Below are 72089 nucleotides of genomic sequence, written 5' to 3' on the forward strand. Positions count from 1 at the left end.
CTACGCAAATGCCACTGCTCTCAGTCATTAAGTGAAGGCCGTCGGCCACTGCGTTGTTCGTGGCGAGAGGTAATGCCTCAAGTCTGGTATTCTCGGCACACTTTTGGCTCTGTTGATCTAGGAATACTGAATTCCCTAACCATTTCCTAAGTGGAAAGTCCCAAGTGCCCACCTCCTAATACAATTCCGCGTTCAAAGTCTGTTAATTCCCGTCGTGCGGCCATAATCATGTCGGAAATCTTCTCACATGAATCACCTGAGTAAAAACGAAAGCTCCGCTACCGCACGGCTCTTTTATACATTGTGCACACGATACTACCGTCATCTGTAGGTGTGACTATCGCTATTACATGACATCTGTCACCTCAGTGTGAACTGAAGTTAAGGTTTTAGCTAGAGAGATGTTGCTTCATTAAGTAAATTATGTAAGTCGATAAAATTGTGTGACTGGTAGCGGTCTCTGAAGAACCATGTAATTCTTATTACAACGTTTGTGAAGAGAATAGTACGTTCACATTTTGAGTAAGTGTACATAATAGTTCGAAATGCGCCATAAAATCTAATATTGTGGCTTGTCAGAAATTTTAACAAATTATGTAGAGAGTTGCGGTCTTTTGCTCAGCATATCTCAACGACAGGGATTGTGTGAAACTGGGCAATGTTTTATAATGTTGCCAGAAATCTGTATATATGTTACCTACTACGCTTTAATGCCGGCATTGCAAAATTTTGGGGGTAGCTACCCTCTAACTCATGTTCTGATGTCATTATGTCTTTTCACATAAAAAAAAAACTTTCACTGTACACCGACCGATACACCTGTTGGCTGCAGATGAATGAAGAACATTCTCCACGCACTGTGCCGTTATCTCCACAGCCGATTCCGCAGCATGCGTAATAACCATTTCGCCGTATTACATAAGGAAAGATCATTACTTTCGCCTGGTCACACAGAGGACACTGTGTAGTGTTACCAATTGGGCTCCGGATCAATACGCACCCGGCCAGCCCCGTCCTGGGTCTTTAATAGTCTTTAATTAGGCGCCGGCAGGAAGAGGCTGCCACGCTGGGGCAGCTCGACAACCAGCGGACGGCGGTATCGACTGGAGCAAAACTTGCAGCCAGCCTAATGACCATTACCCACAAGAGCCGGAGCGTCCTCGCGCGTCTGTGGCGACCTCCATCCCGTAGTCGGAATGGGAGAGCTGGCGCAGACAGCAACTGCAGGGCGGTACTTACGCTGCTGTGACTCCAAATGACGTCGCAGAATGCCTATTCGGGAGAGGTACGATATTCGATAACACGCGAGGGCCTCGGTTTTCGCCGCTACCGACCGTCACATTTACGGGTAAGTTAGTGAACCGTGAGATGCAAGTGAGGAATATCAGCAGACTGTTATCGTTTTACGTTAATTTAACATGAAGATGATTTCATGGGTAGTACTTAAGTAACTTCTCTCATAAGTTTAGTTACCTTAAAAGTATCTAAACTCAGATTCTGGTACTGAATTTTTTATTACGGAGACTCGAATTTATGCTTTAATTACTAGCGAGCCAATAGGCCAAAGGGAAAATTAGTCACCAGCATTTTTCTTGTTTCATTGTTCATTGGGCTATATGGAGCAATTTCGTTTCAAAATTCAGTGTATCTTATTTATTTAAGATTCTAGTCAGTATTGTCCAATTTTGGGCAACTTCACTAGTAACTGTTGAGTTTAAAACAATATAGATTGAAATATATTTGTCCAATTTTCATGAAATTGTAATAGGTTGTAGACACATATATTGGTAGATCTGAAGTTACAGAATTTTTCTGTCATCCGGAAGAGGTTCTTAACGGTTTTCCAAAAGTAACTTTACTTATCGCAGGGTAAAAATGTAGCAGAAAGTGTTGGTTTGCTTTGAAGGTCTATTTAGTGGTTGTAAGAAACTGCAACCACTGGCCGCCCGGGTTGGCTGAGTGGTTCTAGGCGCTACAGTCTGGAACCGCGCGACCGCTGCGGTCACAGGTTCGAATTCTGCATCGGGCATGGATGTGTGTGATGTCCTTAGGTTAGTTAGGTTTAAGTAGTTCTAAGTTCTAGGGGACTGATGACCTCAGAAGTTAAGTCCCATAGTCCTCAGAGCCACTTGTACCATTTTGCTACCACTGTGACCGTACATAGTGATACGGTTTTTATAAAGAGTGATACTGAAGACTGGTTCTGTGCATGTAGGAGGACCTCGCGAGTAGCAGCGCGCACAACTGTTTAATAGAGTGCAGCGGTCACGTACCCCTGAGCGGTGAGGAAACAGAACTTACGTAACCCTGCTTCGTCTGTATGCTATTGTTACTATCTGAGTGTCTCCTTCGCCCAAGTTGCGTAATACGCCACCATAGTCAACGGATGAATATGCAAAGGTTGAGGTGCTATTTATTTCTTTCGACGGGGAAAATACCAGGAGACAGTAGGTTTGTATCCGAATGTGGCACGCTGTCTTGGAATACCGTCGTCGTCAGTGAAGAGAGTAGGAATGACGAAAATATGTCACCTAAGTCAAGCAAAAAACTCAACTAGAATATTTTACTTTGTGCACAATATGAAGAATTATTCAAAATTATTACATGAGTAAGGTACTTCCCACAGTTGAATATCTTCGCCCGAATCTGATAGACAGTACACGCCAAATTTTCCTGATATTTCAATCTCTGCTCTAAAGAGTAGTGGCATGAGGTGCTACGCTGCCATGATCAAATCTCCAGTGAGACAAGCAACACAGAAAATGGAAAGCAGGTAACTTGAGGCATGTAGTGCCAAGTGGCGATTTAGCTGATTTTCAAATGGTGCATAGGATCGAGTGCATCAGTGACCGAATGAGGACGCCCTGTTGGAAGTGATTCTATGATATTTTCGGGGTATTCTTCGTACAACTCAAGTTATTTATGACAGGGAGCCGGCAGGTAGATTTAAGTGGTATCACGCTAGACCATGAATAAACACAATTCTTTACCAGGATATTTGTATTTTGTTGGCGTTCTGTAAGAACGGCATAATTTCTCAAGCTAAAATTTCTTGAAAAACTGTTTTCCATAAGAGAACAATAGTGAATCAGGTAATTACTTATACAATATTTGCAATGAAAGCCTTTGAATGAATAGTTAAACTTATTAAATAGTTTTTACTTCAGCAGAATTAAGGAAATATGCTTCTTAAATAATGACTTTCATAGGCTTCGACATTAGAAGTCCACTGCAACTGAAAATACTAATAAGAAAAATTCAGGATAACAACTGATGCAGAACTAAAACAAAGGGAGGGAAACACAATTAAAATGAGCTGTTATATCGTCAAAACACCAATTTAAACAATTAGCATAATTTGGCTATAAAGAAAACGGAAGAATTTTACTTGATTAAATAACTCATTCCTTAATACGCCAGATATTATCTAAAGATATAAAAGGCTACAGCAGTATATAAATTAGAGTAATAGTGGTTAACTGATACTGAAGCTATGTTATGCTTTGACACTTTCTAAATTCTCACAGTAAGTAATAAAAACAAGTTAACAGTCAGACGTGGAGATCAGGAAATGACGTACCGGAAATAGAAACGCACCAAGAACGACTTTGTCATTCGCCCACAACTGTGGAGCCGACCGTAGAGAGAGCTGCCAAGGCCAGGTTATAACCTCCAGACGACATCACAAGTTAACTTAGTCGCTGCCAGAAAAAACGACGAATGAGTGACGATAGCGCAGACACGTTCGCAAGAGCTTCCATATATCACCACATCAGATTGCTTGCTTATGTCCAGGCGCAGTGCCGCTCAGCCCAGTTACAAGTCATCACCGAAGTCAACAGTATCGTCTCTCTACCGAGTCAGCGTGCGACAGTTCTTAGACGGAATTATGCGTAAATTTCTATGGTCAGCTGCACTCTGTGAGAAGAAAATGGTATCGTGTGTGTATCGTGTGATACGTTAATGTCCAGTGACAGTAATAAAAGCTCATGACTTTCCAGTGGACATGGGTTGTAACGAAGTTGAGTATTTTGTTTTGTCCAAGTTGTAATACGGTGATGTGCACTGAAGAGTCAGAGAAAGGGGTACACCTGTTTAATATCGTGTTGAGTCCCCCGCAAGAAAGTAGAAGTGCCGCTACACGACGTGAGATAGTCTCGACTAATGTCTGAAGTAGTGCTGGAGGAAACAGACACCATGAATCCTGCAGGGCTCTCCATAAATTCGTAAGAGTACGAGGGGGTGGAAATCTCTTCTGAACAGCACGTTGCAATGTATCCGAGATATGCCCGGTAATGTTCTTGTCAGGGGAGTTTGGTGGGCGACCAGAAGTGTATGAACTCAGAAGAGTGTTCACGGAGCCACTCTGTAGTTGTTGTCCTGCTGTAATTGCCCAAGTCCGTCGGAATGTACAATGGGCGTGAATGGATGCAAGTGATCAGACAGGATGCGTACGTACGTGTAACCTATCAAAGTATCAGCGGTCCCATATCACTCCAACTGCACACCCCACACCATTACGCAGCCTCCAACAGCTTGAACCGTCTCCTGCTGACAAGCAGGGTCCATGTATTCATTATGTTTTGTCCACCTCCGTACACGTCCATCCGCCAGATACGATTTGAAACTATTGTCGTCCGACCAGGCAAAATGTTTCCTGTCACCAACATTCAAATATCTTGTGTTGGCGGGCCCAGGTCAGGCGTAAAGCTTTGTGTTGTGCAGTCATCAAGGGTACGCGAGTGGCCCATATCGGTAATGTTTGCTGAATGGGCTGCACGCAGTCACTTGTTGATGGCCCAGCATTGAAATATGCCGCAACTTGCGGAAGGATTGATCTTCTGTCACGTCGAACGACTCTCTTAAGTCGTCGTTGGTCCCCTTCTTGCAGGACCTTTTTTCCGGCGGCATCGATGTCGGAGATCTGATGTTCTACCGGATTCATAAAATTCACTCTACACTCGTGAAATGTTCGTACTGGAAAATCCCCACTTCATCGCTACCACGGAGATGCTGTGTCCCATCGCTGGAGCGCCGACTATAGCACCACGTTCAAACACACTTAAATCTTGATAACCTGCCATTGTAGCGGCAGTGACCGATCTAACAACTGTGCCTGACACTTGTTGTCTTATATAGACGTTGCCGACAGCAGCGCCATATTCTGCCTGATTACCTATCTCTGTATTTGAATATGAATGCCTATATCAGTTTCTTAGGCACTTCAGTGTACTATTTCATAGGTTCCAGCATCATTACGGCACTTTCCAAGAGTTAAGCTAAGAACCAGATAGTGTATGGACGAGTCTTATTTCGCCTGGTACAGCTATAACAATGCACCACCCGGAGCCCATTACCGGCGATAATGTCACTACTCACTCCAAAAGGGACAGAGTTGGAAAGCTCTACCGATCCGATTAAGGGAGAGTTCCAACTCTTGTGACTTTGGGCGCTGAAATTAAAAAAAGGTCTCTCCAGTTAAGTAAAGGAACACTGGCACATGCTATCAATTCCACGCATTCGCAGAGGTTAGTTTATTTCAACTTTCTCGGTGACCAAGTGCAGCTTTTCCGTGTATTTACATGACTTTATTGCGGACACACCAATTTCCAAGATGCGAACATCAGTATTCCCAGGACTACATGAATACGTTCCTGATTTAACGAAAATTCACGCACCATATTGTACTTTTACTGAGCAGCTAAGTCAACATATCACAGCCCGACAAGAAATTCCTGGTACTATGTGAAGCAGCCGGTGAAACATAGCAATCAACAGCCATCAAATTTGGTAGCTTTACGGGATCTAATCAGAAATAATAGGCTTCTTCTGGATGTGCCACAACTGAAGAAAAATATTGGCATTTTTCCTCACTGTAATAATGGCAACATAATTGCTAAATACGGTGTTACATTGCATTAGTGTAGTGAGTTCTGAGAGAGATACATTTATTTTCTGATGTGCTTTATGGTAACAATGAGAAACCAAATTAAAGAACCATTTTCTTCGAAACAATGCAATTATTTCCCATTGTGACGTATAACTTTGAGATGTGACTCAAGAGTACCTACAATTTCCTTCGCAATGGTCCAAAAGCGTTGCGCCTTGCGACGTTACCTTCGACGCTGCAAACAGAAAGGTGCCGAGAAACGCGAGAAAAATAAGGTCGGAACTCAGAAGTTCATGTGAGGTGCCATATAGGTTGATGATGTCACATTGCAACCAAATCTTACGATTATTCTGCCCAACTACACTATGAATGCGTTACACGATGGGAATGAGGTCACACTCCTTCTTACTTCCGTTTTACCTCTACTTTTGACGCATCCGCAGTCGGGGTTAGAACCACGATGGCCAGTGTTGAACCCCGAGATTTTCTTATGTGAGGCAGAGGAAAATGTTTCAGACACATCCTCACTCATAATCGTGGAAAAGGCCTCAGGGGTTACATTAAGGACGTAAATAAAAACAGTCCTCCACTTCAGACGTTGATTTCAGGAAATTTTAAAGTCGACAGTGACATTCCACAATGTACTGCACAACAATTGTTCCAATGGCTCTGAATACTATGGGACTTAACTTCTGAGGTCATCAGTCCCCTAGAACTTAGAACTACTTAAACCTAACTAACCTAAGAACATCACACACATCCATTCCCGAGGCAGGATTCGAACCTGCGACCGTCGCGGTCGCGCGGTTCCAGACTGTAGCGCCTAGAACCGATCGGCCACTTAGGCCGGCACTGCACAACAGGATGACGTTCTTGACATTCTTTGACATTGCAGACACGCCATAGAGATTTTAGTCTAAAGACGTTGTGGGTCAGCAACTTGTTAAATGCGATCACACCCCTTCGATGTATGGTAGGATTGCAATTTTTTCTCTGGTGTACAGTGTGGAAGCATAAGGCACAGTTCCAAACTATTCGACGAAACTTGAGCGCGATCTGAAGATGCAAAGGGTGCTTTTCGTTTCTCCGACCTCCTGCTTTACACCCTCCAGTGGCGTGATCACATAGGCGTCAGACACTGACACATGTAAGAATGAAATGACAAAGTGTCTCTGTAAGACTCTCCAGTTTGCCAAAGTCCCGATGCCAACCACCCACGTTTGTTGAGCACTTTAAAAATTTACCTTTACATAGAAAACCAGTGACAAGAGCGCTAAACACCTGCAGGTAGGCTACCACTTGACACACATTCACCCTGGCATGCCTAACAGCAAGTAGCGAGGACCTCCTCATTGGTTATCTCTGTGCAGGTACATTTTTAAAGTACGCACTGTATGTGGACGTGTGGCACTGACAATATTGTTGAACTTGGAGCCTGAGGGCCACTTTCCCGTCTTATTCACACATTTGTAAATGTTCCGTGAGGGTGCAAAACAGGAATGAAAAAGCGTAAACATTATTTACTCCTTCAAATTGCGTTTAGACTGTGCTTATCCACATTGTACTCCAAATCAAAAATTGCCATCACATTCAGAGAGGCTACGGGCCCAAGATGTCGTTAGAGAACAGCTGAAGCGTCCATGGGATGTCAGCAGTGTCAAATATTGTCAAGAACTTCCTTCTGTTCCTCATTGCACTGTGATCTGTGCTTTTCGACCGCTAACTGTGTGAGGATCAATGATTCGAGGGAACAGTTTGGTTCACTGACGCCCTTTATGCCAGCCCTAAGGTCTTTTCGTGTCGATTCTGAGAGGCGGTGTGAATGAAAAGATTTCCTCGGCCATACGTAAGATAACTGTGTACTTTCAACGAGAGGCATCACGGTTTTAATCTCCGTTGCGGGTCGTCGAAAGAAGGGGTAAAATGTCGCAAGAGGAGATGTGACGACCTTCCCATCAAGCCTCACGTGAGTATCTGAACTCTGGCCTTTTTTTCGCATGTCTCGACACCTTCCTATATGAAGCTTCGCCGAACCGGATGGTGACGTCGTAAGGCGCACCGCTATTGCATCATCGCAGAGGAAGGCTATAGGCATCTTTGAGCCAAAGTTTAAAGTTATACGTCGCAGTGCGAAATAATTATAGGTGTGGAAAAAGTGATCGTTTGCGTTGCGCAGTTAAGAATAGTAAAAATAATTAGCCTAATATTAAACATTCAGCATAACAACAATACATGTGTTATAAATTAATTATAGGTAATGGAACGAGAAGGTTTCACTCATGAGCTCTCTGCAGACATCATCTTGGAACGCGCCTCATGTGTTTGCTGCAAAACTGGTAGCAATGTAACTGGCTATTATAAACAGTTTTGCACTTTTCGATGAATTTTAGTCACTTGCATTGATCGTAATTCCTTAACGATAGGATTCGGAGCATTTCAAGGTATTTTAGAATTTTCCGTTCAGTGAATTGTAATTGCCTATCAAATCTTAAGAAGTCTTAATTACAGTTTTAGAAAGCAAAAGGATTTTCTTAGGTAGAAAGTCCTCAACGGACTTTAAACAAAACGCGTTCGAATTGCAGTGAAATGTAGAGAAAATGTATGTTGCAGTCTACTGCGCCTTACATTAAAAACTATTAACTATGTAGTTCACCTCTCGTAGCTCATGAACTGTCTGTAATAACGTGTCTCTCAGCAGTCTTCGGACTGGTTTGATGTGGCCCGTCACGAATTCCTCTCCTGTGCTACCCTCTTCATCTCAGAGTAGCACTTGCAACCTATGTTCTGAATTATTTGCTGTATGTATTCCAATCTCTGTCTTCCTCTACAGTTTTTGCCTCTACAGCTCCCTCTTAGTACTGTGAAAGGCTCCCTTTCAGTACCATGGAAGTCATTCCCTCATCTTTTAAGAGATGTCCTATCATCCTGTCCCTTCTCTTTATCAGTGTTTTCCACATATTCTTTTTCATCTCCGATTATGCGTAGAACCTCTTCATTCCATACCTTATCAGTCCACCTAATTTTCAACATTCGTCTGTAGGACCACATCTCAAATGCTTCGATTTTCGTGTTACGGTTTTCCCACAGTCCATGTTTCACTGCCATACAATGCTGTACTCCAGAGTACATTCTCAGAAATTTCTTCCTCAAATTAAAGCCGATATTTGATATTAGTAGACTTCTGTTGGTCACGAATGCCTTTTTTTCCATAGCTAGTCTGATTTTGATGTCCTCATAGCTCCGTCCGTCATTGGTTATTTTACTGCCTAGCTATCAGAATTCCTTAATTTCATCTACCTCGTGACAATCAGTCCTAATGTTAAGTTTCTCGTTGTTCTCATTTCTACTACTTCTCATTGCCTTCGTCTCTCTTCCATTTACTCTCAGTCGATGCTGTGCACTCATTAGACTGTTCATTCTGTTCATCAGATCATGTAATTCTTCTTCACTTTCACTCAGGATAGCAATGTCATCAGCAAATCGTATCATTGATAACCTTTCGCCTTGAATTTTAATTCCACTCCTGAACCTTTCTATTTTCATCATTGCTTCTTCGATGCACAGATTGAACAATAGGGGCGAAAGGCTACATCCTTGTATTACAATCTTTTCAATACGATCATTTCGTTCTTGGTCGTCCAGTCTTATTATTCCCTCTTGGCTGTTGTACAAATTGTATATGACCCGTCTCTCCCTATAGCTTCCCCTAATTTTTTCAGAATTTGGAACATCTTCCACCATTTTACATTGTTGAACGCTTATTCCAGGTCGACAAATCCTATCAACGTATCTTGATTTTTCTTTGGTCTTGCTCCCATTATTAACCGCAAAGTCAGAATTGTTTATCTCGTGCCTTTACTTTTTCTAAAGCCAAACTGATCGTATGCAGCGTATCCTCAATTTTCTTTTCCATTTTTCTGTATATTATTCTTGTAGGCAACTTGGATGCATGAGCTGTTAAGCTGATTGTGTGATAACTCTTGCACTTGTCAGCTCTTGCCTTCTTCGGAATTGTGTAGATGATGTTCTTCCGAAAGTCAGATGGTATGTCGCCAGACTCAAACATTCTACATACCGACGTGAATAGCCGTTTATAGACACTTCCCCCAATGATTTATATTCTTTCCACCTATCGCCTCTCTCCTCTGCAATTAACAGAGGAATTCCCGTTCCACTCTTAATATCAACTCCCTTGCTTTTAATGTCGTCGAAGGTTATTTTCAGTTTTCTGTATGGTGAGTCTGTCCTTCCGAGAATCATTTCTTTTTCGATGTCTTCACAGTTTTCCGGCAGCCATTTCGTCTTCGCTTCCCGGCATTTCCTATTTATTTCATTCCTTATCGACTTGTATTTCTGTATTCCGTGTTTTCCGGAACATTTTTATACTTCCTCCTTTCATCAATCAACTGAAGTATTTCTGCTGTTTCCCATGGTATCTTCGCAATTACCTATTTTGTACCTATGTTTTCCTACCCAACTTCTGTGATTGCTCTTTTTGGAGATGTCCATTCCTCTTCATCTCCAAAAAGAGCAATCACAGAATCCCACCCCCATGAACCATAGACCTTGCCGTTGGTGGGGAGGCTTGCGTGCCTCAGCGATACAGATGGCCGTACCGTAGGTGCAACCACAACGGAGGGGTATCTGTTGAGAGGCCAGACAAACATGTGGTTCCTGAAGATGGGCAGCAGCCTTTTCAGTAGTTGCAGGGGCAACAGTCTGGATGATTGACTGATCTGGCCTTGTAACATTAACCAAAACGGCCTTGCTGTGCTGGTACTGCGAACGGCTGAAAGCAAGGGGAAACTACGGCCGTAATTTTTTCCCGAGGACATGCAGCTCTACTGTATGATTAAATGATGATGGCGTCCTCTTGGGTAAAATATTCCGGAGGTAAAATAGTCCCCCATTCGGATCTCCGGGCGGGGACTACTCAGGAGGACGTCGTTATCGGGAGAAAGAAAACTGGCGTTCTACGGATCGGAGCGTGGAATGTCAGATCCCTTAATCGGGCAGGTAGGTTAGAAAATTTAAAAAGGGAAATGGATAGGTTAAAGTTAGATATAGTGGGAATTAGTGAAGTTCGGTGGCAGGAGGAACAAGACTTTTGGTCAGGTGATTACAGGGTTATAAATACAAAATCAAATAGGGGTAATGCAGGAGTAGGTTTAATAATGAATAAAAAAATAGGAGTGCGGGTTAGCTACTATAAACAGCATAGTGAACGCGTTATTGTGGCCAAGATAGACACAAAGCCCATGCCTACTACAGTAGTACAAGTTTATATGCCAACTACCTCTGCAGATGATGAAGAAATAGATGAAATGTATGACGAGATAAAAGAAATTATTCAGGTAGTGAAGGGAGACGAAAATTTAATAGTCATGGGTGACTGGAATTCGTCAGTAGGAAAAGGGAGAGAAGGAAACATAGTAGGTGAATATGGATTGGGGGGAAGGAATGAAAGAGGAAGCCGCCTAGTAGAATTTTGCACAGAGCATAACTTAATCATAGCCAACACTTGGTTCAAGAATCTTAAAAGAAGGTTGTATACCTGGAAGAACCCTGGAGATACTAAAAGGTATCAGATAGATTATATAATGGTAAGACAGAGATTTAGGAACCAGGTTTTAAATTGTAAGACATTTCCTGGGGCAGATGTGGATTCTGACCACAATCTATTGGTTATGAACTGCAGATTGAAACTGAAGAAACTGCAAAAAGGTGGGAATTTAAGGAGATGGGACCTGGATAAACTGAAAGAACCAGAGGTTGTAGAGAGTTTCAGGGAGAGCATAAGGGAACAATTGACAGGAATGGGGGAAAGAAATACAGTAGAAGAAGAATGGGTAGCTCTGAGGGATGAAGTAGTGAAGGCAGCAGAGGATCAAGTAGGTAAAAAGACGAGGGCTAATAGAAATCCTTGGGTAACAGAAGAAATATTGAATTTAATTGATGAAAGGAGAAAATATAAAAATGCAGTAAGTGAAGCAGGCAAAAAGGAATACAAACGTCTCAAAAATGATATCGACAGGAAGTGCAAAATGGCTAAGCAGGGATGGCTAGAGGACAAATGTAAGGATGTAGAGGCTTGTCTCACTAGGGGTAAGATAGATACTGCCTACAGGAAAATTAAAGAGACCTTTGGAGAGAAGAGAACCACTTGTATGAATATCAAGAGCTCAGATGGCAACCCATTTCTAAGCAAAGAAGGGAAGGCAGATAGGTGGAAGGAGTATATAGAGGGTCTATACAAGGGCGATGTACTTGAGGACAATATTATGGAAATGGAAGAGGATATAGATGAAGACGAAATGGGAGATAAGATACTGCGTGAAGAGTTTGATAGAGCACTGAAAGACCTGAGTCGAAACAAGGCCCCGGGAGTAGACAACATTCCATTTGAACTACTGATGGCCTCGGGAGAGCCAGTCATGAAAAAACTCTACCATCTGGTGAGCACGATGTATGAGACAGGCGAAATACCCTCAGACTTTAAGAAGAATATAATAATTCCAATCCCAAAGAAAGCAGGTGTTGACAGATGTGAAGATTACCGAACTATCAGTTTAATAAGTCACAGCTGCAAAATACTAACGCGAATTCTTTACAGACGAATGGAAAAACTGGTAGAAGCCGACCTCGGGGACGATCAGTTTGGATTCCGTAGAAATGTTGGAACACGTGAGGCAATACTGACCTTACGACTTAACTTAGAAGAAAGATTAAGAAAAGGCAAACCTACGTTTCTAGCATTTGTAGACTTAGAGAAAGCTTTTGACAATGTTAACTGGAATACTCTCTTTCAAATTCTGAAGGTGGCAGGGGTAAAATACAGGGAGCGAAAGGCTATTTACAGTTTGTACAGAAACCAGATGGCAGTTATAAGAGTCGAGGGGCATGAAAGGGAAGCAGTGGTTGAGAAAGGAGTAAGACAGGGTTGTAGCCTCTCCCCGATGTTATTCAATCTGTATATTGAGCAAGCAGTAAAGGAAACAAAAGAAAAATTCGGAGTAGGTATTGAAATTCATGGAGAAGAAGTAAAAACTTTGAGGTTCGCCGATGACATTGTGATTCTGTCAGAGACAGCAAAGGACTTGGAAGAGCAGTTGAATGGAATGGACAGTGTCTTGAAAGGAGGATATAAGATGAACATCAACAAAAGCAAAACGAGGATAATGGAATGTAGTCAAATTAAGTTGGGTGATGCTGAGGGAATTAGATTAGGAAATGAGACACTTAAAGTAGTAAAGGAGTTTTGCTATTTAGGGAGTAAAATAACCGATGATGGTCGAAGTAGAGAGGATATAAAATGTAGACTGGCAGTGGCAAGGAAAGCGTTTCTCAAGAAGAGGAATTTGTTAACATCGAGTATAGATTTAAGTGTCAGAAAGTCGTTTCTGAAAGTATTTGTATGGAGTGTAGCCATGTATGGAAGTGAAACATGGACGATAACTAGTTTGGACAAGAAGAGAATAGAAGCTTTCGAAATGTGGTGCTACAGAAGAATGCTGAAGATAAGGTGGGTAGATCACGTAACTAATGAGGAGGTATTGAACAGGATAGGGGAGAAGAGAAGTTTGTGGCACAACTTGACTAGAAGAAGGGATCGGTTGGTAGGACATGTTTTGAGGCATCAAGGGATCACAAATTTAGCATTGGAGGGCAGTGTGGAGGGTAAAAATCGTAGAGGGAGACCAAGAGATGAATACACTAAGCAGATTCAGAAGGATGTAGGTTGCAGTAGATACTGGGAGATGAAGAAGCTTGCACAGGATAGAGTAGCATGGAGAGCTGCATCAAACCAGTCTCAGGACTGAAGACCACAACAACAACAACATTCCTCTTCAACTGTAATGCCTATTGAGCTATTCCTTATTGCTGTATCTATAGCCTTAGAGATCTTCATCAGTATCTCTACATTCCTTAGTACTTACGTATCCCACTTCTTTGCGTTTTGATTCTTCCTGACTAATGTCTTGAACTTCAGCCTACTCTTAATCACTACTACAGGGTTATTACAAATGACTGAAGCGGTTTCACAGCTCTACAATAACTTTATTATTTGAGATATTTTCACAATGCTTTGCACACACATACAAAAACTCAAAAAGTTTTTCTAGGCATTCACAAATGTTCGATATGTGCCCCTTTAGTGATTCGGCAGACATCAATCCGATAATCAAGTTCCTCCCACACTCGGCGCAGCATGTCCCCATCAATGAGTTCGAAAGCATCGTTGATGCGAGCTCGCAGTTCTGGCACGTTTCTTGGTAGAGGAGGTTTAAACACTGAATCTTTCACATAACCCCACAGAAAGAAATCGCATGGGGTTAAGCCAGGAGAGCGTGGAGGCCATGACATGAATTGCTGATCATGATCTCCACCACGACCGATCCATCGGTTTTCCTATCTCCTGTTTAAGAAATGCCGAACATCATGATGGAAGTACAGTGGAGCACCATCCTGTTGAAAGATGAAGTGGGCGCTGTCGGTCTCCAGTTGCGGCATGAGCCAATTTTCCAGCATGTCCAGATACACGTGTTCAACCGTTTCTTCGCTCACTGCAGGCCGACCCGTTGATTTCCCCTTACAGAGGCATCCAGAAGCTTTTAACTGCGCATACCGTCGCCGAATGGAGTTAGCAGTTGGTGGATCTTTGTTGAACTTCGTCCTGACGTGTCGTTGCACTGTTATGACTGCATTATGAGTGCATTTCAAGCACAACATACGCTTCCTCGGCTCCCGTCGCCATTTTGTCTCACTGCGCTCTCGAGCGCTCTGGCGGCAGAAACCTGAAGTGCGGCTTCAGCCGAACAAAACTTTATGAGTTTTTATACGTATCTGTAGTGTGTCGTGACCATATGTCAATGAATGGAGCTACAGGGAAGTTATGAAACCGCTTCAATCATTTGTAATAGCCCTGTATATTGTGATCTGAGTCTATATCTGCTCCTGGGTAAGCCTTACAATCCAGTATCTGATTTCGGAATCTCGCAGTCTGGAGTTACTACGATGGCCTATAGTAATGTTATTTAGTATTCACCATGCAAACTACCAAGGTATCACAATTTATTTACATTATCTTCAATTTTCGTGTTACGTTGGCCGTCAATATCGTTTCCGCTTCTCCCCAAAATAAATTCCTTCTCTGCTTTACTCTCAGACCACATTCTGTGTCCAGTAGACTGACCATTATGTTGGAATCGTCCTGTAGTTCTTTCTCACTTCCGATGATAGCAATGCCATAAGCATCTTCAAATACTTTCACGTTTTATTCCCGCTTCTGATCCTTCATCTCAGCACAGTTTCTAAAAATCGGAGCACCTAAGAGCGCAGACCTCGCCCATTCGGATGCCACACTGGGTAGCCTACCGGCCCCTGAGCGCCTCCTCGACGACTGACGCGCCGCCAAGCGGCCGCCCGCCGCAACTCGCCGTCTGTTCGCCCTGCCAGCGACGACGGGCGCCTGATCCGCGCTGAGCCGGCCATTCGGCCGGATTTACATAGTACAGGCCGGCCGCGCTCGCACTGGATTAGCGACTTGCAGTTTCCAATTACAGTAATACCCGCCACGAATATATCGATATTCGCGCTGACGGCCGCCCCATGTTGATGCCGCGCTGGCTTCCCTGTCTATCTGGCTTGTCCTATCTCGTCAGTGACATCGGCGCCGACATACGCCAAATGAGGTTTATCGATTTTAATCTGCGTATGACGTCTGCTGCCGGCCTGACCCGCAAAACCACACACTCTTTTCGGTTTCGTGGTGGAATTATCTATTTTGCATACGTTATTCAAGTTCCCTATCTCTATTATTACTCTACCACAATATGCAACAGATAAATGCTTTTCAACTCGAAAAGTATGTACTCTATCCAAATTGTTTTCAATGCAATCTGCATGGGCACAAAGCTCAAAATAGTTAAGAGCATCTGGTCAGATAACAATCCTAGCTACATTTATAAGTGACAATATGATACCACGACTGGCTAAATTTGTAAAATCTGTTTGCTTAAAATGAAGCCATTCTGTCAATACATACGTCTCTGCAAATTACATTGCATCAAAAGCAAAAAAAAGAAAAAAAAAAGAAAAGAAAGCCATGTGGTTATCATGTATGCAAGAGCAAATTCTACCCATGTCTGTAATTAGAAGATAATTTTATTTTTAGCCAAACGGATTTCATCTACTCATATTAGGTGTCATTAGTGGTCCATGGAATAAAACAAATACTTAATCAAATGTATTTCGATATGAGATGTAGATTTTTGAAAAAAATTCCATCCGTTTGAATCTTAACTTTTCATTTACTTTACATAATCATGATTTCGACATCGTAGCTATTCTCAAGCACATGTTTAAATGTTAAGATTTATCTGTCGTGACAGACATGCTATCGTTGAAAAAACACATTTCCGCTCTTGTGCATCAATTCTCATATTACAGGATAAGAGAATATATGGAAGATACCTAATTGGTGGGCACTGTGCACGCTTAAAAGCCATTAACACATAATGTTGCGTACTTAACAGCTAACATATTTCTGTGACCTGCGTCCGCCACTTCTGTTCATCAACTGACTTTAATACACGTCAAAACAGAGTATTTCCAATGCGTTTCATTGCTGCTTTTCATGTTACGGACTGTCACTGATCACTTTCTTTTATTTGTGGAGGTATGTACCGTTTGTGCAACTAACTGAGGGCAATTTATCTATTGCCACACTCGTTTCGTTTCTTTTATTTGGGAAGCATCATCAGTGGCCTCTAATACATGTTCCCTTATATTACAGAAAAATGGATCAAATGGCTCTGAGCACTATACGACTTAACTTCCGAGGTCATCAGTCCCCGAGAACTTAGAACTACTTAAACTTAACTAACCTAAGGACATCACATACATCCATGCCCGAGGCAGGATTCGAACCTGTGACCGTAGCGGTCACGCGGTTCCAGACTGTAGCGCCTAGAACCGCTCGGCCACCTCGGCCGGCTGCTATATTACATTTTGTCGTGTCTTTCTCTTGTTTTTTTGGTTAAAAAACAACTTTTGTAGCACAAAGTAAATATGTATTACAGCCCACTGATGATGCATCCCTAATAAATGAAGCAAAACGCGTATGGTAATAAACAAACTACCATCAGTAAGTTGCATAGACGGTACATACCTTCACTAATTGAAAGCAGCTAAGGGAAAGACGGAAAACAGAAAAAATGACTCTTATATTTCCTATCAATTTCGTATGTGTGTAGATTCTTGTAGATGCATTATGATCATAGAATAGATTTTGGCAATGATGTGATTATGCACTTCACTGTACATAACCTTTATTCTTGTGCACTCCTGTAGGGGTGACTAGGGCATCATGGGAAGTGTAGTGGGTGGCCGTGGAGTCGGGTGTTGGGATAAGGAGGGAGACAGCGTTGGCGTTGTGGTATTGAGAGAACTCTCTCTCTCCCTCCCCCCCCCCCCCCCTCTCTCTCTCTCTCTCTCTCTCTCTCTCTGTGTGTGTGTGTGTGTGTGTGTGTGTGTGTGTGTATTTCTCAACTATGTACGTTTTTAACCTTTTTTTTAGATTTGTTTTGTAGGAAGCTGAGAATTAGTCGCCATATGTCTTCCTGTTGTTGGGCTTTATTGGCATTGTGTATACTGTAATTTTTCTTTAAAGGTTTATTTATGAAATACACTTCTTGGAGTGTGATCAGTCCATCTCTTTTTTCATGATGATATAAGAGTGTCACATTTAGTTTTATCCCACATAGTCTCGGTTTTTCTCCATTACACATTACGGGTTACTGTTTCATTATATGAGGTGGGTACAATCACTTCTGCAAATTCCATGATGGTTCCTTTGAAAGGGCACAGCCGAGTTCTTTCTTCATGCTTCCCTAATCCTATGGGATCGATGACCTCGCTGTTTGGTCCCCTTCCCGAAACAAACCCACCCTTCAATCCTCAATGACCTTATGTGTTCTTTGTACCTGATAGTAAAATTTGTTGCCCTAATTCTAATGTATAAATTTCGATTTCTAATTCTGTGGAATTTGCACCAAACTGTCATTTTAAAATGGGATAATAAGTGAAATTGCAGTACCTCAAATAAAGGACGAACTTTAGAAAACTGATAGTGGCTAAGGAACAACAAACAACAAAACTTAGCTACATTCTCATTCTCTGTTTAATATACGACCTTCCAGAAGAGAAAATGCTGGGTAAATATTCCTCCTTAGTAGCAGTGTTCAACATAAACTAAGTTATGACCGATTAATAAAAACAGAACTTTCGTTCTACAGACATATTACTATAGATTCGAAGCAATTGTGTTCCTACTTTTTCTGTTTTGTCTATACTTAAACGCGTAAATGTAACTATGATTTCTTCATCAGACAGCAATCGCAATCTTATAAAGTATATGTAACATCGAAACAGTTTATAGGAGTGCAGAATAGATGCAAACACAAAAAGGAGTTCTTTTAGGAGAGTGTTAATTTTATTAACTGTTGCGACGTATGGACAATACGACGAGCTTAACGTAAAAATGGGGTGGGAAAAATAATTATGGTTTCAATGTACTTAGCTCCCACCTTTACACTGAGGACTGCTATGTCTTTGTATTATTTGTGTTTAACATGCAGTTTTGTGTAGTGTGCTTAGACATACATGGAAAACTCCACTTACTCTAATCCATATGACAAGAGGAAGAAGGATAAATTAATAATATGGGATGCAGAATGTGTGGTGGGAAATATGTGGTGGAGATACAAAGATTAGAATATCTGCCCAGAATGCATAAAACAACATGGTGGAAAAGCTGAATACTTCGTAAACTTTGATAGAATTCGTGGGAGTATGTCTATCATAACGTTACCGAAACTGCTCGAAGTAAGTAAAAAATAAACTGTATACATCCCGACACTTACCAATTTGTAAATGCCATCGGTAGTAATATTTCCTCACAACATATAAGTACAAATATTTTCGAAGGCAATTAGAGTAACAAAGCAAAAATGTAAAAGGATGAAACTTCGTGGCAGATTAAAACGGTGTGCCGGACCGTGACTCGAACTCAGGAACTTTCCTTTCGCGGGCAAGTGCTCTACCATCTGAGCTACCCAAGCACGACTCACGCCCAGTTCTCACAGCTTTACTTCTGCCAGTACCTCGTCTCCTACCTTCCACACTTTACAGAAGCTCTCCTGCGTACCTTGCAGAACTAGCACTCCTGAAAGAAAGGATATTGCGGAGACATGGCTTAGCCACAGCCTGGGGGAAGTTTCCGGAATGAGATTATCACTCTGCAGCGGAGAGTGCGCTGATATGAAACTTCTTGGCAGATTAAAACTGTGTGCCGGACCGTGACTCGAACTCAGGAACTTTCCTTTCGCGGGCAAGTGCTCTACAATCTGAGCTACCCAAGAACGGCTCACTCCCCGTCCTCACAGTTCTAGTTCGGCCAGTACCTCGTCTCCTACCTTTCAAACTTTACAGAAGCTCTCCTGTGAACGTTGCAGAACTAGCACTCCTGAAAGTGAGGATAATTCGTAGACATGGCTTAGCCACAGCCTAGGGGATGTTTCCGGAATGAGATTACCACTCTGCAGCGGAGTGTGCGCTGATATGAAACTTCCTGGCAGATTAAAACTGTGTGCAGGACCGAGACTCGAACTCAGGACTTTTGCCTTTCTCGGGCAAGTGCTCTACCATCTGAGCTGCCCAAGCACGACTCACGCTACGTCCTCACAGCTTTACTTCTGCCAGTACCTCGTCTCCTAATATCTAAACTTTACGGAAGGTCTCCTGCGAAACTTGCAGAACTGGCACTCTTGAAAGAAAGAATATTGCGGAAACATGGCTTAGACACAGCCTAGGGGATGTTTCCATAATGAGATTTTCACTCTGCTGCGGAGAGTACGTTGACATGAAACTTCCTTGCAGATTAAAACTGTATGCCGGACTGAGACTCGAAGTCTGGATCTTTGCCTTTCGCGGGCAAGGGTTCTACCATCTGAGCTACCAAAGCACGACTCACGCTCCGTCCGCACAGCTTTACTTCTGCCAGTACCTCGTTTTGTATCTTCCAAGCATTACAGAAGCTCTCCTTCGAACCTTTTAGAACTAGCATTCCTGAAAGATAATCTGCCAGGAAGTTTCATAGCAGCGCACACTCCGCTGCAGAGTGAAAAATCACATTCTAGAAACATCCCCTGGACTCGGTAATATCCTTTCTTTCAGGAGTGCTAGTACTGCAAGGTTCCTAGGAGAGCTTCTTTAAAGTTTGGAAGGTAGGAGACGAGGTACTGGCAGAAGTAATGCTGTGAGGACGGGGAGTGAGCCTTTCTTGGGTTGCTCAGATGGTAGAGCACTTGCCCGCGAAAGGCAAAGGTCCTGAGCTCTAGTCTCGGTCTGGCACGCAGTTTTAATCTGCCAGGAAGTATCATGTCAGCGCAAACTCCGCTGCAGAGTGAATATCTCATTCTGGATGTAAAAGGATACTTAACTTAGCAAGTATTGAGAGAATGTACGAGTAATGTAAAAATATATGCAGAAAGATTGTGTTCTATTACGAAAGGCACGGAAGACTCCAACATTTTCGTTTCAGACCTAACATTTTGTTCAATGTAAGAGCTACTTGTCGACAAATCCTCACTAGTTTCAAATGACAAAATGTAGCAAAGTTTGAGGTGAAGAGGAGATGACAAGCATGAACATGAGCATCGTTATGTGGCATGGAGGTATATATTTTGCTCAAATTTTGTGAAGATAATAACAAATTATTACCGGTTATTCGACAGAAAACAAAATAAACACACAGATGAAGGTGAAATTGAGCTGAAACATGTGTGGATGGAAATGAAATCAATATTTTATTTTTTATTCAAAGTAAAACGTTTCTTCAAAAAATATTTAGTAGATTTTATATCTTAGTGTTTCTAGCTGATCACCAGCTTTCGTAGTTCCCTTCTCTCCCGCCAGTATGTGTGAGGTGTCATTGGGAGTGGATGGATTCGTCACTAATATCGAGCGTTTTGCGTATTTCTACTCGTAGTGATTCCGAACTTTATGGGACCTGAACGAGATTTTTGGGGACTTAATGAAACACATTGCAGTTACGATATTTTTGTATTAACTGGGACAGTATTTCAATAGCTGTTTGCAAACATACATTCGCAATTATCAACGACTTTGCTAACTGTAAATGTAAGTGTATATATAGTGAAAAGTCTAAATTTCTACCTCAAATTACTTTTGACCAATGAAAGATATTTGCAGTCTGTTTTCACCTAGATTAAATCTCACCAGGAGCTCACAATTTCATTAACAACAGATGGACAGATAGCAGATATTATTTCACTTTTTTTTTATATAGGACAGTGGTGTGTTTTGCTGCTAGAACAGCAGAAATTTAGAATGATTCGGTGTTGTAAGTCTCTTGTAGATTTAAAAATAAAATACGGAGTAAGATAGGCTAAGCAGAGGAATTTTTGTGATTGTGCTGTGGCCCTTTGAATTACCCGCCACCTGGAAGTTCAGACATCTCTCCATGAACACCTGCGCCACCGGATAAGAATGCAATGTCATACTTGTGCATTAGACTTCAAACAGTTATAAAGCTGTTTTTTATCAAAGAAAATATTACATCTCTGGAAAATCATTCGACTGACGTTAAGAAGAGACCATCATCTTTCTTGTTTCACGTAGCCTACGACAAATGTTGAGAAATCCGTGGAAACATCTGATGCTCGCAAGGGCATATCTGATAGTGACAAAATTTTTAATATTTTGGAGATAAAATTTATTATTTGAAGTGTCAATAAATTTATTATTCGTTTTATGTGTGCTGTGTCATTTGAACATTGGAAAAAGCCTTCATATTCTTGCTGGTTAAATTTTTTCAGTATGTTGACAGTGAGAATCATTTGCATCACGACACGCCGGTGCGCGCTGCACAATGATGTATTCACTTTCTGCAGTAGTCACTGTAGTCGCAGCAGTACTTCGTTCTCTCAGCGTCTTTGGAGCCCTAGTTTAGACCATATACGTGCCTTACATGACTCCTAAGGTAGAAGTCCAACTGCGTCATGTCAGGTGATCATACTTGATTCCACTGGTGACCGAGTACAGTTACTGAGCAACGTTACATCAGCATTTATGTAATGCGCAGATTAATAATTACACCTATTGCAAGTGGTATATTTAGTCTGGGCAGTACACATGGCTATTAATGCTTATTTTCCCCTGAGCAGCAGCTCAAGTGTTTGAAGTAGCGACACGTGGACCCAAAACGGATTGTCTATACTGATAGATGTAGTTCACTTAGTTTCGAGGTTACGACAGTGCAGAAAACATCAAGCAGCAAAGTTTGTGCCGTGTTTTGGAAAGACTGTTTGACCAGCATATTGATGTGTGTTCACGTCAGCGTAGCACATATAATAACATCTGCAGTTTTACCAATTACATCCTGTATTTTCAGTAAATAACTATCAAGTGTAGGATGCTCGGGTGTAGCGTAAAATACTAAGTAATTAAGTATGGCAAGAGGTGATATCTCCAGGGGAAAACGTACAGAACTTTTATCCTGCGTGTCTGAATATTCATCCGAGGGATCGAGGGGTAGACACGAAATTTCCTTTTACTGAGTCAATTCGACAAGGTGTCTCTCTCAAAAGGCGTCATGTGCATTTCCTCTGGTATTTCAGCAGATATTTGCAATTTCGTTTTGGCACTGTCTATCTGGAGTCATCCCGACCACATAGTGCTCAACACCTCTTTCACTGTTACATCCAGAGGCGACGGAAAACGTCGGTTTGTTTCCCTTGACAAACATGATGATACTTAAGGTGGAACCTTTCGTACCCATTCGATCGAGCGGTCTCTGATTAGCCTAGTTCGATATTTTTTATCGATATATATTAACAATAACAGTAAAACTCGAAAAATAACCAGTACTCGACCAGTGACAGCAGTTCCGTAGCTCACGCTGACTGCTACCGGTAAGCATGCAGCGCTACTGAGTCGCTGCTGCATTGCTGTTTATCCTTCGTAGTTACTGTCGCTGGTAATGCATATCAGTAACACAACTATCGAACTAGACTAATTTGGTGGCACTCAGTAGAATGGAAACTTAAAATTCCGATTTCTAAATTATTTTGTTTCTAATGGGCAACAAACCGACGCTTTCTTCCGTCGCTGGGCGTCACATCAAAGTCGTCACAAGCAGAAGTAGTTTGGGTTGAGTCCAGCTACACACTGTAAAAACTAAATTTCAGACATCTGCCGAAACAACACAGAAATTGCACCGACGACTCTCAGGAGAGATACCGGGTATAAAACAAACGTAGCACTGTGTCGGGGAGATTTCGGATGACCTGTTATTCGTATGTACACTGTTAGTTACGTTTTTGTGAAGTGAAACGCCAGGAAAATGTGATACCAAATCATTGCTCTTGTCTGCCTTTCAAATTAGCTTACAGCAAATTATTATACGTTTTGACCTTTGTACTGGACTAATGATTTCCTATATTCTTTCATGTTTTTGCTAATATTTTCATTTCTAAGTGATTACTACAACCCGTAGCCTCCATGACCTATTGTGCATAATACAGACGTTGTTTGCCAGCCTGTTTTTCTCGTCCGTTGCTACTTCCATTGTCAGCTATTCCTGACTAGCGTAAATTTTGCATTGACCTGATCGTTTTTGTGGTACTTCTACAAAATCCTTTCCCCATCTACTTCATACAGTACTCTCCATTTCTTACATCGTCTGACGGCTCATTTCTGAGAGTTGTTCGATGCCACCGTATTCCAAATACTTCCAGTTTTTTCTTCTGTGGATTTAAATGTTACATAATGTGTACACTTTCAGATTTTATTCAAAAGCTGTGCACTTAGGCTGTTTTCGCATAGACGCAATCAGTAATTTGTCACTAGCCGATTGCTTCATCAAACCAAAGACATGGTGAAGTAATCTTCACACATTATTGAAAACAGAGAGGCGTTCCCGCTCTCAGTAAATTGAGTTGTGTGATATTCCTGTTACACCGAAACATAAGTTATCAGCATTCCAGCACTTGGTCAGTGACCTACCTTTCTGCACCTGTAATATTAGTAATAGAGCTTACTACTTATTATTCGGAATCGGATCTTCTTATTATTAATGTTGTGGCTATAGTAGCATAGGGATCAGTAACTTAACTAGTCGCGCCATGATCATGCACTGATATGACAAAGGCACAGCAACAGCTTACCACAAAATGGCGGAACGGCTGCGCGGAACTATTTTACATGCGACAACACAGAAGTAGACTGATCGATATAACAGAGAAAAGTAGTAAATTGTAGTCTGCTTATTGTGCTCAAACGAAGTAAACAAATCACAGAGACCCCATCGGTTCTGAAGTTGTGTAAAATGAAGCGAGTTTTTAAAAGGCGAAACGAAATGACATATTCTCAAGACTCGACTTCTAGCTACACAGTAGAATATTTACAATGCAAGAGAGGATGATAAGCTTGAATCTACAACATAGCAGGTGAAAAAGATATTACTCGATACTATAATCAACTTCTGTCGTACGAAAACTAAAGAAGCCATGTGCTTCTCCGTCGCCACGCGCAAGAATATCGTTTCACGTTATAAATCACAGCAAGCTCTCTACGCGGAACAATGGTAAGATGACTGTACGAATATTTAGAGCACAGGACTGAAATAACCTGCACATGACATATTATTCACCACGAGAAGTAACTGTAAACGGTCTCATCCATAGTCTCAATATTTCAGCACTTCGTTATAGCTCCTCTCGGCACCAAAAACAGAAAACCGAACAGCTCAGACGAGAACATCATCGAAACGAAAGGTGTGAGCCCAGTCGAATTGCACGGTCTTGTGTCTCGACACCAATGGACATTTCCTACTGACTGACAGCCTTTGTGGCCCACAAAGATACATATTCCAATGATGACACATAGTTATGTCGAACAGCTAGGTTCGATTGATCTAGGTTCGACCATAGTACAAACTGGCGAAACATTCCATATGTACTCTTGCGGTTTTATAATGGAAGAATATTTGGGGAAAAATGAAAATGCGATTGAAAAGACAACATTCAAACTACTTCCTCAGTCCCATGTTACTACCTGATACCAGTAGAGATTCTTACTGAAGAAAGCTTTCTCTGCTTGTTAATCTGCTTCCAATGTTTCCCTTGATTTTGCCATATTCTGTACTCTTGTTTCCTAGACGGAGGTAACTCATTACTCCAGCAAACCATGTATCTATTTCATTTTTCATGATAAAGAGAATGTCAGTGTCATATATACCACCGATTGTCACCTACCTTCTTGCTTTGGTTGTTAAAAACAGCTCCATATACTGGGCCAGACGAGTCATTCGGTATCGAGAGACCACCACGTCACCCTCTGCCAATGACGTTAATCGGATGCAGTATGGAAGGGTATGAGTTCACCACACGTCTCTCACCGCCTTGATCAGTTTCCCAGACCTTGGACCCTCTGCTTCTGAAGTAGTTCATCAACTGGCATCACGACTCTGAGTGCATCCTATTTTGGTATTCAACCAAGGGAAAATTCGTGGCAGTACAGGGAACTGAAACAGGGTCCCCCACTTAGTTGCTGCGTTTATTCGTAAACCATAAACTGCACGAAATATCTTTTCGTATATCTAAAAAAATCTTCAAGTCTTATTTTCGTGTCCTACGTGCTTTCAGGGTTAAAAAACATTAGCCTGGATATCAGTTTCCCTTACACTTAAACTCCTGTTCGGAATTTTCCCACATTTTCTTCATCGCTCCTTTGACCTACAACATGGACAACAGTGAAGATCAGCAGCAACGCTGTATCGTGCTTCCTGATATACAGATTGGTTTATTTCTGTGTTGTAGATTATATATCTCTGTGCGTTTTAAGCGAAATTTTCTGTGGATTTTGAACTTATTTCTAGACTTTAGTATAGTAAAAGCTTCCTCACGTCAAAAAATGTAAGAAATTAGCAATCTACTGCAGTTGGTAGGCGACGACACAAGTGTTTATTAAAGTAACAATAAACGAAATAGCCCCAGGCTGTAAGGATGGTTTTATAACTTTATATTCCCTTACTGATTGCGAGAATTCACGTTCTTTCGCCGGAGGCACCTTAGTACTCTTTTAATAGACTTTAAGTGTTTCTTTCCCTGATTTGGGAAATTAATACTGAACATCGATTAGATGTCTACTGAGAAACATTTGAAAGTGAAAAGTAAGTTCTCGAAATCTTCACTGAAGCTCAAAAGAAACTGGCATAGTCATGCATATTCAAATACAGAGATATATTTAACAGGGAGAATATGGCACTGCGGTCGGCAACACCTATACAAGAAAACAAGAGTCTGGCGCAGTTGTTAGATCGGCTACTGCTGCTACAATGTCAGGTTATCAAGATATAAGTCAGTTGAACGTGGTGTTGTAGTCGGCGCACGAGAGATCGGACACAGCATCTCCGAGGTAGCAATGAAGTGAAGATTTTCTCGTGCGACCATTTCGCCAGTGTTCCATGAATATCAGGAATACTTTAAAACATCAGATCACCGACAACGCTGCGGCCGGATAAAGATCCTGCAAGAACAGGACCAACGACGACTGAACAGAATCTCCCACGCCACAGAAGTGCAACCCTTCCGCAAATTGCAGCAGATTTCAGTAGTGGGCCGTCAACAAGTGTCAACGTGCGAACGACTGAATAAAACATCATCGATATGGGCTTTCGTAGCTAAAGGCCTTCTCGTGTACCGTTCATGACTGTACGACACAAAACTTCACGCCTCACCTGGGCCCGTCAGCAACTCTGCAGTGTATTATGGAATAAAAGGGTATAGAATGATCCATGCAGCCTGGAAAGATGTTGCCTGGTCGGAGTCTCGTTTCAAATTGTATGGAGCGGATAGAAGTGTACGGGTATGAGAATAGCCTCTTTAATCCATGAACCCTGCAGGCAGCAGGGGACTGTTCAAGCTGGTGGAGGCTCTCATGGGACACGCAAATGAGAGAGCGCCAGGAACTGCCTTGGTTGCTTTGTGCTGCGCAGTGTTAAGGGCAAAATGGAGCTAAGAAAAGGGGATATCCCAAGTACTCGGAGACGTATGATGGTAAATGATCAAACCTGCTTATCGCCTGATTTACTTAAACGACATGGGCCAGATGAGGTGAACCTTAATATTTTCCAAGGTATTATAGAGGCCCACATGTCCTCTCAGCAGAGAATTATGAAAATAATGGAAAATGGGAGACACCAGCTTCGTTAACGCGCTTTCATAGTATGCCATTCCTAATGGAGCAATCGCTAACCTCACCACCGGATATAAGAGTTGCTCACTTAATGGACCCCACAACGGATCTGTATCCTGTTTGGTTTTAGTAATGGTGTGGGATGTGCAGTTGGAGTGACATTTAACCTCTGATACTCTGACTGGTGACACATACGTAAGCATCCCGTTTGATCGCATCCATCTATCCATGTCCATTGTGCATTCCGACGGCCTTGGACCATTCCAGCAGCACAATGCTCCGCCCCACACATCCAGAATTTCTACGGAGTGACTTCAGGAACGCCCTTCAGAGATTATACACTTCCGCTCGCCACCAAATTCCCCAGACTTGAACATTATTGAGCATATATGGGATGCCTTTCAACGTGCTGTTCAGAAGAGGTCACCCGATCGTACTCTTACGGACTTATGGGCAGTCTTGCTGGATTCATGGTGTCATTGCCCTTCAGCGCAAGGTCAGACTTTAGTGCAGTCCATGCCACGTCGTGTTGCGCCACTTCTGCGTGCTCGCGGAGACCCTGTACGATATCAGCCATGTGTATCAGTTTCTTCAGTGTATTATGGAATAAAAGGTTGTAGAATAATTCTTGCACGTTATTTAATTAATTTTTAATAAATTTATCCTGATTTTATTTTCAACAACACTTCCTTTAATATGTACAATGTCAAAATTGCTTATCTGTATTTTCCCTATCGTGGACTAAGTAATTTTGATTCAGTATTTCTTTATTTTATACTTCTCTGCGTCTTGTTACGGTCAGAAATTTTCGAAGGCAACTTGCCTAATCAAAAGATATTTTTCACATTCAGTAAGGCATGTCAGCTTCAGCAATGGTACGAAAATTCTGTAGTGGAAATGATGTACACACTTACTTGTTTATAGATGTCTAACTCATTTTCAAATAACTTTCCCTCACATCCATAGTCTTCAATAACGGCTGAGCTATTTCATCCTGCGGACTGAAACTATTCAGTGCTTTATCAACTTCTGACTGAAACTTACAATTATGGATAAAGAGCTGTTAGTCGAGAGATTAGGGCCCATGTCCAATAATGTGTCATATCTTGTTACTACCTTATTCACATAAATACCCCTGAAACAGTTAGGCCTTTGGCAATTGCAATTTCAGTTAATTACAACGCAGATTGAGTAAGATTGAAACGTCCCCTTAGAACAATTTATACATATGAAACGTCCGCTTAGAACAATTGTACAAGAAACGTCCCCTTAGAACAATTTATACAAGACTGTGCTTAACCTGACACACAATAATTTTAGCGCAACGCAATCTGACTATCAAAAATCCCTGCAAAAGAATGGCCCTGAGTAACATTAAACTATACCTTTCAGAAATCACTTACCTCACAAAAATCTTCATTACTCGAACTACTGCAATACGGCGAGCGCCACTACTGCCAGCTAAATAAAAGATTCAAACTACTGAAGGCACTAACTACTGATAGGGATAGTTAGCAAATGAAAGATATTAATAGAGAACAAACAATGTATTTACCTTAATATTCATAATTGACATCTAGTATTACAAAACTCCGCCATCTCTCTCCCCACAGCCACCACTGCTGGCGGCTCACCTCCAACTGCGCAACGCTACGCGCTGTTAACATATAGCTGCCCCTCTACAATGGCAGACAACAATGCAAACTAGCCACAGACTGCACACAGCACAGCCAGTGATTTTCATATAGAGCGCTACGTAACTTTGCCAATAAGAAAATATAAACAGCCTACTTACATAGCCCCCATGCTCCCCACAAAAAATTTTACAAATTTTTTTGGCCAGTGGCCAATACAGATTTGACAAAAATTTTTCATAGTTACAGTAAGAAAGATATCAAATGCACACACTTATTGATACAATGTTGGTCAAAAGCTAAAATTTTCTCACAGTCCATAAAGACAGTCCAGATCATTCATCATAATAGTAATTACAGTTTTTTTTTTTCACCAAGTCTCATTAGTAAAAAAAATTGCACACAGAAGTAGTGGATTTCCAAGCAGTCTTGAAGAAGTAGTGATGTCCTTCCAACGGAAAGGCAGTGCTGACTCTTGACATGCTGACAGGTAATGGGCCACAACAGAGCAAACCCACAGCAGAGTCATTCGAAGTTCTGACGAATATTGGTAGGTAGGTCATCAGAGATGCAGACCCACTGTAGTCCTGGTAGAGAGTATTGGTATTGGTGGGCCACCAGAGTTGCAGACCCACTGCAGTCCTTATAGAAATAATGGTATTGGTGGGTCATCAGAGATGCAGACCCACTGTAGTCCTTGTAGAGATGGCCAGCAGCCATCTGTTGCGACTGTGCAGGTGCACAATCACCATCGAAGAGTCTTGCAGAGAAGATAGCAAGTCCATATACCCCCACTTGTGCACTCACAAAGTTTGTGGAATTGTCCTTAGAACCAGCAATGCTGTTATCCAGTCCCTTGCTGAATTATTAACACACGTGCAAACACTATCAGTCCCTACTTCTCACATATTGTCCATATACTATGACCAACAGAAACATGTGCAGTGAAACGGATGCTTACAAGTTACTTAATTTGATTAACTGGCGTCAATTACAATAATATAACATAAGAATACAATTACAAAGATACAAAATACATCATTAAAAACATAACACTACAGATAACATTTGTAGTAATAGGGGCTTTACAAAAGAATAGAAATAAACATATACATCAGTGTTACAGGAATGATGACATGAGTACAAAAATAAAAGATCAGAATCACTTTTGAAACGTCAACTTCACACATGAGCATTAAAACAAAACAGAATAAATAATGTCTAAGCATCTTTACAAAGAAAATAACAGAGTATTAGAAAAATTCTACAACATAGCTCTCATCAGCTAAACACATAAAGTCAGGAAAAACACAAATACACAAGGGTACACAAACATATAGTGGAATAATAGAAGGAAAGGACAGGTTTTATTTTACTGCAGTATTTTGCAAACAAAACTTTCTTTACTTCTCGGAGATCTCCCTTCGTTCATCATTATTCCCAAAAAGTATTATCTATACCTCCTTCCTGTATTCTATTCATACTTCTTTCAAAATAATTGTTTCTCATTGTACAATACTCATTTTGGCCCAAATCTTTTTCATATAACTTCTCAATGCATTCTTTCCGTACTGTCCATAGTCAGTTTCTTATATAGTCTACCCTTCTTAAGCTAACTTAAATCTACTGAGCTCAGATGCTAAACTAAGGGACGAGGCAATGCAGCATCACATAACAAATTAACACAAACAGCAATGCAAAAAAATGGAAAATCGCAAAGCAAGCTACAGTAAATCTAAATTACCAAGAAATGCAACATTACAACTAATATGAGCCAATGTGCAGCAACAATAAATATAAGTCAGTAGTAAAACTAGCTTAACAGAGTAACACAATTTAAAATTCAGTAGCACTATGCCTGGCAAACAGCAGCAGCAACTTATATCTAAACATGACATAGCTCAAGCAAAAAAAATATTACACTAAAATGGCCATGTCTAATACCTATGTCACATCTTAACATTAGAGTGATGCATCACAAAAACTTATGCTAGTAGATAAGCTACCAAATCGTAAAAAAATTATTTATGCAATTCCTGTGAAGGGAAATGTCTTTTTGTGCTCCCTCATTTTTTTTGGATAGATCATAAAATTATTTACTGGATCTGTAGGCATAAAATATTTATATTAGTACATATATTAAATTTTTTTTTAACCAATGCTGCAGTGCAGCTAGAAACTTGATATTAAACAAAATGTGTAAATAAATACATAAAGCAAGCCATATGGCATTTTTCTCAACTAGCAAGACAATAGCTGTGAAATGTTTCTCATCGTTTCATTAGGCATTTCAGTAAATATCATAAATTACGAGCTCCGCAGTATGTTTTCAACAAGGAGATGTCAGTAGCGCGGACAATGGCCTTCCCTTTCTTTTTTTTCTACCTGTGCTTCTGACGAGGCACTCACACTAATGGCTTGTTCTCCAGGCGTCTGACACACCTGGGTGCCCACGACGCATTATGTGCAGGTGGTCACTTAACTTTCTTACGGAAATATTTACGACAGCAGTTTCCGCTACAGTGACAGTCTCATGTAAAAATATTTCACAGGTCAAGAATTTGCGTTGCAAATGTGTAGAAACAAAATCTTACGAATATAACATTGTCCAAAAAAATTTTCGCCGGCATTGTGATACATTCACGCATTTACACACACATTTCATAACTCTTAAAGTACGATTCTCGGTTTCCAACATCCTTTTTCAAAAGTCAAGAGTCCCTAACTTCTATTCATTATTCATATACATATAAACACGTAATCACATTCCTCATATATGGTAGCATCATCTTATTGACATAAACATACCTCAACAGCATAATACACATCGTCGTCGTAAAAATAAAACCATAACACCTCAGTCAAATGTCAAAAACGTCGTAGCTTCCTCCAATGATTTCAAAACCTAAAGAAAATTCTCTGCTCATTTCAGTAGTGTCATCTACCTCAAACGTACTTTAAAAATCATGATCCCATACCAAATACATCATTCAAAGCTCTCATAGTATCCCAATGGGTCCGAAAAAATATGAAGAGTTCACACAGTACAGACGAAATACAATTTCATAAGTGTGAAGTTATCCAACGGTGTAATTACGTAAACATGTGTCACTGACGTAGTAAAAAAAATGTTTATCTCTCAGTTAAATGATCAGATAGCTGTGTAATTTGTGTTAGAGAAATATGGTACCGATGTGTAAAGTTGTATAAGCAAATACCATATTAGCTAGGGCTCCTTGTGCTTGCCAAACACATGGTACACAAAGTAGGCGTGTACTCCCCTGAGGATTATTGTAATTATACCCTCAGGTGTTACAGATTACAGCAATGGAATGAAATGTATCACAAAAAACTTTCTTTGTAATTCAAAACTCTTTAAAAATAAATGTTTTAAGTACAAAATTAATCACTCAAATACGTGTCCTGTAGCGCTAAATATGCGTCTTGCTGTAAGATAATCTCTGGGAAGTGTCGTAGTTATTGTCCTCCGAAAGCTAAGTTCTGCAGAAGTCAATGTACTTACCTCATGATACACAAAAGTGAAATGCTTTGCGTATAGAAAACTTAGTTATTACGCTTATTGCCATGATGAAGAAAGTACTGTGCTGTAACGTATTGTTGTCCTACGAAAAAGGCTGTCTCCTTGTAGCCATACCACAAAAGTCACCACTAAAACATGTCTCACTTTATAGAAGAATTCAGAAAAAACTGTGCAGATATAAAGCAGAAACACCGCAAAAGCAACATTGTAAATTGTCACTCATTAGTAGCGTCGTGATAAAATCGTGTAGCTGTCACATAAACTAACTATTGTCTCATCTGGTATCTCACAGAAAGTACTTTAAATCCGGAATGTATTTTCAAGTAAACCAAAATGGTGCATGTTAGCAGTTTATTAAGTCTGACAAAGCATACTAGAAATGTGAAGTGAAAAATTTTATGGCAAAGACAAAGTTAAAAAGCAGATTATCTTTCAATAAACGGTTTTACATGTGAAATGTGGTGTAAACCTTTGCTCTTCTCAGTACGCCGAGTTTCAACTTGAATGCAATTATCATGCAGTATTCGTCCGTAAAGAATACTGGAATTTTGCTCAAGGTTATTTTTCTCTGAGCCAGCCGGCGCACGCGGGTGCCTGCGGTGCGAGTCATTGTCTGCTACCTCTTTGTTGGCGCGCGCCATTATTGGGATTAGGAGGCCTAACTTCCACAAATTCGCCTTGCCGAGAGGGCCCAGCTCTGTTTAAAGCTCGCCCGTTCTGATGAAATTCACGTCTGTCGTTTTGTCGGTAGTTTACATAGTTTCTTTCTTGTCTGTCACGTGGTGGAGAATTTCTCCCTGAGTTGTAACTGCGTGCTGGACCGTTGCGTCTAAAGTTATTCTGTCTCCCTTGATAATAATTATTTTGGTTCCCATATTGTCTGTTTCTCTGATTGTCTCTGTGATAGTCATTACTGCGGAGAGGTGATCTTTCCCTGTAATTATTACTACTCTGCCAACGGTTGTCATACGGGTGGTGTCTATTTTGGTCACGATTTGTGTGGTGAGAATAGCCTTGTCGTGTCGAGTTATCGTTTCTGTCATCACGGAATTGTGACGGATGTGACCTGTAGTGATTGTTTTCCTGTTTTCGCATCCCACGACCGTCTGTGTCAATTTCTAATTCTTGTAACAGACCCTGAAAAGCTTCAATGTCGTCTTTGCAACGTCCTGCTAAAATAATATGTCTCAAATGTTCGGGCAGTTTGATTAAGCAAATGCGGATGAGTTCTGAGGGGCTGTATGGGTTTGACAGGTATTGATTCTTGTGCAACATGTCTTCAAAATATTTCACAAGACTGGAAAATTCTGATTGTTCGAAGTGTTTCGAAGTGTTTCATCATTATGATGTTATGTTTTACGTGGTCTTGTGTGGCTTGAGACCAATATGCTGAGAGGAAGGCATGACAATCGTGAATGACCGATCGCATTCTTACAGCTGGTTCATTCTCCAAGTAGCCACACATAAATTCTAACCTGTGCTCCAATGACCAGTTGGGAGGAAAACAATGAGAGAATTGATGGAGCCATGCTTGTGGATGAATGTCGTTGCCAGAATTCTTAAATGTTTTGAATTTACGTGTAGTAATGAACAGCTTATAGTCAAAATCATCATGTCGGCGAGTCACATATCGGTCATTGTTACGTCGTGTCGGCGGTTCCATCTCAAAATTCGGTGCACCTTGCCAATTCCTTTCATAATTACCGAAATGCTCTGTGTTATTATATTGTGGCTTTTCCGTATTTCTATGTCCATCTTCCAGTATTGGGGCGCGAGTGTCCTCTGAAATACGTAATTCTTGTATCACCTGCGTCAACTGATCTTGTACTTCCCGGATTTCTCTTTTATACTGCGTATTGATTTGATTTTGATTTTGTTTGAATTTTCTTATTTGTTCATACTCTTCTGTGTCAGTGAAGGCTACGGGTCTTGTGTCATTCAGATCTTCATCTACCTTTGTAGATAAGTTAGTGACCTGATCCGAAAGTTCAGCTACTTTCTCCGATAGTGAACACATTTCCTCAGTGTGTTTTTATGAACCAAGTTTCAGAGTGTCCATTTGTGTTGAAATCGAATCTACTGTGTTCTTTAAGTTTTCCTGAGTTTTTGCCAGTTGCGTAACCGAATCGGTAGATGCAACTGAGTCGATTTTAGCCCACAAGGTCTCATGATTTTCATGAACGATAGTTTGCAGCTCTTTTATGGCTACTTCGTGATTCTGTAATGCATTTTCATGCCGCGAAAAAATAGGCTGAAAATGCTCACAAATTTGTGTTATTTCGTCATTACAGACCTTTTGACATTTCGATTCTATGTTATGTAACTCAGTAGTTAAATCTTCACGTGTTTGTTCAAGTGTGGTGTCTAACTTCCGAAGATTTTGTTCCATTGTGTCTAACTTCTGAAGCTCTTGCTGTGTTTGTCTCTGATTTTGTTCCATTGTGTCTAACTTTTGCAGCTTTTGCTGTGTTTGTCTCTGATTTTGTTCCATTGTGTCTAACTTTTGCAGCTTTTGCTGTGTTTGTCTCTGATTTTGTTCCATTTGTTGCATTAGTTGTAATAACAATGCATTAGTGTCTGGAATCTGTTCCTCTACTCTTTTCGGCAGTGCATTTGCACCGGCAACATTCATATTTTGACAAGCTGAAAATGTGCCTTGACTTATTTGAGAAAACGGTGAGGACGTAAAACCTGAATTTACAGTATTTGCAAAATTGTGCCCTATTATTTCGGATTCCTGAGGCGAGCTGTTGCCGACCGATCGATCGATAATGCTTCCCTGTTCACTACCTGTTTGACTGTCTACGCCATTGTTTGACGCCCGCTCCATTTCCCTATGCACAGTTACCAAATTACTACTTTGAATATTAGTTAATTCATTACATGGTGGGGCCAACACACTGCTTTCGTCTTCACTGTCATTTCTCATTTTACTTTGGAGCCGAGTGTTACGTTTTTCACACGCCATTATTGTCACAATATTTCACACGATAACACAGAAAAGCACAATTTGAATAGCAAAAATAAGAGAACACATTAACATAGCACTGAAAATAATATCTAGTTAATTGCAAGCGTAGCTGCGAAATACTTGGTGCAAATCTATATGCATGCCACAACTGTTTTACTGTACAACAATGAAAGGCTACAACTACAAAGGAGATTCTCTCTACAATTACGCGCTAGCAATAAACAAAATCTACACTAAATACACAAACTACAAGAAAAAATCAGAAGATTCCAGTGAGGTATCCTAGGCTAAGGGTCGACATATGAAACGTCCCCTTAGAACAATTTATACATATGAAACGTCCACTTAGAACAATTGTACAAGAAACGTCCCCTTAGAACAATTTATACAAGACTGTGCTTAACCTGACACACAATAATTTTAGCGCAACGCAATCTGACTATCAAAAATCCCTGCAAAAGAATGGCCCTGAGTAACATTAAACTATACCTTTCAGAAATCACTTACCTCACAAAAATCTTCATTACTCGAACTACTGCAATACGGCGAGCGCCACTATTGCCAGCTAAATAAAAGATTCAAACTACTGAAGGCACTAACTACTGATAGGGATAGTTAGCAAATGAAAGATATTAATAGAGAACAAACAATGTATTTACCTTAATATTCATAATTGACATCTAGTATTACAAAACTCCGCCATCTCTCTCCCCACATCCACCACTGCTGGCGGCTCACCTCCAACTGCGCAACGCTACGCGCTGTTAACATATAGCTGCCCCTCTACAATGGCAGACAACAATGCAAACTAGCCACAGACTGCACACAGCACAGCCAGTGATTTTCATATAGAGCGCTACGTAACTTTGCCAATAAGAAAATATAAACAGCCTACTTACAAGATATCAGATCTCAATAGCAAGGCAATAAAAGCAGGTAGGCCGTAGTTAATATGAGTTTCAGCTAAAATTATGAAACAGCTCTTAATTAAAAGGGAACAGACAACCATTCAATAATCGCAACTTGATGTAAGTGAAGTTACCAAACAGAAACCTGGCAGGCCTTCGTAAATAGCTGCTTCAGTTAATTAAAATTGCGAACAGGAAACAGGGAGGGCTACTTCAATAACAGCTTCAGTTAAGTAATACTACCAAATACAGACAGGTAGGCCTTCATGAATAATTGCTTCAGTTAAGTAACCAAGAGTTCGAATAGCCTCCTCACAAGGATTCCACCAGACGATTTATATGCAAGGAGCGCAAGACGACACCAGATAGGAAGGCCAAGATAGGTTACGACGAGACGACCGGCCTTCCAAGGCCCTTTTCGTTAGGTACATACCGGCAAAGGAAATATTAACGTAGCAAAGTTAATTATGTGAAAGCACTAATAACTAGTCGAACGGAATAGCCGCGTCATACAAGATACCGCTTCTAGAGCGGAGGTGAAACGCCCGCAAGAAAACTGCGGTGCCAAACCCAATAACATGACATCAATTGCAGATTTTCAGACCCAGGCACCTTCTAAGGCAATATAATTAACAGAGATATGATGTCTGTTACGCACGGAGGTATATCTAAACCGTCACCCGTATTAAAAGAGAAAGGTAGCTTAGAAGAAACACGTTATCGCTCCGGCTAAGGAAACACCATCGGCTCACATAGTTTAAGATATCCTGTTAAGCAACGAGCGCCAGCATCGACTCAGCAATAGCAAACAACAGCCACAATTCAAGGAACCAACTGGTGGTGTAATATATCAGCTAATAAATCGCAATGGTCACAACAGACCTACTGGTATGAATAAGAAAATAACATTTTAGACCTCTAAATCCAAAACTTAACTGAAGTTCACGAATCAAAGCTGAAGCTTGCAGGTTCCGTTGGGGGCCCAGAATTCAGGACACCGAAACTGGCTTCTACTCTCTCATCGGTGTGTAACGTCCCAGAGGTGGCTGGCCAGGCTACGCATGAAGACAGTAGTCGAAGACTGCCCGTAAATATGCCCAGCAACCACTCGCCGGCCTCCGTGCCAAAGACGCTGGCGCAAGTGCTGACCAGCACTCGCCGGGCAGACCTTTCCACCGTCCTCGTTGTTCTTACTATTGCCCAGCTCGCCACGAAACAACACGCCCCATCCCCATCAACAACCTCGAGCATAGTGGCCTCAAACCAGAGGAACATCAGACGACACATCGAGCAAGTAGCACCAGGAATTCGAAAGGCGACCCCAGCAACTCCACCACGGCGAATCCTGCCTCCCTTAAACCAAACGACCACGATCGCGCCCACAGAAGAAGAACGGGAAGTTTAATTATCCGTCCGAAGATGATTAAGTTGCCCCCTAAGGATCTTACCATTGGCCAGGTACCTGACGAGGAAGTTTATCATACCCAGAATTTTGATGTAGGGCGAAGGAGTATGAAACGAGGAGTGAATTTCCCGGTACTTTGTATCACCGCTCGCCCGAACTGCACAGTTCTTCACGATAATCTTATCTCCTACCTTGTCCGCCCTCGGTAGCTGAGTGGTCAGCGCGACAGAATGTCGATCCTAAGGGCCTGGAGTCGATTCCCGGCTGATTTGGAAATTTTCTCCCTTCGGGGACTGGGTGTTGTGTTGGCCTAATCATCATCATTTCAACCCCATCGACGCGCAAGTCGCCGAAGTGGCGTCAAATCGTGAGACTTGCACCCGGCGAACGGTCTACCCGACGGGAGGGCCTAGTCACACGACATTTATTTTATCTCCTACCTTGCTCCGAAAGGGTCGTCTGTTCCTTATTGTATCGCCTTGCCTGGCGGCGGTGGGCTAAGCTAATGTTATTCGTGGCACGTTATCAATTTTCCCTTGTATCGCCAGAAGTAATGGGCGAAGGCAGGATGTCGTTGATATCCCATAAGTTGGATAAAAGGGAACTGATGGGACACGCAAACGAGAGAGCGGCTGGAACTGCCTTTGATGCTTTGTGCTGCGCAGTGTTAAAGGCAAAATGGAGCTAAGAAAAGGGGATAACCCACGTACTCGGAGACTTACGATGGTAAATGATCAAACCTGCTTATCGCCTGATTTCCTTACACGACATGGGCCAGGTGAGGTGAACCTTAATATTTTCCAAGGTATTACAGAGGCCGACATGTCATCGCAGCAGAGAATTATGAAAATAATGGAAAATGGGAGACACCAGCTTCGTTAACGCGCTTTCATAGTATGCCATTCCTAATGGAGCAATCGCTAATCTCACCACCGGATAAGAGTTGCTCACTTAATGGACCCCACAACGGATCTGTGCCCTGTTTGGTTTTAGTTTCCCAAACAACTGGGGAACTTCAGCTGAAACGGTATTTACTAACGCTCTTATTCTCTACAGTACCCCCCCCCCCCTCCCCCCGTACTGAGTGTGGTGGTTGTCAGATCCTTTTGTGTGTCGCACCTTGAAATGAAACGCGAAGATGCGGACCGTCCACCTGCTAATCCAACTAATTTTCCTGGGTGGTGCCAATACCCAACTTAGGGGCTGATAGTCCGTCTCGAGATGTATTCAAGGTAGAAATGAAACTTCCCTAAAGCGCTTCGCTCTCATAATCGGAGTAATTCATCTCGGGACCAGACAACCTCGATCTTCCTGCAGCAATACTGCACCAATACCGGCATTGGAGACATCAGTTTCATCGATAAATCTTCTGCCAAAATCCGGGACGGCTAAGACCGGCGGGTTAGTTACATCGGTCTTCAGAGTTTCAAAAGACGCCTGTCAGCTCTCGCCCGAGACAAATTTCTCGCTCTTCCTACGTAGTTTATTTGTGGGAGCGGCCAAATGGCCAACATAAGATTCAAAAAATTTGGCTGTCTCCTTCTTATTTCAAGACAGGTACTTTCTTCAACACCTTAGTTCGTTCCTGGTCAGTCCTAATGCCGACGCCGGAAATTAAAAGGCCCACAAAGGACACCTGTTTCCTACCAAGTGTAATCTTGGTCGGCTTAGCTGTCAACCTCACATCCCAAAACTTGGAGAGAACCTTCTGAAGATGAGAAATATGATTCTCAATAGACTGTCTATCACAAAATCATCAAGATAATTAAAGAAAACTTCAAGTCACCCACGACATGATGTAACAAACGAGACAAAACCGCTGCCCCAGTGGACGAGCCGAACGGGATCTGGTTGAACTCGAAGGTTCTAATGAGTGCAGAATGCGGTGACATATATAGACTCTACGGTAAGAGGAATCTCATAATAAACTTGGTTGAGTCCAAGCACCGTGAACTATTCAGCTCCTGAAAACGAGGTAAAGCACCAGTGAAAATTCAGCAGGGGACAGTTTCTAGGAATCTTTTTATTAAGGAGCCCATGATCAACAACCGACCTGTAGTCCTGGCCCTGAGGTTAAGGAGCGAGAAAAATCGGTGACGTGTAGGAAGATGTAGACGGCCTAAAGGCCACCTCCATCAAAATACTCGCGAATATCTGTCTCACGATTTTCAATTTGGGTGACGAGAGGCGATAAGGAGACTGTCACACCGGAATATCGTCAGCGAAGCTTATGTGGTACTATGACGTTAGTGACCACCAACTTACTAGAGAAATCCTAGGGAAACTCCCCTAATAAATTCAACAACTGCCCTGCCTGCCCAGGCTCAAGATGGGCAACATAAAATTCACCAAAATTTTAATTTACCGAATCCCCTACACTTGCGCAGCGGCAAGAGCAAAAGGCTGTCTTGCACTAGGTGAAAACCTAAAAGAGAGGGTGTGGGTCACACGTTCGAGAACTAATCCCGTTTTCTGAACAAAATAGCATGTAAATAACAATTTCAGAGAGAAATCTTTAACGAACAAGAGCATAACAGGCCATGAGAAATTAAAAATGGACATGCTACCGCGCATCTCCCCGACCAGAGGTAACTCTTTCCCACTGACCATACGACACCCCTGAGGGTTGGCGCGCAAGGAAGATACGTAATTTATACAAATGCGCAAATTCCAAATGCCTATTACAATTTAACATGGACACGGAGTTAGCAGAATCCAACAGTGGGCACAAGGGTTCTTGTCCTAGACGGGCACAAACAAAAGGGAGGGCTGATCCGGAGAGAGCTTGAATACGTGTGAACCATGGCGCACGCCTCCGACGGAAGCAATTCTCCCCTTCTTGAAATGGCGCCATGTGCCTGGTCTAGGAGCTCGAGCTACGGGGCACTCGCGCATCAAGTGATCGCGGGCGCCGCATCAGAACAGCCTTTCATAGAAAACGTGTTGGGTGCTTGAGAACACCTATTAATTCTTTGGTGAGAGGAGGAGTTTCCAAGTGCTCCTCAAGCATCGTCTCTTCATGGCAAATGGAACAGACCAGTTTTTGCAGTTCCCGGAAGCTAGTGAACAACGGGAAGAAAAGGCCAAGAGCGACGGATGCCCTCCAAATTGTTTGATAAAGTATTGAATTTCAAAATCGGTACACTAAGAGCCAAGGTGGCTAGGGGCACTCGCTCGACGTACTGGATCAGCGGTTCAAATAGTGCCTGCACACGCCAGTAACATTTTTGTTCAAGCTCGGTCCGCATCCGCGGCGAGAGATTCCTATCGACAATCAGTCCTCTTAATTGTCCTGTTGAGCCCTCCTGCTTACTACAGACATAAAATGACTCAGAGCACCTTTCACGAAAGGGCAAACTAATGCTACTATCACATGCTGAGGCACCCCCAAGGCATCCACATGAAATTCAAATCGTACCAACAGCCACAAAAACTCTGAACACGGCCCAAGGTATCGGGTGAAAGCTCTAAAATACAGCTGAGTAGGCACGTATTTGGGTTGGATAGTCTAGCAAAGTAATTTCCCGGAAGGCTACGTAAACGTTGTGCCCCAGACGCCAGATCGAATCACAAATTAGTGCGGGTAGCTGCTGGCTTTGCTCTCACTTCCTGAATTTGCCAGCTTAAGGGCGCTGCTTGGACCTGAAAGTCCCTCGTTCCGTCAATCAGGTGCCCCTCCCTGGTATCTCAAACTGGCTAAGTTGTAAGGAGGTAATGTCCATCGAACGATTCCCCAAGTGTGGTAGGTGGGGCTGAATTGTACTTATTTGCCGAACTGAAGGTTGAATGTCCTGCAGAAAGGACAGGTTCCTTTGCACCCCATCCTACACCTCACACCGCGGAAACATGTACCTCACCAATAGTGCTCACCGACACGCAAAGCGGGGTATCCAACGCAGCGCGCAACCTGGCCGCTACCTCTGGAACACTACCCTCTGTGCTAAGCTCCCGAATTCTAAGTTTATACTGCAAGTGCTCGTTCTGTAGATGCCTGAGTCCATGGCAGCCACTTGCATCTATAGCAAACTAACTCCCTGTGAAAAAACTAGCTCTCTGAGATCAACGATATAAATCAATGTAATGCTCGACAGACACTAAAGGATCCTTAGGCACTAAGGAAGTGATAAGAAATGACAAATGACCAGAGAAAGGGGAGTTAACTCTAAATCACCCCTGCTCTTGCCAGATGACTGACAATTATGGCTAAAGAGACGTAAGGCGAAAAGTTAGGGCCCCTGCACCAACATATGTCATTTGTTGTAACTACCTTATTGACGGAAATACTTCTGAAACAGGTAAGCCTTTGGCAATCACAAATTCAGTTAATTACAACACATAGTGAGTAATATATCAGATCACAATAATAGGGCAATAAAAAAAGTGGGCCTTGACTAATAAGAGTTGCAGATAAATAAAATTATGAAATAGCTCTTAATTTAATTAAAAGGGAACAGGCAGGGATTCAATAATAACAGCTTCATTTAAGTAAAATTACGAAATGCAAAACAAGCGGGCCTACAATATTAACAGCTTCGGTTAAGTAAATTTATTCAAATTGAAAACATACATGTCTTCAATAATAACAGATGCAAGTAAGTGAAATTACCTAGTAGAAAACAGGCAGGTCTTCAATCATAACAGCTTCAGTTAAACAAATTTACCAAGTGCAAAACAGGCAGACCTTCAGCAATAGCTTCAGTTAAGCAAAATTACCAAATGCAAAACAGGCAGGCCTTCAATGATAACACCTTCCGTTAAATAAGATTAGGAAACAATATACAGGCAAACCTACAATGATAACAACTTCAGCTGAGTAAATTATCAAATACAAAATGGCATACCTTTCTGAATAACAGATACAGTTAAATGAAATAGCCAAATAGAAAATATACAGGTCTTCTCTAATAGCACCTTCAGTTACGTAAAATTACCAAATAGAAATCAGGCAGGCGCTACTTCATTAAAGGCTTCAGTTATGTAGGACTACCAAATAGAAAACACGTAGGTCTTCACGCGTAACTGCTTCAGTTAAATTACCAAGATTTTGAAATGCCTCTTCACAAGGTGAGGTCTAAAAGACTTATACGCAAGGAGCACAAGCCTACACCAAATCGGAAGGCCAAGAAAGGTTACAACGAGACGACCGGCCTTTCAAGGCCGTTTTCGTTGGGTACAGAGCGGCAAAGGAAATATTAACGCAGAAACGTTAATTACGCAAAAGCAACAATAACTTGCCAAATGGTATACCCACGTCACTGCAAGATACCGCCTCTACAACTACGCTGAAACGCTCGAAAGGAAACTTGGCCGCCAAACCCAATTACATAGCCTCAGCAATTGCAGATTTTGAGACCCAGGCACCTTCTAAGGCAATATAATTAGCAGAGCAACGACGTCTGCAATGCCCGAATGTTTTCTGAAACCGGCACCAGGCCGTATTACAAGAGAAAGATACTTATAGGGTGTTCGAAGACGTCTGACAGAGAGGCAGAGAGGTCGTCTAAAACCCTACCATCTAGGCTGCTTGACGACCGTGTGTGTATGTGTGTGTGTGTGTGTGTGTGTGTGTGTGTTTGTGTGTTTGTGTGTGGAGGGGTCGGGGGGTTGCGGTTGATCTGGGCACAGCATAGAAGCTGCTTAGAAGACACCATCGGCTCACTAAGTTTATGATATCCTGTAAACAAACAAACAAGGCTAGTATAGACTCGGGATAAGAACAACAGCCGAAATTCAAGGGACCATAGATTAGCTAAGAAATCGCAATGATCACAACAGACCTATTGGGATGAACAAGAAAATAACATTTTAGATCTCTAGATCCAAAACGTAATTGTAATTCACTAATTGATGCTGAACTTTGACGGTTCCATAGGGGGCCCAGAATTCAGCGCAGTAAAACTGGCTTCAAGTCTCTTATTGGTTTGCCGCGTCCTAAGAGCTGGCTGGCCAAGCTAAGCGCGAAGTCAGTCACAGATTCAACCGGTCCCAAGTACGCCCAGAAACCACTCGCCGGGCTCCGTGCCCAAGACGAGAAGATGGATGGATCTCTCACGCCGTCCTCTTCACTGCATTACCACCGCCCATCTCGCCACGCCACAACCCGCCCTATTCCCTTCAACAGCCTCGAGCAAACACCACAGTGGCCTCAGACCAGACGGTCATCAGACGACAAATGGAGCTAGTGGCGCCAGAAATGTGAAGGACGAGGCCAGGAACACCGCCATGGCTCAGTGACCACACTATGGCGTAGCCTATTTCACCCATATTAACTTCCTACTCTTCTATTACACATCGACATTGTCCATCTGATCTGCTGGACACAACATCTGCGTTTAATACTCGTTAACACCTTTGTCTTTAACGTCTAGGACGTTTAATCTCCCATTAAACATTGTCAAGCTATGCCACATAAGATATCTTTGAATATCTTTAAATGTTTCTCTCATACGGTCCGATTTAACCTGTATGGAGCTCCTGTTACTTCCATTTTGAATCAACCTATGCCCTTATCTTCATATCTCATTCTGAGACTTATTTACGTCCTTCCATTATTTCGAGTGATTCCACTGATATACATGGCCTCAACGTCTCCTCGTTTGCTGTAGCTGTAGTATCCTGGACTATTGTCGAAGCCTTTATCTGGCCATTACTGAAAGTGAAAACCTGATATAAGAATGAATGGAGACATTCTTGTAAAGTTCAGTGAGCACTGGGTAGTACCTGGAGAACGTTACCTGGCGTGTATGTGTTGTGCTATCAGTGAATTTGCAGAGGAGGTGGTGATACAGTAGGAAGTTGATTTCCGTATTTATGATGGATTCGGAGTATTGCTCTTAAGAGGACGCTGAATCCGGAAGCATATTAAGTCAATGAAAAGGAGGAATTGTTCAGAGATGAGAGTTGTTTGTATCCGTATAACATCAGCATCTGTGAGTCAGCTGTTTGTGGACAATGACAATCCTGAAATGGACTGACCAGCCCAGGGTCCAGACCTGAACCCAGCGGACACCTTTTTGATGACTAAACAACGTCGATTCTGGTCGAAACTCCTGCCGCCAACATTACTAGCTTTTCTGGCTTCGGCTCTTAAAGAAGAATGGGCTGCCACTCCTCCACAGACATTTAGAGACCTCAGTGAAAGTGTTTCCAGCAGAATTCAAGCTTTCTTAAAGGCTAACTGAGGAATCATCCCGTAATAATGACCAATAATAGGTACCACGATACGTTTGTCAGATCTGAAACTACATTTGCCTCATGAAAGACATTTACAATTTCTTTTCACCTAGAAAAACAGGAACCATGAGCTTCTGACAAAATCAACAGCGCATTCTCAGAACTTCACTGTAAACCAAGGTACAGGCGACAATTTCGTATGTTTTTTCACCCTGATAGTAGATTTCGATAAGACGGACTCAGCGATATTACTCATTTATTGAACTAATTAGTAATCACAGATTAAAATAAGCTACATGTATGCACTTTCGTGCTGCTGTTGCAGCTGTTGAATGGCCTTCCACCCGGAATACATGTTCAAGAAAACCCGCACCTTCGGGTAGTGCCGCTATTTCAGGCTCGTACATTAGATGATACAACTGTTAAGAACATGTGTCATACCTAAGCCAATGCTGATTCGCTGGACAGTCATTCCGCCGACATTAAGATGGAATCAGTACCTTTTCTTTTACTTGACTCAGTGTTCAACAAGTGGTGAAAAATCCATAGAAACTTCTCAAGCTCACGACAAAATTAATTAATTTTTAGGGATAATGCTTATTATTTGAAATGATAATGAAATGAAATTTTTATTTATATGTGCTGTGTTATTTGCACACCGGCTAAAAGTCGTCAGACTTCTGTTGGTGAATTTTTTAGCAAGTATGTGAAAATGATAATATTTTCATAAACGCCGTACAACGGAAAACTCAATGTTATCAATATATCTGGAAGGCACCACTTTCAGCACACTAGTAATCCGTTCTCTCGAAGTCGTTGGAACCCTCTTTTAGACCAACACAGCACAGTTTCAGATTCATGGGGAGCGTTGCGGCCCATAGGCGCTGCTGCCCGAAGAAGAGGAGGTGGTCGATCACGATCATCTACAATAGCATATGACTGATACATACTGAAACAGGCAAGAAGGAATCCACGCCAAACAGCAGGTGCAACTGCAACCACATTTAACACGAGTACAAAGCACGTAACGTCATGCTTGCCAGAGGCGGAGACTGCAGAGAGGCTTGGCTTCTTGCCTAAAGACCAGTACGTAGTGTTCCGTTAACAATCTCACACCGGCGGAACTTGTTGCTATGGTGCCAACGGCATATGGACCGCACTAACGATGTCTGGAGGTGCGTGGTCTTCTCGGATGAGACAGACTCAGTCTGCGTAGCGATTCAGGACGTACCCTCTTACGGTGAGATATGCGAGCACGTAATGCACCCATTACATTGACGATCATGATAATTTTGGTGGTCTTGCTATTACGGTGTGGACGTGCATAATTATGCGTGGATGCACTGACCTTATCTTTGAGAACGACACACTTACCAGTGAATGTTATTGTGACCCTCTACTCCTTTCCCATATGCATCTTTTCAGGGGACATTGAGGGCCTAAGTTACTTTGTATCGATGGTAATGCGCAACCCAGCAGCGTATGTGGAATACCTCTTGGAACGAGAGGATATTTGGCGAGTTAACCGGTCTGCCGTTCCCCTGAATTAAATCCGTTCGAACACGTGCGGGATGCTCTGGAAGTACTGCAGCACTTTCACATCAGCCATCGGCCATCCAGCACAAGTCAACCGCACCAATGGAGGAATGGAACACGTTACCACAAGAACTCTTTATCACATGAACTCCTTACCAATTATTTGGCCATCATAATACAGTGCTGCGGAGCATGCACTGGTGTCCATGGCGATCAACACCCAACTAAGAACCATGTTCCGCCTTTTGTAATGTCTAGCGAGCCATCATAAATCACGGTGGACTTCACTGTAAATATAGTCCTAGAATGAAAGTGCCATTTCCGTTCGTCTCATTTTGTACAGTAGTGTAGCAGTTCTTTACATTTAAGGCCCAAGTTTCACTGAGCTATATTACTTGGCTGTGACACATAACACGAATGTTACTTTCGTCCACAGGTATTTTCAACACACACACACACACACATTGTGTAACGGATATAAGTGCAGATACTTCTATATGTATACGCATCACATACAGGATGAAGCGTTTCCTACTGGTAAAACATACACAACTCGTCTTGTGTCACGTCTGAGTGCTCAGTTCAAGGATCGAGGGACAGACACAGTGGATGGAGAATATAGTTCCTCCGAGTGAGTCACTAATACAGAGAACGGGTCCTTGGAATGAACCTTGAGTGGTTCGTATGGTGTCAGATTTGACGAAAGCTTCCTAACCCTGTGTATTTTGTTAGTATTGTTTCTGTCAAGTGATACACGAGGGAAATATTGTAGCACGTTATCGCTTCTGGATGCATAAGAAATTAAGTTATAGGCATTTATGTTTTGGGTCTTCCGACTGGTCTGATGGTTTCCTCCATCCTTCCCTCTTTTTGCTATTAGTTTCATTTCCAGGTAATTACCACGTCCAACAGTCTCCATGATTTGTAGTACATAGTCTAGTCTTCCTTCGCTCCTCTACACTATGTGAACAAAAGTATCCGGACACCTGGCTGAAAGTGACTTACAAGTTCGTGGCCTCCTCCATCGGTAATGCTGGAATTTAACATGGTGTCGGCCCACCCTTAGCCTTGATGACATTTTCCACTCTCGTGGGCATACGTTCAATCAGGTGCTGCAAGGTTTCTTGGGGAATGGCAGTCCATTCTTCATGCACTGAGGAGAGGTATCGATGTCGGTCGGTGAGGTCTGGCAGGAAGTCGGCGCTCCAAAACATCCCAAAGGTGGTTTATAAGATTGAGGTCAGGACTCTGTGCAGGCCAGTCCATTACAGGATGTGATTATCGTGTAAACATTCCGCCACAGGTCGTGCACTACGAACAGTTGTTCGATCGTATTGAAACATACAATCTCCATCTCCGAATTGCTCTTCAACAGCGTGAAGCAAGAAGGTGCTTAAAAGATCGATGTAGGCATGTGCTGCGATAGAGGCACGCAAAACAACAAGGGATGTAAGTCCCCTCCATGAAAAACACGACCATACCGTAACTCCACCGCCTCCGAATTTTCCTGTTGGCACTACACACGCTGGCAGATGACGTCCGCCGGGCATTCGCCATACCCACAGCCTGCCATCCAATCGCCACATTGTGTACCGTGATTCGTCACTCCACTAAGTCTTTCCACTGTTTTATCGTCCAATGTTTACCTTCCTTTCACCAAGCAATGCGTCGTTTGGCAGTTACCGGCGTGATGTGTGGCTTATGAGCAGCCGCCCGACTATGAAATCCACTTATTTTCACCTCCCACCTAACTGCCATAGTACTTGCATTGAATCCTGATGCAGTTTGGAATTCCTGTGGGATGGTCTGGATACATGTCTGCCTATTACACATTACGACCCTCTTCAGCTATCGGCGGTCTATGTCAGCAAATCTTCCTACCACTTAGTTTTCACTCAGTTGCGAATGCATACGAGACAATGAGATAAAGTAAATTTCCATTTCCATGAGTAGGTTGAGTAAATATTAATAAATATTGCAGTTTGAAATGCTTCTTCAAAATTTACCAGTTTGCCCGTCTCACGTAGCTGTAATCGGTAGTCCAGATCAGAAAGCTACCAGCTGCATCCAAAGATCTAGTAACCGCCATCCTAAGGTTCTAAGCGTTGCATCACCTAGGGTTAAATTAAGATCTCTCCTTTAAGTTCAGGGCTTAAACGATTAATTTTTCTATGAACAGTGCCTGGTGCAGCAGTTGCGCTTATAGTTACGAATGATTCGTAATTGTAACATCAAAGTTTGGGATTTATGAAGAGGTAAGACACTGATATGTAGGCCAGGAACGATCATCTGTTAATTATTCAAAATTTTGTCGGTTCTAACTCACTAACATCGCCAACGAATTGTACTACTACAAATTACAATAAATCAACAAATGTCTTTCACTTTCACAACCCCACTTGGTTTATTTCAGTATTGTCTGTGTGCATTTTTGCTGAAATTTTCTATGCTTTGTGAAGATCTGAGTCTACCATATTGTGCCGGAAGCTTTCTCACTTCCATAAACGCTATAAGATTTCTTTTTCAATGTCACATTCGCTGTTACGCTCAGTGTCACAATTAATTCTCTATCATTATTTCTCGTCCTGAAGCTGAACTGAATTTTATTTGGCAGCCATGTCGTAGAATTCCGCGTCGTACTACGAACTGCTTTCCGAGTGAGGAAAGAGGTTCTGGAAGACCTCGGAAACAATGAGAATGATTTTGTCTCTGAGTTCAGAATAGGCAATAGTCTAATACTTGACTGGATTACGACGACGACATCTCCATTCATCTCTCTGTTCCTCTGAGTAAAACTATGGTCAGATTTAAAAGCACGATTTGTCTGTCTAACCACACAATAATTTTCACATGTATTCACACGGACCTCATTTGGTAACGTGATGAAAATTCTTTTCTGGAAATCCTGTAGTCACACATTTCTAACACAAACTGAAATAACCTTACACTTCTCACACATATACAGGTTTAGGCAACTCGGAAGGTTTCTGCTCGAGTGCTACGAGTGCTACGGACTCAAATAGATTAATTATGTCCATTTATGTTTTTACTGCGTAACCTACTTCATTTTCGTCAATTTTCTCCACTAATACATTGCGAAAGTAGGTATCTCTCACTGTTAGGAACGGGTGATCACAATTGGACATCAAAATTCTCCTCTGCTTACTGGTCCCAAATGTACCTGACAAATTTCCCATAACGCATAAGGTCATAATTTAAGTCATATTTACTTCATATCGCAGTGAATGACGTTTTTATATAGTAAAATTTTGTTGACCTGTAAGACACGGATGTACTGTTGTGGTGAAGTGGGCTTCGGAATACGGCCATTCTCTTTCAGTGACATTCTGCTAAGGAGCAAGAATTCCATACAAATTTTATCTTAAGGTTTCGTTTCATCTCGATTACAAGACTGATTTTCTGAGTCACGTTTTATGAATATGACATTGATTCTCTGAATATTTTGTTAATCAGTTATAGTAAATTTAATGAACAAACTATGATTGTAGTTAGCTGAATAATGTACTTAATTCGAAAGCAGAGCCACAATGAAAGCTAACGCTTGATATAGAGAGTAGACTGATCACAAAATGTAACCAAAATCAGAGTCATAGCGGATGTGTATTCTATACGGAGAGAAAGATTTGTAATTCATATTCACAAAACTGCAAGTTTATTAGTAAGATGCTCATTATGAATGAAAGAAACAGAATACTGGTGTAATATTCTACAATATTTGTTTCACAAACCGGTTTTCTGTTGTTACACCTTCATCAGGTACTAAATATGTGGTGCAGTGAAATTTTGTGTGACTAGTCTTTGTGCCTGATGATGGAGTAAAAGCCGAAAACGGGTTTGTGAAATAAATAGTAAATAGAACCGAGGGACAGTCATTAAATGCAAGGATCCTTATTATAAATTTTAGAACTTTTAAATACTAACTTCACGTACTTGTAGCAGACTGGGCTCGTATTTTCCCTGAGAGTGACATCACTGTACCTACACTGAGATGACGAAAGTCACGAGATAGCCATATGCAACAATAAGGACGGCAGTAGTATCACGCACACAAGGTATAAAATGACAGTGCTTTGATGGTATATACGCAGGTGATTCGTGTGAAAAGGTTTAAGATGTGTAGCCACACTAAGGTAGTTAACAGACTTTAAACATGGAATGCTAATTGGAACTAGACGCACGGGACAGTCAGTTTCGGAAATCGTTATGGAATTTAACATTCCGAGAGCCTCAGTGTCAAGAGCGTAACGCGAATACCACTGACAACGCAGTGGCCTTCAGTTAACGACCCAGAGCAGCGTCGATTGCTTAGAATTGTCAGTGCTAACAGACAAACAACACTACGAGAAATAACCGCAGAAATCTATGTAGGACGTACGACGAACGTAGGTGTTAGAACAGTGCGGCGAAATCTGGCGTTCATGGATTATGGCAGTTTACGACAGACGCGAGTGCCTTGACCAGCAGCACGAGATGGCCTGCATCGCCTCTCCCGGGCCCGTGACGATGTCGGTTGTACCCTACAGGCTGGAAAAACGTGGCCTGAGCAGATGAGTTCCGATTTCTGTTGGTAAGAGCTAACGGTAGGGTCTGAGTCTGGCGCAGACCCCAAGAAGCCAAGAACCCCAATTGTGAACAAGGCACGATACAATCTGGTGCTGGCTCCACAAAGGTATGGGCTGTGTTTCCATAGAATAGACTGGGTCTTCTGTTTTAACTGAACCGATCGCTCACTGGGAATGGTTATGTTCGACTAGTTTTTAGACCATTTGCAGCCATTTATGGACTTCATGATCCCGAAAAACGATACAATTTTTATGGATGAGAATGCGTTATGTCACCGGGCCACAAATGTTCGCTATTAGTTTGAAAAACGAATAATTTGGCTACTCACCGAACATTTATGGGACATAACACTTTCACTGTTATGGTCAGAGGCAGGATGGCACAGTATATCTGCAGGGGACTTCGTACGACTTACTGAGTCCATGCCACATCAAGATCCTGCACTACACCGAGCAAAAGTAGGTCTGACACAGTTTTAGAACGTATTCTTGACTTCTGTGACCTCACTGTATTACATCACGCGGAAGAATGCTCAAGCTACAGCTATCTCCCCACAGAGAAGGAGAAATCCGCTGTGTTTAGAGGCTGTTCAGCGATGGAGCGTGTGTCATAGACTTCCTTAAAAATACTTGGTGTATCATAGCTTTCTGGGCTTTCTTTTGTATTAGCGGTCAGATATACAAAATTAGGTCCTCCGTCAAAGATTTGTAATCGTGGAGATGATACTGGGTTCCTTGCGTTGCTAAGACAACCATCATTGCCGAAATGCAGCCTCTTGCGAAGTTGTTAACAACTTCACTCTGCTTTTGTCTTCTTCTTACACAGTCGTAATCGTAATCTTTGACCTCAACAGAATTCATCGGAGGAATGCCATATTAATGTGCTGATGGCCTTGTTGTACGGAAGGCATGGAATGGCATCGAATTTGCCTTAGTTTACGAAATGTAAGCTTTTTCCTCTTGCTTCTCATTATATTGCGATGTGCCTTTAATTTTGTCAATTAGTTGGCGACAAAATAAATGTCTATGATAGTTGTGTATGGAGAGCTCGTGGAGAGTAATTATGAGCTTTACCCCTTTCCTTCCTGATATTACTTCGGTTGTAATGATCACGTCATTTATAATATGATGTGTAATTTCTATTATTTTGGCAAAAGTCTATCAAGTACTTCGTCGTCCGACAGTTAACTATCTTCTTGATACAATTTTCTGTATAGTGTTTGGATGTCCTTCTTCTTCCTGTGGGTTTCCGTTTCTGTTATTAAATGTGCGCATATGAGCCTGCACGTTTATCTTGTCGATGATATACTCACAGTCTGCTTTATTTATTTCATGATTTCATTTAGAAAACGTTCCCATCGAGTCATTTAGCATTTTCTTCTAACTTCATCAACATGCTGACTTTGTAGTTTCATTATTTCTGTTGATTAAACTATTCCAATTAATTTTTAATAAATGCTTTTACTAACAGTATTATTTCCTAATCATGTCAGGTATTTTATTATTGATTTGATACAGCATTGATTTGCTACTGAGGTGTTGCATGGCCTATGATATACAGATAACTCGATACCTCACGATTCGTAAAAGCTTACAACCACTGTAATCTGTTTCTAATTAGATTACGATGAATACTTACTTCAACAGTGTTTCTCGAATAAGTACTACACGTATTGCATTTCAACATATTATAATTGCACAGATTATATTAGCAACCACTTCCAAGTACTCGTAGTAGCCACTGGATTGAGTTTGTGTGAATATTCTTAGCCTGAACATGGGCAATGTATAAAATTCAGAAACATGTACCCAACTTGTGTTAGGCATGAACTTCGAAATAACTAGAAAAGAAAGCGTCGCATTGTTTTATCAAACATACCAGTAAAATATTTTCATTTTATACATATCTTCTTTTTGGCAGATTTTGGTCCTTTCTTGAAAAATTGTGGAATGTAAAAGAAGATGACAAACTACATGTGAAAATTATTTCTCAGAGAGTTCGAGCCTTCACTTTCTTATCAAGAAAATACTACGTGTAATGTCGGCGCTCACTGCAGTGTGATACGTTAAAGAAATGGATTAGGTTACTTTGATTGCAAACTAAATCAAAAGTGCTACAAAAGTAGTTTTCTCAAGGACGATTTGATATGGAAGGAGCGGGTAATTTCTCGTATAAAATTAGGCTTCCTAAGGATAATTTTATAAAGGAACAGTGTTTTTTTTTTTTTTTGTAATCATATGGCCTTACATTGCTGACGATGAAATGTAAGGAACGAGGACGCCAATACAGAAACTTTACTCCTGGCTTGGTGGCAGCATTCCTTGACTGACACTACTCCAGTGGAGAAATTGAGTACAATCTAAAGGCAGAAGTGAAGGAACTTGGCGTCTGCCGGAAAGCGGAACGGTAAGTCGATGAGGCTGATGAATAGTGAGTGGAGAGGGAGGAGCAGAGCGCTAATTAAATTACGGAAGGGAACACGAAGGAGTGCAGGTAAAAGAAGAAAAAAGGGCGAGGCGAGCGAGAAAGAAATTAGGGAAGGAGGTACATTAGGAGCAGCAAATGGGAGGGAAATGAGGATTTATGCGCCTGCTGGGGTGGGGATCCCTGGCGGAAATCCTCGCAAGGGGAGCAGCTAGCCAGCGCTGCAGCCGCTATTTACGCGTATATTTTTAATGTATATTCCGGAGCGTGCGCACACGTGCATCCTACACGCATAATGCCTGTTCCTGTGAAAATTTAAACAGGCATTTCACGATTATGAATAACCATACCGGGCGGTTTATCCTCGGACTAAAATTTCTCTCTCGCGTCGCGCATGAACCAACTTGTAAGTTTAGCCTCCTTCTTCGTTTTGCTTGCCTTGTACCAGCAGAACAGTCTTACGACAGCAACACTGTACAAAGAATTTCACATTAGTACAGTTGTTCTTACGCCAAATACTTCGTAATATCTATTTCTCAGTGTATGGAAACGATCATTGATGGAAGGTTTCCGAAAACCAATAAAATGATGGTTGTTGTTTCTTTAATCGAACACGTGTTACTGAAAAGTAAGCAAACCTTAAATAACTGTAGGAGGCACTTTACAAGTTCTTTATTAGGCACAGTCTCTTCAAGTTTAAATGACTCGAGTATTCTGAGTCTTTTCTCTCCAGAGCTTCGCATTCGAAAGCCAACTGCCTTGCCACAGTGGTCACACCGCTTCCCATAAAATCACCGAAGTTGAGCGCTGTCATGCTGGGCTAGCACTTGGATTCGTGACCATCCGGTCTGCCGAGCGCTTTTGGCAAGTGGGGTGCACTCAGCCCTCGTGAGGCAAACTGAGGAGCTACTTGACTGAGAAGTAGCGGCTTCAGTCCCGTAAACTGACATACGGTCGATAGAGTGGTGTGCCGACCACATGCCTTGCCATTTCCGCATCCAGTCACGCCAGTGGGCTGAGGATAACACGGCGGCCGGTCGGTACTGTTTGGCCTTCCAAGGCCCGTTCGGACGGAGTTCAGCTTGGTTTAGGTCGCATTGGGAGATTAGGTGCTGTGTGATTTCATTACTCTCATCACACAGCTTATACATAGGGGCTTCTTTTTCTGTAGCCATCAGATGTAGTTGTTTCTTCAAGTTTGTGTCATTAGTTCTAAGCCCAGGATAAGACCTTCTCTTAAAAAATCTTTGTAACATTAGCCTGCTATATTTTTTGTTTTGGGTCATTTTCCAATAATCTAAATGTTTGTAAGTAGGCTGTTTAGGTTCTTATATTGGTAACGCCGCCGCCACGTAGCGCTCTCTGTATGAAAATCACTGGCTGTGCTGTGTGCAGTCTGTGGCTAGTTTGCATTGTTGTCTGCCATTGTAGAGGGGCAGCTGGATGTTAACAGCGTGTAGCGTTGCGCAGTTGGAGGTGAGCCGCCAGCAGTGGTGGATGTGGGGAGAGAGATGGCGGAGTTTTGATAATTTGTAATACTGGATGTCAATTATGAATATTAAGGTAAATACATTGGTTGTTCTCTATTAATATCTTTCATTTGCTAACTATCCCTATCATAAGTGTGTGCATTTTATATCTTTGTTACTGTAATTGTGAAAAATTTTTGTCAAATCTGTATTGGCCAGTGCCCAACACCATTTGTAAAAATTTTTTGTGGGGAGCATGGGGGCTATGTAAGTAGGTTGTTTATGTTTTCTTATTGGCAACGTTACGTAGCGCTCTGTATGAAAATCACTGGCTGTGCTGTGTGCAGTCTGTGGCTAGTTTGCATTGTTGTCTGCCATTGTAGAAGGGCAGCTGGATGTTAACAGCGCATAGCGTTGGGCAGTTGGAGGTGAGCCGCCAGCAGTGGTGGATGTGGGGTGAGAGATGGCGGAGTTTTGATAATTTGTAATACTGGATGTCAATTATGAATATTAAGGTAAATACATTATTTGTTCTCTATTAATATCTTTCATTTGCTAACTATCCCTATCAGTAGTTAGCGCCTTCAGTAGTTTGAATCTTTCATTTAGCTGGCAGTAGTGGCGATCGCTGTATTGCAGTAGTTCGAGTATCGAAGATTTTTGGTGAGGTAAGTGATTTCTGAAAGGTATAGTTTAATGTTACTCAGGGCCATTCTTTTGCAGGGATTTTTGATAGTCAGATTGCGTTGCGCTAAAATTATTGTGTGTCAGGTTAAGCACAGTCTTGTATAAATTGTTCTAAGTGGACGTTTTATATGTATAAATTGTTCTAAGGGGGCGTTTCATATTGTTGTCTGCCATTGTAGAGGGGCAGCTGGATGTTAACAGCGCATAGCGTTGCGCAGTTGGAGGTGAGCCGCCAGCAGTGGTGGATGTGGGGAGAGAGATGGCGGAGTTTTGATAATTTGTAATACTGGATGTCAATTATGAATATTAAGGTAAATACATTGGTTGTTCTCTATTAATATCTTTCATTTGCTAACTGTCCCTATCAGTAGTTAGTGCCTTCAGTAGTTTGAATCTTTTATTTAGCTGGCAGTAGTGGCGCTCGCTGTATTGCAGTAGTTCGAGTAACGGAGATTTTTGTGAGGTAAGTTATTTGTGAAAGGTATAGTTTGATGTTACTCAGGGCCATTCTTTTGCAGGGATCTTTGATAGTCAGATTGCGTTGCGCTAAAATTATTGTGTGTCAGGTTAAGCACAGTCGTGCATAAATTGTTCTAAGGGGACGTTTCATGTTTCCTTCGGATCCAAATCGTTGGTTTGATTTATCCATCTCCTTAGGTTCCAGTGAAATAAATGGAATCGTCGCAACTCTCCTAGAGAGCCTCTCAGCTTGCTCATTGCCTCTATGGTAATTCGTGTGTGATCAGTGCCCCATAGCAGGTTCACCCTCTTCCTTTCTCCAATTCGAGCGACGGTTTTAGGGCATTCGGCAACGATCTTTGCTCTCACTGCACGGGTTGATAGAGATTTCAAAGCTGCTTGGCTGTCTGAATAACTGTAGATGCTACGATCTCTGTAGCGCTTACGCAGTTTCTCCTCAGGCCACACCCTGATAGTGGACATTTCCTACTAGAAAATCATATCCAGCTTCCCTAGAAGCCGGCTAGTGGTGGCCGAGCGATTCTAAGCGCTACAGTCTGGAACCGCGCGACCGCTACGGTCGCAGGTTCGAATCCTGCCTCGGACATGGATGTGTGTGATGTCCTTAGGTTAGTTAGGTTTAAGTAGTTCTAGGGGACTGATGACCTTAGAAGTTAAGTCCCATAGTGCTCAGAGCCATTTGAACCATTTGAACCTTCCCTAGAGAGGCTGCTCAGTCTATTCTATGGTGTACCCTGTGTACTTCGGTTCCAGTGCCTTCATCTGTTTTCGACCCGTCGGTAAACCAGACTATGATTCCCGCACGATGTCGTGGTTCTTTCCTCCATTGTTCCATACTTCAGTTGTTCAGTCTAAACGTTTACAGAAGGAGCTGGAAGTTATTGTATACTCATGCGACATTTCCCTGACCTTTCCAGTGTTCATCATATTCTGGTCATTCTAAAGATAACTGGTTATTTTCCTATTTTAGCCTGAGTGGTCATGCTACTGCCTCTATTTTAAAACACAGCTGTAATGGGAGCGTGTCCAACAAAGTCTCCACCCCAGCAGTGGATGTTCTGCTAATTCCGACTGTCATGTCAAAGCTGTCCAGTCTCTGCTCCTTGCCATTGTTCTTAGCTGCTACCTTCAGTTTTACACACCAAAAAAACGTTTTGCATCATCCTGTTTCCCAGAACCCCTGAAGATAGACGTTGTTGTAGATATGGTATCATATGCACAGTCCCTTTGACTGCTCAGCGAAGACACTAAACCCGCCCAAAGATGTAAACAACCATGCATGAGCAGCGCCTATTAGACAGAGGAGTCCGACAGTCGATCGGTTCCAGTCATTCCAGCAGGAAGGAGGTACACGGTTCGTCTTGTAGTTCGACCATGCCTTGACGGTCAATAACGCGGTTCGATCGCGTCCGCATTGTTACTTTGTGCCTAGAAGGGCTATCAAAAATGGAAGTGTCCAGGCGTCTCGGAGTGAATCAAGGCGATGTTGTTCTGACATGGAGGAGACACAGAGAGACAGGAACTGTTATGACATGCCTCGTTCAGGCCGCCCAAGGGCTACTACAGCAGTGTATGACCGCTATCTACGGATTACGGCCCGGAGGAACCATGACAGCAACGCCACCCTGTTGAATAAATGCTTTTCGTGCAGCCACAGGACGTCGTGTTACAACTCAAACTGTGCACAATAGGCCGCATGATGCTTAGCTTCACTCCCGATGTCCATGCCGAGGTCCATCTTTACAACCACGGCGCGGTTCAGATGGGCTCAGCAACATGCCGAATGGACCGCTCAGGATTGACATGACTTTCTCTTCACCGATGAGTGTCGCATATGCCTTCAACCAGACAATCGTCGGGGACATCTTTGAAGGCAACCCGGTCAGGATAAATGCCTTAGACATACTTTCCAGCGAGTGCAGCAAGGTGGAGGTGCCCTGATGTTTTGGGGTGGCATTAAGTGGGGCTGATGTACTCCGCCGGTGGTCATGTAAGGTGCCGTAATGGCTGTTCGATGCATGAATGCCTTACTCAAACCGATAGTGCGACCATATCGGCAACATATTGGTAAGTCATTCGTCTCTATGGACGACAATTCGCGCCCCCATCGTGCACATTTAGTGAGTGACTTCCTTCAGGAAAATGACATAGCTCGACTAGAGTGGCCTGCATGTTCTCCAGACATGAACTCTATCGACATGTCTGGGATTGATTAAAAAGGGCTGTTTATGGTTGACGTGACCCACCAACCACTCTGTGGGATCTACGCCGAATATACGTTGAGGCCCGCATCTCGTGGTCGTGCGGTAGCATTCTCGCTTCCCACGCCCGGGTTCCCGGGTTCGATTCCCGGCGGGGTCAGGGATTTTCTCTGCCTCGTGATGGCTGGGTGTTGTGTGCTGTCCTTAGGTTAGTTAGGTTTAAGTAGTTCTAAGTTCTAGGGGACTGATGACCATAGATGTTAAGTCCCATAGTGCTCAGAGCCATTTGAACCATTTTATACGTTGAGGAGTGGGACAATCTGGAACAACAGTGCCTTGATGAACTTGTGGATAGTGTGCCACGACGAATACAGGCATGCATCAATGCAATAGGACGCGTTACTGGGTATTAGAGGTATCGGTGTGTACAGGAATCTGGACTACCACCTCTGAATCTCTCGCTGTATGGTGGTGAAACATGCAATGTGTGGTTTTCATTAGCAATAAAAAGGGCGGAAATGATTTTTATGTTGATCTCTGTTCCAATTTTCCGTACAGGTAACGGAACTCTCCGAGAACTTTTGTTGATGTGTGTTCTTTGTTCCGTTATGCCGTAGCTCCTTGAAGTATATAGGATTTATTAGAGTGATGTTCTGTTGTTGTTGTTGTCTTCAGTCCTGAGACTGGTTTGATGCAGCTCTCCATGCTACTCTATCCTGTGCAAGCTCCTTCATCTCCCAGTACTTACTGCAACCTACATCCTTCTGAATCTGCTTAGTGTATTCATCTCTTGGTCTCCCTCTACGATATTTAACCTCCACGCTGCCCTCCAATGCTAAATTTGTGATCGCTTGAGGCCTCATAACATGTCCTACCAACCGGTCCCCTCTTCTTGTCAAGTTGTGCCACAAACTCCTCTTCTTCCCAATTCTGTTCAATACCTCCTCATTAGTTATGTGATCTACCCATCTAATCTTCAGCATTCTTCTGTAGCACCACATTTCGAAAGCTTCTATTCTCTTCTTGTCCAAACTATTTATCGTCCAGGTTTCACTTCCATACATAGCTACACTCCATACAAATACTTTCATAAACGACTTCCTGACACTTAAATCTATACTCGATGTTAACAAATTTCTCTTCTTGAGAAACGCTTTCCTTGCCATTACCAGTCTACATTTTATATCCTCTCTACTTCGACCGTCATCAGTTATTTTGCTCCCCAAATAGCAAAACTCCTTTACTACTTTAAGTGTCTCATTTCCTAATCTAATTCCATCAGCATCACCCAACTTAATTCGACTACATTCCATTATCCTCGTTTTGCTTTTGTTGATGTTCATCTTATATCCTCCTTTCAAGACACTGTCCATTCCGTTAAACTGCTCTTCAAAGTTCTTTGCTGTCTCTGACAGAATTGCAATGTCATCGGCGAACCTCAACGTTTTTATTTCTTCTCCATGGACTTTAATACCTACTCCGAACTTTTCTTTGGTTTCCTTCACTGCTTGCTCAATATACAGATTGAATAACATCGGGGAGAGGCTACAACCCTGTCTCACTCCCTTCCCAACCGCTGCTTCCCTTTCATGCCCCTCGACTCTTATAACTGCCATCTGGTTTATGTACAAATTGTAAATAGCCTTTCGCTCCCTGTATTTTACCCCTGCCATCTTTAGAATTTGAAAGAGAGTATTCCAGTCAACATTGTCAAAAGCTTTCTCTGAGTCTACTAATGCTAGAAATGTAGGTTTGCCTTTCCTTAATCTATTTTCTAAGATACGTCGTAGGGTCAGTATTGCCTCACGTGTTCCAACATTTCTGCGGAATCCAAACTGATCTTCGCCGAGGTCGGCTTCTACCAATTTTTCCATTCGTCTGTAAAGAATACGCGTTAGTATTTTGCAGCTGTGACTTATTAAACTGATAGTTCGGTAATTTTCACATCTGTCAACACCTGCTTTCTTTGGGATTGGAATTATTATATTCTTCTTGAAGTCTTAGGGTATTTCGCCTGTCTCATACATCTTGCTAACCAGATGGTAGAATTTTGTCAGGACTGGCTCTCCAAAGGCCGTCAGTAGTTCCAATGGAATGTTGTCTACTCCTGGGGCGTTGTTTCGACTTAGGTCTTTCTGTGCTCTGTCAAGAGTGATGTATATCTAATACAAAATTTTGGGGTTTTGACGCCATTTGCTGCCGCAGACTCTTGTATTGCCCATAAGAGTGCCTTTCGCCTTTGAACATACATTCTTTATGTGAGGTGTCCATGACTGTTTCGCATCCAGAGCTACCTCAAGATATTTCACTACCCATCTACATGTAGAGTTTCTTCGAAAATCTTAAGGTACACGTGCTGGATATGCTTTCTTTTAAATGAACAGTTTTCTTAGAGCTGAACATTGTGCCACAGTTCTAATAGTACTAGCAAATTTTCCATGTATATCTAAGAGCTAATCGTCTCTGTATCCTTGGCAAAAGTAGCCTTTAGTATTTAGGCTCTCAATGAGTTCATGCACCACTAGATTCCACAGTAGTGGGGACAATAGTCTTCCTTGCGGGCAATCACTTTTGGTGTTGATCACAAGTTTGTCATTCAACGTAGACTTGTACCTATCTTCTCCACGGCAAGATCTTAATCCACCTACATATGGTGGTTTCAATGCTACGCTCTTCTGCAGTTCCACCAAGTATTCGAAGATCGTATTGCCAAAAGCAGGAAGACGCAGGTAGCAGTTCACATTAATTTACTGATTTTTCCATCTTGCTAATGAGCTGGTAAATTGCTGTTCCCCGTGATTTGGCTGGTTGTTATGCGTGTTGATTTACATGCAGAGAAACCTTAGTGAGTCGCCTTTCCCTAACGTGCACGTAAATTAGTTTTTCTCGTATCTTTAAATGAAAGGAGGACAGACCGATCGGTCTCATATCCTTTGCCTTGATACGATCAATTCTCCCTGACTTTCGAATTTCAACAACCTTCACTGTACTCCAAGTATTAGAAATAATTCCTGGTGCTAGGCTACTCCTAAACAGCCTAATTAGGACTCTACTTAAACTGTCTCCTGCTTGTTGCAGTAGAGCTGGAAGATTCCATCTGGCTTGTTGACTTGCACGGTTTAATCATTCCCACTGCTCACTTTTTTTTAAGCAAGACTTTCCTTGGCAGTCTCCCAATTCTCCTTTTGCCTTTAAACCAGTGAGTCTTAGAGACTGAATTTCGTCTGTATTGTCTGCCAGAATACATTGAGGGGAGTGAGTAATGTGGAGCACACATAACGTTTCATTCGCTGTCCTCGTATACTCAACAGCCTCCTTCCTGAGAGAACCTCCTAGATTAGTTGGTATTCTGGTGAGGTTTTTGTGAAGTCTAGCGTAAGCAGCTGTACCTTCCATTTACTCACAGGATAACTTCCAGGGCGATAATTTAGCTTGCTTAATCGCAAGGTACTATCAGTCACGGGTCTCCCGATATTTTGCCCATTGCCCTTCCCTTCTTGCCAGATTGCAACTGTCATGTCTCTCCTTTCGATTTCAGGTTATTTTCACACCAAGGTACATTCCTGCTTGTGCATTTCTTGATGATTTTGCAGTTTCCTAAATACGAGGTCATAATGGTATTTCCTCGAAATCTAATGGATATTGTATTGAATTTCTGACTTCAGATAAGCGTGAGTTGAGTCTTTGCTATATTATTCCCAGTCTTTTTTTCTAGGATTCTGGGATTCCTACAGGCCACGGTCTGTCATAATGGCATTTCCTCGAAATCTAATGGATATTGTATTAAATTTCTGACTTCAGACAAGCGTGAGTTGAGTCCTTGCTATATTATTCTGTCTCTTTTTCTAGGATTCTAGGATTCCTCTAGGCCATGGTCCGTTTAACACGCATTTCAACCTCAAAGATAATATACATGTGCTCAGATTAGGATGGCTCCAATGCCACATAGTTACAGTAAACTCAGAAGTGAATTAACTCTTGCGTTCTCATATTGCTGAATGTAGGTTCCCTGACTCTATTCAGGATTTCCGTTTTGCTTTTGTGTAAAAATTCCAAAAGGTACTCACCTCTGCTGTTGGTGTTACTGCTCCTCCACATCAGGTTCTAGGCACTGGCATCCCAACCAACCAATAGTAGTTCTATCTACTGCGAGCAGTTGTCTATCAGTCTTCTCACTTCCTAAGGAGAAGGAGGAGGAGTGCTGTCCTTGTAAGAAAGAGGGCTGAGTACAATATAGTTTCTGTTAAGCTTCCTCTCTCAAGCTGTTTCATCCTGATGGGCGCTAAGTTCCTGCAACAATAACCCTCCTCCAGCATGAATGAAATCCGTTTTCGATATAAATACATATTCTGAAGTTCTTTAGATTTCAAGCATAAATCGACGTACCCGCAGTTCCTCCAATACCTGCAGTGGCCCCGCCTTTATATATATAGTTCCTTGTATGGAGCCACGTCGATCGCTCGTCTTCCCAGAAGACGTCTCAGGACGGCAGTTGTTCCTTTACTGTGTTGCAGGTTTATCTGCAACGTTCACAGTCTTCATCTTGTTGCGTGGTTGCTTCCGATGTCATTGGTTACTCTGACGGTAGGTTGTGAGAACCGTACGTACAATCTCAGGTTCTGTTCCTGCATTGCCCTCAGGGATTATTAACTTACTCCCTCCACAACGGTTTCTCGGTCCGATACAACCGCTGTGCCCTTATTTTCACTATAAGAGTCGTTGGTGCTGTATGCTAAAGAAGTCTCGGTAGTCAAATTAATAACTTTGCCGTGCTAAAGAGCTCAGCCTCTGTCTTGGCAAGCAGCTTTACCTCCTCCCACGGAGATATCTCGGACACCATCTCCTCAAAAGAATCCCCTATTCCCGTCTCTTGACAAAGATAAGAGAACCTTTGCCTAGATAGCCCCTGCTGAATTTGGGTCCCGGATTTGCCTTTGCGACCCCCCCGCCCCCCCACAAAGTCTTCTGGAAGAGAGCCATCCAAATAAACTCCAGCTGCGAAGAGGTCATGTTGAGCAATGGATATCATTATTAGATAATCGCCATCCTGAAAACCGAGACTGCAGTACTATAGATCTGTTTCCCTACAGTCTGTCTCCTCCTTTTATGGATGTGTTCATCCTGAGCAGTCTCAGTATGACACTCCTCCCTTGTTCTCTTGTTACTTGTCTTAAAGGCGGAAAAGGTGTGTGTACCCACTTCAATCTGAAACAGTCTTTTAGTTTCCTCTAGTTTTGTTTCGTAAGCCATTCATTACCTTCCTGTTGTTTTTTATTTTTCGGGAAATTTTACCCTCTGAGCCCCAGGCGGGGATTTAATCTTGAGCATGTCCAACCTCTCCGCGACAATTTCCACACTTTGGTCTGGTCTGTCACACGATCCAGTTGCGGAAACAGCCATCGTTTCCAAACGTGATGTATAAATTTTTGAAGTCTCACGATGTATTTTCTTATTTTGTGTCCTCCGTTTTGGTTCCACTAGAGTCGGGACACATTCAATCGACAACATGAAACCTCATGCAAAGCAAGGCTAATTACTCGGGTAGGTCGTCCAGTATCCCTGCGGATCCTTTAAGGACACATCTCACCATGTGCCATGCACCTATCGGCACGTATAGCATCTCACCTTGCGTTACGTATGTAAGGAAAGGGGGCAGGAGTATCAGAGAGTGGATGTGCCAGAGATAGGACGTTGTATAGGACACTCTTCGTCTGGTCCCCCCTGAAACCTGTCCGCCATGGGCGACTGTGCCATTAGCTGCGCTACCGACGGCAAAGACCTCGGCTTCTTGCAAAGATGCAAGTCTCTCCGCCCGCACGATACCGTTTATGGAAGCATGTAACGATGTTTTATGTACCCTGACAAGCGGCTGAAGAGGAAATAATTCAGATATTGACTGTGATTATCGACTGTGATCACTACGTATCAGCAGATATTAGCCTAATGAATATCAAACTTGTTTCAATGGAAACTGATGCCGTTATGTGCTCAACAGAAACCTCTCGAAAACGTAGGTTAAGTATGCACTCCACAGATCAAACATATTTTGATAGACGACTTTGCAAACGCTTGCATGTATGTGGTCCCCAATAGACTGTTAGAATTATGATAATGAAAAATATATCAGTGGTAATCAGTGGCCGGCAAAGGAAGAGATTCATTCACGACCGGAATGTGATGCGGAAGTCTTAGTTAAGAGTTGAATCTCGAACACATTATAACGCTTGGTATTGAGAATACCACTGAGGTTAAACGAGCGTGAAGAGATTCTTTTCTATTCGCTGTTTTTGTTTTCGTTAGTTGAAGGTACGAATTTGGTGCAAACAGGAACAATGATAACCAGATAAACTAATGAATTCATTGTACTAGTCACGTTTTGATCTATGTAGAGCGATTGTAGGATTAGACTTTTATACCTAGTATTTCTTCTTAAAAAAGAGCAATGATGCAAAGGGCGTGTAACTGAGAGGTTCGTTAGGAAGAATTTCTTACTTATATGTAAGTGTCATGTATCAACTCTATTACCAGTTTTTCGTCTGGTTTGATGTGAGCCATAAACTCAACCTAGTACTCAAGCAATGTAAATTACTTTCTCGATAAATCGGTTTGCAACCCCTAAACTTGATCCGTGCCTCACTTTTTTATGTTCTAGTTTCCGTAGTGTTCCAATTTCTTAGATGTAATAGAAAGGTTCCTTCAACTTGTGTCTTATACCTCTATAAGCTCTGGTCCTTGTAACACTTCTTCTTTCGTTCCTTCTTTTGTTTCTTTACGTTACACAAGATATTCTGGACAATATGGACTGTCCTTTTTAATCCTTGCTGTATGACCAGCCCAACTCGAACTACGTTTGTTCATCGACTTGACGACATTGCAGAGTGGTACAAGTTCTTTCTTTCTTCACACTTTTCATCCTCTTCCTATTGTAACCTGGTCCCTTAGGATTCCAAGATGTCATGAACAATGATAACGCAGTTACTAACAAGTAGATTCGTTTGAACAGCACAGCGCTATCTTAGACATAGCCATGTTTCCTCCTATGTTTGAATTGTATAACTTGTCTTAGGCTTAGTCATGTTTCCTCCTATGTTTGATTTGTATAACTTGTCTGTATGGCACTTCAAAGATTCAACAGATTATGTCAGTTCAAAGGTTGCAGGAAGGCCATGACAACCTACCACCAATAGGAATATTCCAAATAATAGACTGTGGTCTTCAAATCAATCTCAGGTTGATGACAGCCTTAACTATTGTTGGAAAATATGAACAAACACCTTGCAAGTGTATATTTCTCACAGTAACAAAACTTTTCAGACGTGAAATAAGTGGTCACTGCCACATAAATGAAATGGTACTGATAAGGGCTCCAGTCCAGGACGTATGGAACCACACTATGGCCACTGAGCCACAGAAAATCGTTCCCTGAGCCTTTACATTTTTCTCATATTTTATCTCCGTCATTGTAGTTTTACGTCCTTTTAATCATGCTAGAATTACTGTACATTAATCTCATCGAAAATTGAATTCGATGCTTAATTTTTCAACGATCTTTTACACTAAAACATCTTTGTGGACCACAGTTCAATTCTCCCATCGTCCATGTTTATCCTCCAAAGAAGCGTTTGCTTTAAATGAACACCGTAAACCAGTTCCTCATCCGATGCCAATCTTTTGTACCAGTAGCACTCTGATAATTATTCCCACACACGGAAAGACAGGGTATTGGAAGTTACTTGAATATTTATTAACAGATCTGATTGGGGCCTCGACCGTATCTGTTAGATCAGTGCCATCTGAGACACCGTGTTTCTGGCACAAAAGAACTGTTCCACTATGTGACGAGAAAATAAGGGCAGGTGATGCCTTACAGTTCCACCAACTATGCCCAACAATCAGTGTTAGATCCCATAAGGCAGCCACCCAGGCTGCAATGGATTACGATTATACGGCATACGTAGGCTCAGCTCAGTGTAATACATTCTACGTAGTACATTCTATGACAAAAAACTGTCCTCCGATAAGTCACGATGGAATTATCTGAATGGGACGGGAATCGGTCGGTGGAATGTACACATACAGACAAGCACATAATTATAGTTTCAGAAAAATTGGATGATCTTTTCAAAAGAGAGAGAACTTCATCTCTGACGCTTACGAAATCAGTTATTGGGCTTGGCCCCTGTTGGTAGAGTCGTTAAGTGTTCCCCTGTGGGATACTGTGCTGAATTCTGCCAAACTGGCAGGTTAGATCGTCAAAATCCCGAGGTGGCTGGAGGGGCCTGCCCGCAAAGCTATCCATGTTCTCAGTTGGGGAAAGATCCAGAGACCATGCTGACCGAACTACGGTTTGGCAAGCAAGAAAACAAACGGTAGAAACTGTCGTCGTGAGCGGGTGGGAATTATCTTGCTGAAATACAAGCCCGGGATGGCTTCTCATGAAGGGCAGCAAAACGAGGCGTTGAATATCGTCGACGTCCCGCTGTGCTGTAAGGGTGCTGCGGATGACGACCATAGTGGCCCTGATATGATAAGAAATGGCACCTAAGGCGGGCGACAGTCTGGTTCATATCCCACCGCTGTCCAGGCCATCTCCAGACAATATGTTTGCTGATCATCGAGGCTTATTTCGAAGTGGGACTCATGAGTGACGATACTTATACTCCATTCTGAAACTGTGTACGTCATATCTACCGATTGCCTTCCCATTCGGATAATTCCTTCATCGGGCGTGCTTTCTTGTATTATCTTATATGGTCCCCACTTCTTACAAAGCTGCAAAGAAAAGTATACCCTTTTAGAGGTTTCCAATTATCTCAAGATTTATTATCTACGATACTGATCGAAGCAGACGAAATGAATTAAAATTTGTGATGCGGCCGGGACTCGAACCCGGGTCTTCTTGCAGGCTAGGCCGAAATCCTAACCATTACATCCCCGCATTATGATGGTCAACGCTGCTGCACGAATTACCTAAGCTGAGTGCCCTCCCCAACATAAACTTCAATTTGCAAGGCATTAGGCTAATAAAGGCTTTGACGTTGAAACCATTGTGGTAGTACCACCGTAGCCCATAGAGGGCACACTGAATATACATCGTCTGTACAGTTATTTTATAGCTTTTAATTGATACTTTATACAATATTTAAGTAGTTCCATGGTAGTAAAGAGATATTTTATACATAACAGTTTTTATGTTATTATTGTACTTCGTTTTTCTACGTTTTGACGATTATGTGAACCCGTTTTACACTGATTGGATAAGTGAGGTAGAGGGAGAAGAGGTAGGTGGAGCATCTTCGTATTTAAGCGTATGCCCGTCACTTGCAGGCACCAGCTGACATAGAAGGAGCTGAGAAGAGTGCTCCACCTACCATATTCCAAAGATGCCATGGGTATAACAAGTCTTATTGTATTTTATCCATATAAGCATTTTTTCATATTTTATTGTCAATCTAGTAAGGTTTCTATTACTTTCTAAATTAAATTACAGGTCTGATAATGCTTATGTGATATGACCGAAACCGGTCACATATGTTCTTGTAGCATACGTGGTGTGATCAAGACTGAATTTTAAAAAGAAAAATTATTTAACTCTCTTTTTATTATCTACTATAGTGATCGAAGCAGAAGTTTGTGTTGTGGAGGGCATTCAGCTTACGTAGTTCGTGCAGCAATGTTGACCGTCGTACTGCTGTGGTGTAATGGTTAGCATTTCTACCTAGCAAGCATGAACACCCGGGTTCGAGTCCCGGCCGCATGAGTAGTTTTAATTCATTTCGTCTGCTTCGATCGTTATCGTAGATAATAAAAAGAGACTTGAATGTCTAAGGGAACCATTGAATTACAAGACCAAGATTTATTGTTGCAATAGTGCATACAGAATATACGAAATGATAACATTTAAGATCAATGCTACGTTGCCTCTATTAATACGTGGTGTAACTTCCACAGGCGGCAGTGCAGCCGCTGACTCCGTCATCCACTCCGTCGTACAGATGACAAATACTATCTTGCGATACTTTATGCCACGCCAGCTCGACCTGTCCACGTAGTTGTGTAAGAGTTGTTGGCTAACGAGTCCTACGGGTCATTCTCGTACTATCACATTCCACAGGTGCTCGACTGGAAACAAATCAGGAGATTTTGCTGGCCAGGGAAGCTGCTGCACGTCCCGTAGAGCACTTTGCTTTTATCCTGTCAGAACAACACATAACCTTCCCTTCCCGTTGCGCCGGCCGGTGTGGCCGTGCGGTTCTAGGCGCTTCAGTTTGGAACCGCGTGACCGCTACGGTCGCAGGTTAGAATCCTGCCTCGGGCATGGATGTGTTTGATGTCCTTAGGTTAGTTAGGTTTAAGTAGTTCTAAGTTCTAGGGGATTGATGAGCAAAGATGTTAAGTCCCATAGTGCTTCGAGCCATTTGAACCATTTGAACCTTCCCGTTGCAGCAATGGCAAAAGAACTAGTCGAACAACATTCTGCACTTAACCGAGCGCTGGTTAGCATAGTCTTCTGAAACACTAAAGGTGAACGAGAACTGTACCAGACCATTAGGTCTGGGGTGGGGACAGTGTGGCTTGGACGAAAGCGCTCTACGAGATTGTGCTGACCAGGTCTACGTCGTACGCCCAAACGACCATTACTTACATGGAGGCAGTATATACTTTCATCGCTTACGACCACGACGCACCACTCCATCTTCCACGTGACCCTGTGACAGCACCAATCGAACCGAACATGTCGATTGGAAGACGGGCTACAGCTGTGCGTGAGCATAATCCAACTACTAATAAGCGGTTCGCCACAATTTATGTTGACACGTCTTGGCACCCTCTTATCTGCACTGTGGTAGCTGTATGAACTGCCATTGCTGCACTAACAATATGACGATCCTGAGAACGAAGTAAGTCCTACTTATGTGGTAATTCTCCAAAATGACCATCTCGCCACTCGGAATACCACAATCTGTCTCTTTTCAAACGCGCTCAGTTGGATGTAGGAAGAACGAATACATCCCTATGGCATCGTTGCCTGCTTGGTTCACACCTTTGCACCACACTAAACCTTCTGGCTATGTGCATTGCTTATTAGAAGGTAGACACAGATGGCGTTCCTGTAGTTACGCCACGTCGCTATATGTTGGCGGACAACGCTGAAACCGTTATCAGTGCGTCTACTATCATCCAGATGGAATATGCAATTATCAGAACGTAGCGTTTACGAGTGAACATATATTTTCCGCCAGTGTACGTCCACAATAAAAACCACTAAATGCTGATTTCATATGTACGACAGAATAACATTTTCGCTTTTCTCCCGTGAGTTAACATAGTCGCTTTAAAAATGCGCCGACCGAGGTTCTATACCAAAGAGGCGGTTTCGCATCCTTCTCTCTTTTCAGCTCTAACACATAACAAGAACACGTCGCTCAAATCATTTTCATGTACAAGTTACGCACGTACAGTAAGCCATGATGTCGCAAAAAGTATAGGCGTACAACTAGTCTATAAATTAGCACTTAGGATCAAAACATGGTTTCCACAGTGAACCACCGCTTTTGCAACAATTGAATCGGGAAACGTAATTCGTTATTTGCGCGATACGGTTTCCCAGCTGTTTATATGGGTAACACATAAATTTTTAGAAATACTCGCTACCATTCCTCCTCAAACAAAGGAGTAATTGTAATGTTCTGTGTAGCTACTTGCTGATAAACGTTTTTAGGTGGTATGCAGTGGCAACCAAATACACCGGCAAGGACTTCTTACCTTCAGTGACCATCAAACTATTACTGTGTAACACTACCTCCGGCCTTAACTGACGCCGATCGACGGAGAACAGACTCCACAAGTTTCTTCCGGCATTTCACCTCTAGCTGAAGCCATTCTTTGACAGTAAGAACACGTAGAGATACAAAAGCGTCACGATTCAATCACTCTTGGCAACAGTCCTGCGCCATCGTGTCATGGATTGCTTACAGACTATAGATCTACGAGTAAATATTTTGAAACCTGTATCACCTCATTCGATTTATACACTTCTTTTTACGTCGCCCAGCGTATTTAAGTGGCTGTGCAAAATTACGGCGAAGAGAATAAGCTCTAGCAAAATGGCACAGCTCACAGCTCACAGCTCACAGCGGCTCATAGAATTAAATGTGATTATAATACAGCGAAGATGGAGAATTACAGTGTCTGTCCACAGAATGAAAGCAGTTTTACGCTGGGTGTTACTGATCCATTCCACTTCGCAAGTATGTATACATTACCTACCGAGTGGCCAAGTTCCTTGCGGAACGAATAGTCTACGGACGTTGTTGCTGATAATGTAAGGTTTTACGATTTGGGGACACGTGCGTTTTCAGCAGAATCAACTGTGGGTGTGTAAGTAGGCTACGTAAGTAGGCTGTTTAGGTTCTTATATTGGTAACGCCGCCGCCACGTAGCGCTCTCTGTATGAAAATCACTGGCTGTGCTGTGTGCAGTCTGTGGCTAGTTTGCATTGTTGTCTGCCGTTGTAGTGTTGGGCAGCGGCAGCTGGATGTGAACAGCGCGTAGCGTTGCGCAGTTGGAGGTGAGCCGCCAGCAGTGGTGGATGTGGGGAGAGAAATGGCGGAGTTTTGAAATTTGTAAGACTGGACGGCATATATGTTATATCCTAGCCAGTAATGCCAACCGAGCCCGCTGCCAAAAGGTTGGCAGCATCATAGTCTGGACGCCGTCCGCATAAGCAGCGCCAGCGATACAGGAAATCGCCGCAAGTCTGCGCGCGCCACCGCTGGCTTCTGGCTTCTTAAGCGCTGGAGTCGCGAGCGCTAGGACAGTTCTGGATTCGCCGCTCAGTGGTATACTCGCCACCGATTTGTGTACTTGCTAGTCAGTTGTGTGTTCATCGCAGCAGAGTTGTTGTTTGTCGTCAGCCGACGCTGACCTAGCCGCTCCGACTCGAACTAGACAGATTTCTGTAGACACGGAGTTCACTACTGTGTTTCTGTATCTTAGTTAATAAAGATAAGTACCGACTTTTATTTAATTAGAGTGTTTGGGTTTTCATCTTACTGTTCACTGTTCCAGCGGACCGGTCGGCCCGCTATTAAAAGTGTGGCGGTGACTTCGTAAGCCGTTTCTACAGCGAAGTGTTTGTCGCTACGAACGCCGCCACAAAAATATATATTATGATTATTAAGGTAAATACATTGTTTGTTCTCTATTAAAATCTTTCATTTGCTAACTATCCCTATCAGTAGTTAGTGCCTTCCGTAGTTTGAATCTTTTATTGAGCTGGCAGTAGTGGCGCTCGCTGTATTGCAGTAGTTCGAGTAACCAAGATTTTTGTGAGGTAAGTGATTTGTGAAAGGTATAGGTTAATGTTAGTCAGGGCCATTCTTTTGTAGGGATTTCTGAAAGTCAGATTGCGTTGCGCTAAAAATATTGTGTGTCAGTTTAAGCACAGTCATGTATAATTGTTCAAAGGGGACGTTTCAGGTGGAGTGAGTCTGTAGGTCACGTCGTCACCTACAGACTGAGTGAGGGTGGACTCTATAACTGAACAAACGTATTGAATATTAATAGTTTATGTGAAACAAATGTGTACAACGGTATGAAGTGGAAATTTGATGAGAGGAAGAGGAAAGAATGAAAAGGAAAGTATGTTGAATACTTATTACATGAGGAGTTATGTTAACAGGTAAGTGACATTGGTGTTAGACGTTAACAGCCGGACGTGGTGGTCGAGCGGTTCTAGGAGCTTCAGTCCGGAACCGCGCGACTGCTACGGTTGCAAGTTCGAATCCTGTCTTGGGCATGGATGTGTGTGATGTCCTTAGGTTAGTTAGGTTTAAGTAGTTCTAAGTTCTAGGGTACTCATGACCTCAGATTTTAAGTCCCATAGTGCTCAGGGCCATTTGAAC

Source organism: Schistocerca cancellata, chromosome 2 (genome assembly GCF_023864275.1).
Source record: "Schistocerca cancellata isolate TAMUIC-IGC-003103 chromosome 2, iqSchCanc2.1, whole genome shotgun sequence".
Lineage (NCBI taxonomy): Eukaryota > Metazoa > Arthropoda > Insecta > Orthoptera > Acrididae > Schistocerca > Schistocerca cancellata.